The sequence below is a fragment of the Ranitomeya imitator genome, chromosome 2 (assembly GCF_032444005.1).
Source record: "Ranitomeya imitator isolate aRanImi1 chromosome 2, aRanImi1.pri, whole genome shotgun sequence".
In the NCBI taxonomy this organism is placed as follows: Eukaryota; Metazoa; Chordata; class Amphibia; order Anura; family Dendrobatidae; genus Ranitomeya; species Ranitomeya imitator.
In genome coordinates, this window is record NC_091283.1 from 371454386 (window position 1) to 371525594 (window position 71209).

The 71209-nt window shown below is 44.5% G+C and overlaps 1 protein-coding gene across 3 annotated transcripts; it reads right to left on the reverse strand.

Moving 5' to 3' along the window:
* Positions 1 to 8632: 8632 nt before the first annotated feature.
* On the reverse strand, positions 8633 to 48124 carry LOC138663948 (gastrula zinc finger protein XlCGF57.1-like). Of its 3 annotated transcripts, none has more exons than XM_069750324.1 (8): positions 48082 to 48124; positions 47853 to 47935; positions 17463 to 17610; positions 16776 to 16955; positions 16569 to 16692; positions 16388 to 16485; positions 16095 to 16185; positions 8633 to 10270 (listed from the first exon to the last, which is right to left on the reverse strand). In XM_069750324.1, the coding sequence occupies exons 3-8, from the start codon at positions 17538 to 17540 to the stop codon at positions 9000 to 9002; spliced, it is 1842 nt and encodes a 613-aa protein (XP_069606425.1). In that variant the 5' UTR covers positions 17541 to 17610; positions 47853 to 47935; positions 48082 to 48124; the 3' UTR covers positions 8633 to 8999. The 3 variants fall into 3 exon arrangements, with proteins under 3 accessions (XP_069606425.1, XP_069606426.1, XP_069606424.1); XM_069750325.1 differs by having other exon boundaries at positions 17391 to 17610; XM_069750323.1 differs by lacking the exons at positions 47853 to 47935; positions 48082 to 48124 and adding an exon at positions 18941 to 19060.
* Between the last annotated feature and the right edge of the window lie 23085 nt (positions 48125 to 71209).

A 71209-nucleotide genomic window follows, 5' to 3' on the forward strand; every position in this document is an offset into this window, starting at 1 on the left:
CACAATCAGTAATGGTTTGGCGAGCAATGTCATCTGCTAGCGTAGGTCCATGGTGTTTTATCAAGACCAAAGTCAGCGCAGCCATCTACCAGGAAATTTTAGAGCACTTCATGCTCTGCCAACAAGCTTTTTGGAGATGGAAATTTCATTCTCCAGCAGGACTTGGCAGCTGTCCACACTGCCAAAAGTACCAATACCTGGTTTAAAAACAACAGTGCTTGATTGGCCAGCAAACTCGTCTGACCTTAACCCCATAGAGAATCTTATGGAGTATTGTCAAGAAAAAGTGGAGAGACACCAGACCCAACAATGCAGATGAGCTGAAGGCTGCTATCAAAGCAACCTGGGCCTCCATAACATCTCAGCACTGCCACAGGCTGATCGCCTCCATGTCACGATGCAATGATGCAAAAGGAGCCCCAACCAAGTATTGAGTGCATTAACTGAACATATATTTCAGTTGGCCAACATTTTGGATTCTAAAATCATTTTTCAAGCTAGTGTGATAAAGTATTCAAATTTACTGAGCTAATGACTTTTGGGTTTTCATTGGCTGTAAGCCATAATCATCAACATTAACAGAAATTAACACTTGAAATACATCACTGTTTGTAATGACTCTATATGAGTTTCACTTTTTGTATTGAAGAACTTGCAGAGTAGCAATGCTATAAAATAACTTGATAATGCTTTAGCTTAGAACAATAATTGGACTGACAATGGGAAGTGGATGCATTGTTCTGCTGTGTTTCTGTTGGGATTGGGGTGATGTCCATTTAGTAGGATGTGGAGGAAATATAAGGAGGTAAAAAGCAACACCTAGCATTTGACCCAGACCTTGGGCCTGAGGGTTCACCACCTGTCCAAGTGGTTTATTGCTGCTACTCAAAACATTGATCCAGTGGGCCAATTAGACATTTACTGTCCCTCTCAACTATGGTGAAATAATCTCCTTGCCGACCGATCTGGATCCAAAGGGCTATCACAAAATCATCATCATCCATGACGGTTATCACTGTGAAGGGAACGGTCGTGAAGTTCTAACCAGATCCAGATTCTTACTTCTAGATTTGTCCTGACTCAGAGTGCCACTTCCAATTCCAGATGACATCACCAGTGCCCCTGCCAGCATGGCTATCAGTACTACTACCACCACCAACCTTTAAGTCATATCCTCTACCTTCTCACTAAAGTCAAAAATGTTATTCATCTAATACATCAACTGGAAGAAGTTTTCAGATTGACTATTAAGGTAATGGAGGCGAAGGAATGTGCAGAACATTGATTTATACTGCTATGACTGGGACGAGTAGATTGCCATATAGTCCATAGCATTGTTAAATACTAATTATTCTTATTTTTATTCTGTACCGAGCACATGGTTTCTTGCTGACACTATCAAAAGCTATTTCTGTGTATGTAGCTCAGAGTATAAGTTAACTCCATATACAGAAGACACGTGATCTGTGTTGAACATATATAAACGTCTCTTAGGAGGGTGTGGGGGCTTTTGTCACGTGGGACGGTCACCTCCCTGCCTTCACCATCATTCTCCATGGACATGAGACAAGACACGAGGAACAACAGCTGTTAGCTACTCCATGCTATGATGACTTCAGACTTCACACAGACAGATGACTTTTACCATTCAGGACCTTGGGAAAGATGAGCAACAAGACAAGCGCTGATATTTACACATGGACACTCTGTTTGTAATTGTTTCATCTACCTTTTATGTTTTTGCTGCGATGGTGGATAACTCAATAAACCACTATACTTTCGTCAGAATATCATGACATTTTTCTTTTAAGAATAACGCACCTGGTTAAGTTTTGATTAGATATTTTTGCGCAATAACGATTTTTAACATTGGCCTAGCCAGCCAGTTTTGATTTTTTGTGCTATTTTTGCGTGAATTTCCTTCTTCTTGCACACGGGGGAAGACAGAAGAGTTCCGCTAGATTGTGCAAGTATTCAGGAATTCCACTTCAAAACTTCAAGTCACAAAGAACTCATACAAGAACCTACGAATTACGGAGACTTTAACAGGTGTCAGACGGATTGACAGCAAGCACTGGTAGTGCTGAAGATAGATGTGTTGAAAATAGCCGTGCTGAAGTCCGGAGCCCAGCGTTGTACAGCAAAGGGACTACAAGCTGAGATTTCAAGGTAAGACAAATGGATTTGATTAATTCATATGCTAAATCAAGTCAGATAAAATTTGTAAGTTTATACAAATCTAGCTTAGAAATATTTTGGGTCTCTTTATTTGCAGAATGCAGAATAGCGAATTTGAAATTAGATTCTAAGCTAATGTCTAGGAAAAAAGAAAAAGAGCAACTGAAAAATATTTTACATATGGTTTATGTATTTAACGAGTTTGTGACAGAGAAGTCCAAAAAAGACAGTGTAGAAAGAATTTCTAAGGAAACTAATGATGTTCCCAAGATTGACTGTAATGGGAAGAGTGAGGAAGATGTTACACATGTGTCTGTGATGACGATGACCACCCAAAGTGACATTGACTTTGTGACACAAGATGAAAAACAAGATGGAGGAAGCGTAGGAGAAACTGACAAAGATGATCTACGAGGGACAGATGTACCATTACCCTTAAAAATAGATGACTCAGAGGCCCAACTCCAACTTAAATCTAGGAAAATCCTGCTAAAATTATGCAAAATCATTCCTGCATATGATGACAAAATCCATGTGTGCAGAAATTCAGAGATATTTGAGAGTTTTGCTGATAAGTTTGATTTGACTAATGTGCAGAGAAATAATTTGTTTAAAATTTGGATTCCGGGAAATTTTATGAGAAGATTTTCATTAGAAATTCAGACTGATGAGTTCCATGAAAAGATGACTGATGTAGAAAGATTAAGAATTTTGATTTTCTGTGGATTGAAAGAAAATTATCCAGATCTTGATATTCTTCTAAAATTGAAGATTGGCCGGGAAGAATGTACGTTTACTTTTATGTCCATTTTTGAAAGGATTTATAAATTGGTCTGTACGAATTTGAATCAACAATCCATGATAAATTGTTTTGTAAACAAGTTTAAATTCTTAAATCCTGTATCTCGTGTTATGGCGTCACAGAAAGATTCATTACACGAATGCGCAAAATCCCTTGATTTTTCTAGAAAACACGAGAATCTTGAAAGGAAAACACATTTTACTAAGTTTTTGAAACCAGGCAGAATTCAATCTTATCAAAAGCCAAAATCAAAATCTTCAAACCTGATCCAAAATCAAATCTATGAAGTACGAAGAAAATTACATATTTGCTACAAACCCTATGAAACGATTCAGGAATCTATCAAAGAAATTCCTTTGAAAGGGTTAAAATCTGAAGACTCAGATCTGTCGGAAATTGACAGATGGAAGCAGGTGAGTATCCCAGGGGGAGCTCAGCTGAACACTCCATTATCACAGCAGCTCTTCAAAGAGTCCATAGGGTTAAAAATGACCTTATTAAATAAAGCATTTCAACAGATTATCGACAGAGAGCTACATTTTGGGATAGGAATTGGCTAAAAATGTAATTATATTATATGATGAGTTATACAATGTATTATTTATTAATTTAATTATTCTATTTCAATATAATTCTGCAGTTACATATATTAATATAATATACAGTAAATACTGTAGCATATTTGTATAAGTAGAGATTATATTAACTGTATTTTTATATATATAGTGAAATAATTAAAAAATTTACTCTAATGATATTTAGAATTACAATTAAATACATTTATTAAATATATACATATGTATAAGATATCTAAATTATTTTGTATTGAAATAAATATGAAATTAACCTTTATCTTTCATTTTCCCTTAGAATTTTACTTTCAAAGCGAGGATTGAACAAAAAAATACCTGTTTCATGAATTTATGTCTTATTCAAACAGGAAGCTATATTAACTGCATGATTTTTATATATTTAACACTTAAAAAATAAATAATATATCTAACAACCTAAAAATGTGTGTACATGTTTTTCTGTAACATTATGGTTTTTTTTCCACTGCATGGTGCATGACGTGACAGCTGTGAGTTAAGGGATATCATATAGCCTTGTTTTAGTTTAGGAATTTCCTCAGCTTTACATTCAAAGGGTCTTAGTTACAGGCTTGTACCGAAATAGCGTTGGAACATTCAACTCAAGTTTCTTATGGAGGAGTCCTTTCTATAGGTTAAAACATACTGTTAGATAATATTTGGGGAATATTCAAAGGAATATTAGAATACTAAATTTAATAGATTACAATGCGCATTGATTGATAATTAGGATACAATATTTTGGGTTAATATATGTGTATTCTTTGTATGTGAAATATGTAGTTTGAACGTCTATATGTGAGTCACATGTGACAGATGACAGAAGTGTATGGGCAGCTGCTAAGGGTGAATCCAATGTAAGAGTGACCAGAGCGTGGTATGTGGTATATGGAATGTGTATGCACAGTTTGACTGAGGCCTCATGATTTATGGTATGTTTGAAAGAAAAAAAAAACACCTTGTGTTAATGAGAAAATAAGATTCAGTTAAATTATTAGAATATTAAGATATATTTAAATATTATTATTCAACATATATTCCTTTAGTGATTATTATTTAATAAGTACAATCACATATCAATATGGTTTATCTAGAAAATCTACATTTAGAATAATTTTTCCAAATGATAATTTTATGATATTCAGTGTTTTTTATGGTTACATAGATGAGTACACATCTTCAAACAAATATATGGCACAAGCTGATATGACAGTTATAAAAATAATGATTTTTCACTTGGGTTTTTACAAATTAATTTTTTCATAAAATAATATTTTTTGATATTAAGGGGGAAATGTGTTTTTGATCCTGATCACATCATCACATTTCATCAATACCTCTTCTTCACACATTTTAATAAATAAGAAATATTAATAAGGTATTATTGGGTACAATAACAATAAATATTATAAAAGTCATTTTTTTCTCTAATGAAGGGTATTATATGCAAAGTTGCATAATTTCAATATTTTGGTGATCCAAGGTTATGACAACATCTACATGAGGAAAATATTAAGGAAATGTGTTACTGAAGACATAATCTTAGCATTTGTCATCAACATATAAAGGTCTTATTCTTATTTTTTATTCTCATTTTTATTTTTAATTTTTAATTTTTTTTCATCAACAAATAAAGGCCTTATTTTAATTTTTCATTTTTAATTTTTTCTTCATTTTTATTTTTCATCTCAAGAAAAAATCAATATTTAATAAAGTAATGTCTACAAGCATATTGCTTTATCAAATATAGTGATCATATGGTTTCATTATATAAGAAATGTTTCAATTCTAAGTTAAATACAACAATTCTTTCACTCATTCATTCATTCATTTATTCATATATATATTCTTATTTTGGTTCATGGCTATACATACTTACATATTATTGGTCTACTGAACATAAATTAATAAAGTTTTAATACTAAATATCAGCACTTGTTACATAAAAGACACACTGACATCTATGGGTTCAAAAAGAAATTACACCTATGACATAAAAATGTCCAATCACATGAAGAATATGGTTAATAATATACTATCATTTATCATTTATTATTATTATTATTATTATTATTTTATTTTTCCAAATATAAACTCCATTTTAATATCAATTAATAATTATATGGATATTATTGATTGCTATGGTACGCTGTGATATTATAAGTTAGGGAAATTACCAGATTTGGTATAGAATAGGGAATGAAGACTTCAATCAAGATACCGGAGATACGTTAATAAAGACTTTTCATTTTTCTAAATTCAATTGATTCTTAAAAGTTGCAAGAAGAAAAGCTGTTATCCAGAAGTTCCACAAGGTAACAATGCTATGATTTCTGAGTAATAATAGACTGTGTCAAATGCAATTCATGTCACCATTCACAACTACAGCATCCATCACTGACAACTGAGTACAGTATCAAAGATGAACTGTGTTATTATGTTCCAGTGGTTTCCTATCACCTATAAGACTTCCATGAAAGCTGGTGAACACTCAGGTAATTGTCAGGACGCTACAACCCTGACATGTGTCCTGTGCACTAAGGACTGGTTATGGTGCTATGTTTGGCAAGGAAGAGTCAATGTAACCCTTGCTGTGCTGACCAAAGACGTCACACCTGTCCCAAGACCAGCACGGATGATATGAGGATTCCAGATGATTTCCAAGGCGAGCCAATGTAAGTCCAGGACACTGCACAGATATTAAAGCTACATTTCATCTATGAACTTTGTTTTCTTATCAACATTTGAATTTATGGACTTTGATTGACACATGACACACAGTCTCTACATATCTACATGCTATCATCTATTTCAAAAGACTTATATTAAAAATTGTTTTAAAAGAACCAAGAAGACATCAATATGAAGACCAGATGACATCAGACCTGAGATGCTTCAAGTAGATATAGGGAAGTATAATAATATATATTTTATATAAATATTAATCACGGCTTACCATAACATGAAGTTACATATCATTATATTATTGAGAACATATAACAATATTATTATTGATATTATTTATTACATCATTTTGTCAAAGAAGAAAGTAGATTTTATTAATATTTTAATTTGAGGGTTCCAATCAATGTCTGTCACCCTCAAAAGGGGGAATTGTTAAATACTAATTATTCTTATTTTTATTCTGTACCGAGCACATGGTTTCTTGCTGACACTATCAAAAGCTATTTCTGTGTATGTAGCTCAGAGTATAAGTTAACTCCATATACAGAAGACACGTGATCTGTGTTGAACATATATAAACGTCTCTTAGGAGGGTGTGGGGGCTTTTGTCACGTGGGACGGTCACCTCCCTGCCTTCACCATCATTCTCCATGGACATGAGACAAGACACGAGGAACAACAGCTGTTAGCTACTCCATGCTATGATGACTTCAGACTTCACACAGACAGATGACTTTTACCATTCAGGACCTTGGGAAAGATGAGTAACAAGACAAGCGCTGATATTTACACATGGACACTCTGTTTGTAATTGTTTCATCTACCTTTTATGTTTTTGCTGCGATGGTGGATAACTCAATAAACCACTATACTTTCGTCAGAATATCATGACATTTTTCTTTTAAGAATAACGCACCTGGTTAAGTCTTGATTAGATATTTTTGCGCAATAACGATTTTTAACAAGCATCCTCCATTTCATCCCCACTAAGGTTAGGTTCACATCGCGTTAGTGCCACCCGTTTAACGGATCCGTTAAATGGATGCAATAACGCTGATGCCCAAAATCTCTTTTTTTCTACAATCGCGTTAACGCATGCGCTAATGCATGGTACCATTGCATTGGCATGCGTTAGTAATGGAGGTCTATGCACAGCGATCGCGTCTGTTCGCTGTGCGTTAGACCTAACATACCCGAAAACGCGGTAGACCGCGTTCGAAGGTGCGTCACAAACAAACGGACCATCGCCAAAACATGCTGATTTTGACATGCTTTAGGATGCGTTACGATAATGCATGGTAATGGGTGCGTTAAGGGATCTGTTACATTGCGTGAGTGACGCTTAGTAACAGATCCATTAAACGGATGGCACTAACGCGATCTGAACTTAGCCTAACACGCATGCTTGAAGCAGATTAGGGCAATGGTTACCTGTATCTAGTTGTGTTATTGTCAAAATGGCTGGAACAAGTGGTGGTACTACAATTGCAGCTTACGACTCCCGTATTCTTATTGTCAGATACAGTAGTGTTTTTTGTTCTTTTACAATGTTTTCCATTACCATTCATTTTTACTACATTATAATGAACTTTTTTGACAGTTTTCAACCACAATTTCCCTTGTTTCCAAAAAGATGAACTAAGAAATGCTAAGACACAGCACCCCCAAAAAAACAGCTGCAACAGGCTGCACAATTGGTGGTGAATGTGCATATCTCAAATCTGAGTAATCAAATGGGTGTGCAAGTATCAGTAATTAGTGACATGCACACTTTGTGATGCAGAAAATCATTGTTAAATGTCAGTATTAATACTCCACTATATTTTTAACACAATTCCCTCCCAAAAAATAGCTGAAACAAATTCACAATATTGGTATGGCGTGTATATCCGTCAAATGAGACAAATATAACTTTTTTTAAGCTAACTGTAGTTGATAACATGCACAGTTTGTGAGGCAATGAGAGAAATGTTTTTTTCTTTCAGCAATGTTGACCGCCAATTTCTTTCTCTCCAAACAACTAAATCAAAGGGTGCACAAATCTTCACCTCTGTGCTAAAATACAGTAGAATTTCTATTTCTTTCACATACCATAGAAGAGAAGAAGGACAAAGGCACAGCAGTATGACCTCGGGATCATGAAGCTGCACACACACCAGGGACTACGGGTGCCACTTCCAAAGAAAAAGAATCTGTATGTCCAGAGAAAAGAAAACAGATTGGCACATACCGTCCCGTATGTTTTTATACAATGTGATTTTCTGGATTTTATTTCTCATATTCTACCTCTCAATGTTAAAAAATTAACCTACCCTTAAAATTATAGATTGCTCATGTCTTTGTTAGTGGGCAAACTTACAAAATCAGCAAGGGATCAAATAATTATTTCCTTCACTGTATACTCATCTCCTGTGCTGGCGCTGTACCCTCGGTGTCGGCACTCAGTGTCCCGTGCAAGTGACTGCGGCGCCCAATAAGCGCTGGTGTCATTATCCGTGCCTCCTGTAGATTTGAGCAGGAAGAGGAAGTCAGAGATCAGCTGCAGCCTGGACTTCCTCTTCATGTAAGATTTGTCCGATAATGGATTCACCCACATTTCAAAATTGTTAATTGTCAACAAAATTTAATGCTCTAGAAATTTTTTTCCCAAAGTCTAAGTATAAAAATGGCTTCTTCTCAGTATCACTTCTCTGATCCTAAGCAAGATAGAATTTGGTAAGCATTTTAACCCAATATCATAAGTGTCACAACAGCTTCTGCCTTGTGTGAGTTCTCTGATGTGAAACAAGATCCCACTTATGTGCAAAACATTTCCCACACTCTGAACATAAAAATGGCTTCTCCCCTGTGTGAATTTTTTGATGATCAACCAGATTTGATTTCAGAGCAAAACATTTGCCGCATTCAGAGCATAAAAATGGCTTCTCTCCTGTGTGAGTTTTTTGATGTCTAACAAGGTTTGTTTTCACAGCAAACCGTTTCCCACATTCTAAACATGAAAACGGCTTCTCTCCTGTGTGACATTTCTGATGCCCATTTAGCTGAGATTTTTGGTTAAAACACTTCCCACATTCTGAGCAAAAGTATGGCTTCTCCCCTGTGTGAGTTCTCTGATGTATAACAAGAACAATCTTCTGTTTAAAACATTTCCCACATTCTGAACATGTAAATGGTTTCTCTCCTGTGTGACTTCTTTGATGGTCAACAAGAGAGGCTTTCCGAGAAAAAGATTTATCACATTCTGAGCAAGAAAATGGCTTCTTTCCTAAGTGAGATTTTTGATGGCCAACAAAAATTTTTTTCGTGCAAAAACCTTTCCCACATTCTGAGCATGTAAATGGCTTCTCCCCTGTGTGAGTTTTTTTATGGTCAACAAGACCTGATTTCCTAGAAAAACGTTTCCCACATTCTGAGCACATAAATGGCTTTGCCCCTGTGTGAGTTTTTTGATGGTCAACAAGACCCGATTTCCAAGAAAAACCTTTCCCACATTCTGAGCAGGTAAATGGCTTCTCCCCTGTGTGAGTTTTTTTATGTTCAATAAGATTTGATTTCCGTGAAAAACATTTCCCACATTCTAAACACGAAAATGGCTTTTCCCCACTGTGACTTTTCTCATGTACAAAAAGATGTGATTTCAATTTAAAACATTTCCCACATATAGAGCATAAATAGGACTTCTCATCTGTGTGAATTCTCGGTCGTATATCTGTGTGACTTTTCTCACATTTATCAAGATTTAACGTTCCTATGTAACATTTTCCACATTTCAAATGTGTAAATGATTTCTCTCCTCTTTCACCTTCACCATCGGTTCTGTTATTTTTATTATCAGTCAGTGATGACTCAAAAGTTAGGACCTGTTGAAAAGAATAAGATGATAGATATTCGCTGTGAACAGCTGATGGGATATCTGGTATAATTGTCTGCTCTTCACATGTATCTTGTGGGACACCATGATCTTCTGCTTTAAAATCTAAAGATATATGTCCCGCTGAGCTTCTGATGCAGTCAACTGCCGAGAATAAAACAGATTTTTTTTATTTTGGTACAATATAATCTAAATATCATATTATATTTTATAATATTTCTGTGTAAACATTTCCCTACAAATTGCAGGGCATGTAGCAAAACTCAAATTGAACAGAAGAGGAAAAATATGCGACAGACACAGCCTCATGCTAAAAACACAAAGTAAAGTCATGCATGCCTCCCAACTTTTCTAGAAGATAGGCAGGGACTAACCATTTGGCCACGTCTTTAACCAAACCCTAGCCATACCTATTTACCATTTCTTTCTACCATGACAGAAGGAGATGTCAAAAGCACCATGGTGGCAGAGGGACATTCAGCCAACCGCCCTGGACAGCGGTGAATGGACCCCAGGCCTGTTTCATTGTATCTGGGAGAATGACAACCTATGGATTTATTTTTGTTCAGTATAGTTGTAGCAGTCATAACATTTTCATTTTTAAGTTCCTCGTGAACTCCCAAGATGCCTATTCTATTTTAATGTACTATTAATAAATGTTAAAATTTTACAGATGGTGAATGCAGAAAATGTCCAGATAAAAAGCAACAGAAAAAAATTGCAGCATTTACGATAAGTGTGAAAACAGCCTCAGCCTTACATATTTATTAATTTTTATGGGTTTTAATACAGAAGAATAAAAGTAATCAAATAATTTACCAATCACTGTAAATAATTCACTATGTAACACAATTTTTGTTCCTGGCTTCCAAGTGTAATATTTCAACTGCTTATGTTTAAAGACTATGGAAAAACGACTATATTCAGCACAAACTTTGATTTTATGACCATAGGGCAGAAACATTTTGTATTTATGGTGTCAAAAAAAGGAAATTGCACTATAACTAATTTTTATTTATTTTGTTCCTGGGTCCAAAGTGTGTTTTCCTAACCCGCTATGCCTAAAACAAATAGAACATGGTTCCCTGAAAAATGCACACAGGAAAATTGCACACAGGAAAATTACCCACAGGAAAAATGCCCACAGGAAAAATGCCCACACGGAAAATTCCCCACATGGAAAATTCCCCACATGGAAAATTGCCAATTAAAGCATCACAAAAGTTTCAGATCTATGATATTTCAAGATGCAAGGTATGTTCACATAATATGTGATCAACTTGTGATTTACAGTTGACCTAGTGCAAAACTGCAAAAATGATGATCTGTGGTTTGCAGCAGTCTGTCATTATCAGCAATAGATAGATCCAGTCTGCTCTCATCTCTCACTGATTCTGCCTTACTCCTCCCACCAGCCCAAAACAGCAGCACATGCAGAACCAGCAGCAGTGATCCAGAGGAGCCATCACTGCTATCAGTGCTCACAAAAGTATCACTGCTGCTGGCAGAGATAGTTGGTCCTGGAAGCCCAGAAGGCACAGCAGAAGGGTGAGATTCTGTCACTTGTACCACTTGGTGTTCTTGCTGAGAATGTATGATATGCTTTTGCAGTGGAGTCCGATGGGCCCCAGTGTGAAATTTGGCCCTTCCCCCCCACACACACGTTGGTCAGATGTATGGCCCCCTGTAGTGTTCTAAATTCTATAAAGCCGTATGAATTGCCCCCCTCCCCCTTCATTATGTAGTAATGTCCCCCATACTGGTATATATGCCCATCATCCTGGTGAATATGTCTGCATCCTGGTATATATGTCCTAATGCTGGTATATATGGTCCCCATCCTAGTATGTATGGTCCACATGATCTCCATCCTGGTATTTATGCCCCCTTTCTGGTATATATGTCCCTATCCTGGTTTACATGGTCCCCAATCCTAGTGTATGTGTCCCCGTTCTGACCCTAATGCATAATTAAAAACAATAACATTCTACTCACCTTTCCTCTGCTCCCACGTCGCCCAGTGTCTTTTGTAGCCACCGCACAGCCCAGCAGCTGACATCGGAGTGTGCGCCATATCATGCACCGCTCCCTGTGGCTGCACCTCTGATGTCAGCTCACATCCAACGCGCTCCTGCCCTGCAGAGCATCTCACCTATAATTCTATATTATTCTCCTGCCCTGCAGAGCATCTCACCTATAATTATAGTGCTTTGAAAAAGCACTATATTGTTATTCCACCGTAGTAAACTTCTTATTATTCTTATTAGGCTTTTTTCCGCAATTAATGCGGCCCAAACCGCTGCACGCACAGACTCCAGTGAGGTGTCATTTCGAAGCCAGCGTCCATGAGAGGTGTGCTAAGTATTTTTCGTGTCGATCGGATTTGTAGTTTTGGCGCAATTAGCGTTTGAAAATTGATTTTCCCTCATTGGAAAGCATTGCGTCAATGCATTTCAATAGGGAAATTTTGCCATAAGGTATAATGGCTGATTTCTGAGGCAATTTCAAAATAACTGCCAACTGCCACCTGGCTGATTAGCTCATTGATGTGCGCAGTCAGTCCCAGTTACCATACCAATGCCTACGAACTCTACATGACCCCACCAGGACATAGTTTTGCCAGATAATATCAGCTCTTAAAGTGACCGGCACACCAAATCTCTGTTATCAGCCATTCCCCCATCCTGCTCTCAGTCTATTTCTCTCTGTTATCAGCCATTCCCCCGTCCTGCTGTCAGTCTATTTCTCTCTGTTATCAGCCATTCCCCGTCCTGCTGTCAGTCTATTTCTCTCTGTTATCAGCCATTCCCCGTCCTGCTGTCAGTCTATTTCTCTCTTTTATCAGCCATTCCCCGTCCTGCTGTCAGTCTATTTCTCTCTGTTATCAGCCATTCCCCGTCCTGCTGTCAGTCTATTTCTCTCTGTTATCAGCCAATTTCCCATCCTGCTGTCAGTCTATTTCTCTCTGTTATCAGCCATTCCCCCATCCTGCTGTCAGTCTATTTCTCTCTGTTATCAGCCAATTTCCCATCCTGCTGTCAGTCTATTTCTCTCTGTTATCAGCCATTCCCCCATCCTGCTGTCAGTCTATTTCTCTCTGTTATCAGTCAATTTCCCGTCCTGCTGTCAAGTCTATTTCTCTCTGTTATCAGCCATTCCCCCGTCCCCGCCCACCAAATCGGTCCCTGAGGTGCCCCGCCCACCAAATCAGACCCCGAGTGGCCCCGCCCACCAAATCGGACCCCAAGTGGCCCCGCCCACCAAATCGGACCCCGAGTGGCCCCGCCCACCAAATCGGACCCCGAGTGGCCCTGCCCACCAAATCGGACCCCGAGTGGCCCCGCCCACCAAATCGGACCCAGAGTGGCCCCGCCCACCAAATCGGACCCAGAATGGCCCCGCCCACCAAATCGGACCCAGTGACCCCGCCCACCAATTCGGTCCCTGAGGTGCCCCGCCCCACCACATTCCCCCGTCCTGCTGTCAGTCTATTTCTCTCTGTTATCAGCCATTCCCCCGTCCTGCTGTCAGTCTATTTCTCTCTGTTATCAGCCAATTTCCCATCCTGCTGTCAGTCTATTTCTCTCTGTTATCAGCCATTCCTCCGTCCTGCTGTCAGTCTATTTCTCTCTGTTATCAGCCAATTTCCCGTCCTGCTGTCAGTCTATTTCTCTCTGTTATCAGCCATTCCCCCGTCCCCGCCCACTAAATCGGTCCCTGAGGGGCCCCGCCCACCAAATCGGACCCCCGAATGGCCCCGCCCACCAAATCGGACCCTGAGGGGCCCCGCCCACCAAATCGGACCCAGAGTGACCCCGCCCACCAATTCGGTCCCTGAGTTGCCCCGCCCCACCACATTCCCCCGTCCTGCTGTCAGTCTATTTCTCTCTGTTATCAGCCATTCCCCCGTCCTGCTGTCAGTCTATTTCTCTCTGTTATCAGCCAATTTCCCATCCTGCTGTCAGTCTATTTCTCTCTGTTATCAGCCATTCCTCCGTCCTGCTGTCAATCTATTTCTCTCTGTTATCAGCCAATTTCCCGTCCTGCTGTCAGTCTATTTCTCTCTGTTATCAGCCATTCCCCCGTCCCCGCCCACCAAATCGGTCCCTGAGGGGCCCCGCCCACCAAATCGGACCCCGAATGGCCCCGCCCACCAAATTGGACCCTGAGGTGCCCCGCCCACCAAATCGGACCCTGAGGGGCCCCGCCCACCAAATCGAAACCCTGAGGTGCCCCGCCCACCAAATCGGACCCTGAGGGTCCCCGCCCACCAAATCAGACCCTGAGGGGCCCTGCCCACCACATCGGACCCTGAGGGGCCCCGCCCACCAAATCGGACCCTGAGGTGCCCCGCCCACCAAATCGGACCCTGAGGGGCCCCGCCTACCAAATCGAACCCTGAGGTGCCCCGCCCACCAAATCGGACCCTGAGGGTCCCCGCCCACCAAATCAGACCCTGAGGGGCCCCGCCCACCACATCGGACCCTGAGGGGCCCCGCCCACCAAATCGGACCCTGAGGTGCCCCGCCCACCAAATTGGACCCTGAGGGGCCCCGCCCACCAAATCGGCTTCTCAGGGGCCCCGCCCACCAAATCGGACCCAGAGTGACCCCACCCACCAAATCGGACCCAGAGTGAGGCCGCCCACCAGATTGGTCCCAGAGTGACCCCGCCCACTAAATCAGACCCAGAGACTCCGCCCACCAAATCAGACCCCGAGGGGCTTCGCCCACCAAATCAGACCCCGAGGGGCTCTGCCCACCAAATCGGAACCCGAGGTGCCCAGCTCACCAAATCCTCAACCCTGAGGGGCACCCAAGTGTGAAAGTCTTGCAGGGGCAGCCCGGGCACCATTCCAAAGCACTATCTGTAGTTACTTCAGGAAATACCCATCTAGTTCTATATTGTTCTCCTGCCCTGCAGAGAATCTCACCTATAATTCTATATTATTATCCTGCCCTGCAGAGCATCTCACCTATAATTCTATATTATTATCCTGCCCTGCAGAGCATCTCGCCTATAATTCTATATTATTCTCCTGATCTGCAGAGCATCTCACCTATAATTCTATATTGTTCTCCTGCCCTGCAGAGCATCTCACCTATAATTCTATATTATTAACCTGCCCTGCAGAGCATCTCACCTATAATTCTATATTATTCTCCTGCCCTGCAGAGTATCTCACCTATAATTCTATATTATTCTCCTGCCCTGCAGAGCATCTCACCTATAATTCTATATTATTCTCCTGCCCTGCAGAGAATCTCACCTATAATTCTATATTATTCTCCTGATCTGCAGAGCATCTCACCTATAATTCTATATTGTTCTCCTGCCCTGCAGAGCATCTCACATATACCTGAATACTATCCCCCTGTCCTGCAGAGCATTTAGCCTATAGCTCTATGCTATTCTCTGTTCTGCAGAGCATCTCACTTATAACTCTCTACTGTTTTCCTGTGAGTATTCATGTCTGTGGGCACTTTTCACATATCATGTGAACCTTGCACCTGAAATATCATAGATCTGAAACTTTGTGATGATGCAATTGGCAATTTTCCGTGTGGGGAATTTTCCGTGTGGGGAATTTTCCTGTGGGCATTTTTCCTGTGGGCAATTTTCCTGTGGGCATTTTTCTGGTCACCCTTGGAAATACATTGAGGTTGAAGGTGGGTGGAGGGGAAGCGGCTAAATAACCTAGTTTTGTTTCCTGTCCCTAATAGGGCACAAAGTTATCCTCCTGTGGTGCTGTCATGGAGGGTTCACAGAAAATGAATTACCAGTAAGAATAATTCCATAATAATATTTTCATCCATAATTATTGAGTATTTTGGCAAATGGGGTAAACTTAAAGTTGTGAAACCTGAAAAGACCACAGAAATCATAACAAATAACACAAAATGATACCAGTCAGTGACTGAGTAGAATCTGTGACTTCTCTGCAGTTAGCGGTTATCACTGTACTCACCTGGGCAGTCAAATGTAGGAGTCTCCTCTTTACACCGTTCATCACCAGTCACAAACGTCTCTGTAGTATTAATATAGGTCAGATTTTTACCCTGAAACAAATATTGTAAAAGTCAAAGACACATGGAGAAGTCACATCTGTGATCACCTCTAATCCTGCCATTTGCACTGTTCTCAATACACAAGTATAAAACATACAATATTGGTGGATGCAATAAGATTGAGCACAAGACCTTCACAGCCGTCTAGACACACATCATAGGGGAGATCTCATGACACTTTCTCTCCATCTACCTGATGATCCTGAGGAACATTGGGATTTTCTTGTTTCCAGTTCTGTGGAAGAAGAGGACAGGGACATCTCTCTGGTGTTGTCCTCTTACTGGATAGAACTGGAGGAAACACATACAGGTACTGAATTCATTCTTTACATACAGATAATTGTAGGCTGTGTGTATTTAGTTCTGTCTATTACCTGGTGATGTGAGGGGCTGGAGAACCTCCATCATGGCATCCTTGTACAGATCTTTGTGACCTTCTAAATACTCCCACTCCTCCATGGAGAAATAGACGGTGACATCCAGACACCTTATAGGAACCTGACACATACAACGATACCATCATCACCTCGATCCCTTCATAGCGTTACTGTATAATGTCCCAGCATTCCCAGCAATGTCACCTCTCCAGTCAGTAGTTCAATCATCTTGTAGGTGAGTTCTATGATCTTCTGGTCATTGATGTCCTCATGTATAAGTGGGTGAGATGGAGGCCCCGTAATTGGGCTCAGGGGTCTACCACAGCCCTCAGAAACAGGGGCCTGACAGCGCTCACTAGGGGTATTTTTCACTACTATGTAATCCTGGTAATGGAAAGATACATTAATCTCACAAAAAAGAAAAAAAAATGAATGGCACCAAGGTCACGCAAATTTAACACCTGTCACTCTGGATGGCAGGCACTTTAAGAACAGCGGTACATAAGCTCTGGGCATAGGTGCACAGCATGAAGGAAAAAACATCTGTCTAAAAAAATGTGCAAGAGCAGAAAAGATGCAGAACTCACCCATGAGCTGTTTCAACGAAGTCCTTTATTAAACCATTGTGGATCTGTGGACAAAGTTCATGGGACAGGCAGGTGCAGGAGGAAGGCAGGGAAGGACAACGGCCGTTTCACGTCAAAGGCGCTTCTACGGATCCATGACCGTAGAAGCGTCTGAAACTCATGGGTGAGTGCTGCATCTTTTGTGCTCTTGCACATTAATAAATCTCACTACAGACATTTTCAGAGTCCTCACCTTTCCAGTTCTGTCCATCTGCTATTCCCATAGATAAGAATGATGTAATGTGACATCATCAGAATCTCTCACCTCTCCAGTAAGCCGGAAGAGGATCTCTAGGGTGAGGTGTAATATCCTCTCCACCATCTTGTCCCTGTCCCTATCCATCCTTGAGGGGTCAATCAGGAAAATTCTCTTATACAGAAGATCTTCACTGAGGAACAGATATTGTAGGGACCTGAATGGGAGAAGATGAGGTAATGTAATATCAAAGAATCCCAGGAAATAACACAATTACTGGAGATAATAAGGGTAAACATATGAAAAGATATAAAGCAGTGTCTCCATATTAAAGGATTGAGCATGTTACACCTTCACATGAACGTTAATAACATCTAATCATGAGCCACAGAGGTGTTACCAATAAGTAGAGTACTACATTTTTAGGCTGATGTGGAAAAATGCTGCAAAGAAAGAATGCTTTCAAAAATAAAAGTGTTACATTTGTTTTTATCAATTAACAACATGTAAAGTAAATGAACAAAAGAAAAATCAAAATCAATATGTGGTGTGACCACCCTGTGCCTTTAAAAAAACAAATTCTTACAAATTGAGGTCACAGAATTTGAAAGAACGAGCTACAGATCTTTTGTGGATATAGGCTTGCACAAACCCTTGTGCAAATTTAATTTGATGAAATTGAGCCCCAAACTTGCCTGCAGACATTCATTATTGTGCCGCTCTCCAACACTTCGACAAACAAAGTGCCATCCGTTATCGCCAAATATTTCAATTTTTCAGTCTTGAGCACAAGCTACAATTTTACTGCACTATATTTTCATGCATAGTTGAGTCACTTGGTTTTGTTTCCATGTGGAAGGTTTGGGTTTGGTTGCAATTCTTCCATGATGACCACTTCTGGCTAGACTTCTCCAAACAGTAGGCTGGTGTAGCTGGGGTCATCTCATTGCGGCCAGTTCCAGATTGATCTTCCCATTTTGATCAGAAATAAAACAGAAGGAAGTGTAATGTGTCTTTCATCTGCTGCACTTGTGTCCTTGGTGTCATTGGCCGATCACTGCATTTATGGCTACTATCATTGCCCATTTCTTGATGTTCTTGATGCAGATAAATACTGGCAGATTCTTATCCATCATGCAGTTCCATAAGGAGTGAACATAGTAAAAAAAAAAAACAACTATTGTGGAATCTCACTTTTTTGCCATTATCATAGCAGTTTGAATTTTTTTCCTGTTTTCCAGTACACTACACTACAGTACAGTGCTCAAACGTTTACAAACCTCGGCAGAATTTTTGCTTTCTTGGCTTTTTTTTTCAGAGAATATGAATGATAACACCAAAATTTTTTCTTCACTCATGGCTAGTGGTTGGGTGAAACCATTTATTGTCAAACAACTGTGTTTTCTCTTCTTAAATCATAATGACAACCCAAAACATCCAAATGACCCGGATCAAAAGTTCACATACCCTGGTGGATTTTGGCCTGATAACATGCACAGAAGTAGACACAAATTTGTTTGAATGGCTACTAAAGTTAACATCCTCACCTGTGACCGGTTTGCTTGTAATCAGTGTGTGTGCATAAAAGCTGAGTGAGTCTCTGGGATCCAGACAGACTCTTGCATCTTTCATCCAGCCACTGACATTTCTGAATTGTGAGAAAGCAAAAGAATTGTCAATGGATCTACGGGGAAAAGGTAGTTGAATTGTATAAACAGGAAAGGGATACAAAAAGATATCCAAGGAATTGATAATGCCAGTCAGCAGCGTTCAAACTGTGATTAACAAATGGAAAATCAGGGACTCTGTAAAAACAAAACCACGGTCAGGTAGACCAATAAAAATGTCATCCACAACTGCCAGGAAAATTGTTCGGGATGCAAAGAAAAAAACACAAATAACACCAGCTGAAATACAGGACTCTCTGAAAACTAGCGATGTGGCTGTTCCAAGATGCACAATAAGGAGGCACTTGAAGAAAAATGGGCTGCATGGTCGAGTCGCTATAAGAAAAACATTACTACGCAAATGCCACAAAGTTATCTCACCTACAATAAGCAAAATAGCACAGAGACAAGCCTCAAAACTTCTAGAATATAGTAATTTGGAGTGTTGAGACCAAAATTGAACTTTTTGGCCACAACCATAAACGTTACATTTAAGGTCAACAAGGCCTATGATGAAAGGAACACCATTCCTACTGTAAAGCACGGAGGTGGATCGATGATGTTTTGGGGATGTGTAAGCTACAAAGGCACAGGAAACATGGTCAAAGTTGAAGGAAAGATGAATGCAGCATGTTATCAGCAAATACTGGAGGCAAATTTGCAATCATAAGCCCGGAAGCTGCGAATGGGACATACTTGGATGTTACAACATGACAACGTTCCACAACACAACTGGTCCTGCAAAAAACAAGCCATCACATGGCCATACTGATAGATAAAGAAAAAAGCTATGGCTTTGGGACGAAGGGGAGCAAAAAGGAAAAACTCCAAAAAATGAAAAGATTGCAGTGTACAATGAAGGGATGTCACCATGTAGGATCATTCTTATTCTCATTTGCACATGGAAACACACCAGGCAATGGAATGAAACTGGAAGGGAGAAGGTACAGATTAGATATTAGAAAATACTTTTTGACTGTGAGGGTGATCCACGAGTGGAACAGGCTGCCACGAGAGGTGGTGAGTTCTCCTTCAATGCAAGTCTTCAAACAGAGGCTGTACAGACATCTGTCCGAGATGGTTTATTGAATCTTGCACTGAGCAGGGGATAGAATATGATGAACTTCGTTATACCAAGAAACAGAAAGATGATCGGCACATAGCTTCACTATAGCGCAATTGGAGATTCGCTTAAACGATCTGTTTCAGAAGGACAGATGAGGTCTCCCTTGCTGTGAGCTGCGGGTGGTGCTATGCAATCGTCAGAGTTTTGTACAAGACCATATAATGAGAAGAAAAATGATGCAGCACTCACCCTTGCGCTTCTTCCAAGTGTGCTCTTTATTCAGCAAAACATACTATGCATAGTATGAACCGGCATACGCAGTGATCTGTGAGGGAGCGGGAGTGAGGAGAGACCGGTCTCTCCTCACTCCCGCTCCCTCACAGATCACTGCGTATGCCGGTTCATACTATGCATAGTATGTTTTGCTGAATAAAGAGCACACTTGGAAGAAGCGCAAGGGTGAGTGCTGCATCATTTTTCTTCTCATAGAATATGATGACCCTGGAGGTTCCTTCCAACTCTAACATTCTATGATTCTATGTCTCAAAATGTTATTTTCAAGCTTGAAATTTATCCGCTATTTAGGAAATATATAGAGAGTATGTACAGATACACACAAATAATAAACAGACACCAGTTAATCACTTGCAGCAGCACTAAGAAGAGCCGGCTTCTCTGGTCTCCAATTATGTCCCCGGCCAGATCTTCCAAATATATTTCTGCAGAAAATCCTAGCTTGGGCAGCATAAAGTACCTGACATATTTCTTTAAGGAAGATGGAGTTCCATCAGAGAGTGTGAACTTCGAAGACCATTTTAGCTCTGTTCAGCTGAGTGACGCCAATTCCTAAGGAAGGAAACTGGAATTTAACAGATACAACAAAAAACCATGGAGTACTAGTGGAAGTCCATTTGTGTATTCTACCTTCCGGAACGGAATCATGTCCCACTATGTGATGAACAAAGGAACTTTTTTATTACTTGATATGTATTCGGGAAAAACTGACACCTTTACTCAGGCTATGGGCAATACTGTAAAAGCAAAGAAGGAACCACAGTAAATAGTAGGACACATAAAGACAACTATCAGGTACTGTAAAGGTGCATTTAGATTTCAGTTCGCCAATGTACTATTAATGCTTACACAGGCCAACAAATAATGATGTGGACAGAAGATACAGCAAACTGACAGGCACATGATCTCTAAGTGCTACAGACTCACAGAATAAAAATGCATATCCTAAAAAAAAAGAAAAGATTAAGATCTATATTAACAACAGCAGCGCACACTAATAGTTATCATGAAAAATACATTTTTTTAGGCTTTAATACAAAACAAAAATAAAAAGCACAAATGGATAAAACACACATTAAGTCCACATTGTGATCCATAAAGAACTCAAACTTGCTCACTATGATATGTGGCGGCCAGAATTACCAAATAACCCCCATATATAATGTCAAGACCACCGGACTTTTGATTCTAAGGGTATGTGAACATGTTGCAGATTTCCTGCAGATCTGCAGCGCTTTTTTCCGCAAAGAAACGCAAGTGATTTACAGTACAATGTAAATAAATGGCAAAAGAAAATGCTGTGCTAATGGAGAGGAAAAATCTGCACAGAAAACGCAGCAGATAAAAAAAGGGACCATGTAATTTCTTTTTGCAGATCTGCTGCGTTTCTGCACCCATTCCATAATAGAAATCTGCAAGGGTAAAAAAAGAAGAAATCCGCACAAAAATCTGCAACGTGTGCACATACCAAAAAAAGCCGCAGATTCTGACTTGCGTTTTCTGCCAAAAAATGCAGAATCTGCACAGAAAATTCCAGTCGAATCTGCAATGTCTGCATATAGCCTGTTAGGGCTGGCGGAATGCACCGAGTAAATATAGAGATGTTATTTGGTGCGTTCGCAGCCCGGGGTCCACCGTGCAGGAAAAGAACCTGCTGCTGGCAAACAGCGGCACAATATGGCGGTAGAAGCGAACTCTGTTGCATCACAGAGTCGCTATAAGGAAAGGACTGTGTCCTGTTAAACTCCACAGGAATACACAGTAACTGCTGAGCAGATAGCAGCTTGTGGTCACGCAGTCCAGGAGGCAAACATACAATCTCCTCACCGGAGGAGCCGGTATTCTAGTGGCTTATTTCAGCCGGGGCCCTGTAACCAAACACACAATCTCCTCACCGGAGGTGCCGGTATTCTAGTGGCTTATTTCAGCCGGGTCCCTGAATACACACAAGCGTGACCACACTGGCGCAAAACTCATGTCATGCATTGATACTAGCGCATGGCCGTGCGGCCATGCGAGCCTTATATAGCTGCAGCAAGTAAAAGACCTTCCTAGAAGGACCAATGAGAGACTGCCATACCTGAGCATGTGACCCTAGATCTCCACTGAGAGATCTTACCCTGGGCATGCTCAGTGTGTGAAAAGCAGGAGTTAGTCCTAGCAGCTATAGGACCTTCCTACCATGTGACCCTCGATCTCCACTGAGAGATCTTACTCAGGGCATGCTCAGAATGAGAAAAGCAGGACTTAGTCGCAGAAGCGTTTGCTCGCCGCTGCCCAGCACTGACTTCAATGGCAGAAGCAGGAAAGGCAGCAGTAACTCTTTGTACAGAGTGGGACTGAGCAAGACGCTTGGACTGACGTCTCCGCTGAGCAGGCTCAACTGCGGCAGGAGAGGAATGGGAGACCGCAGCGGAGATGGCCCGAGATTCCCCCTGTGCAGAGGCGGGAACTCGACCCCTAACATTACCCCCCCCCTCCTAGGGCCCCCCCCTCCCTGGACCTCGCTACGCTCAAAGGCAGCAATGAGCTGCGGAGCCTGAATGTGCTCAGCAGGCTCCCAGGACCTGTCCTCAGGACCATAACCCTTCCAGTCCACCAAATAAATTTTTTTACCACGTACCACCTTGCACCCCAAAATAGCATTCACCTCGTAATCGTCCGTAGACGAACCCGATGTCCCAGCAGATGACTCAGAAAACCGGGACATGTATACGGGTTTCAAGAGGGACACATGAAAGGTGTCGGTGATACCCAGGCGTGGCGGAAGGGCTAAACGATAGACCACAGGATTAACCTGTTCGAGGACCTTAAAAGGACCCAAGTAGCGAGGTGCAAACTTAGTGGACTCCACTCGCAGCCTGATGTTACGGGCGGAGAGCCACACCAAGTCGCCAGGAGCAAAGGTCGGAGCGGGGCGCCGATGTGCATCGGCGGAGGACCTCATTCTTTCCTTGGAGGCCCGAATGGCATCCTGAGTGCGGTCCCAAATATCCCGTGCCTCCACAGCCCAGTCTGCCACCCTGGAGTCGGCGGAAGACACGGGCATAGGCACAGATACCCGCGGATGCTGACCATAGTTAAGGAGAAATGGGGTTTGTCCAGTGGAGTCGGCCACGGCGTTGTTCAGCGCAAACTCTGCCCAAGATAGCAAGGATGCCCAGTCATCCTGCCTGGCTGAGACAAAATGTCGCAGATATGTGACCAAGGTCTGGTTGGCCCTCTCTACCAACCCATTCGTCTCGGGATGATATGCGGAAGAGAGATTTAACTCAATGCTGAGAAGACGACAAAGCTCTCTTCAGAACCGAGACGCAAACTGGGGACCCCGGTCACTGACAATTTTGTCCGGCATACCGTGTAGGCGGAAGATGTGTTTTATGAACAACGCTGCCAAGGCCCGTGCAGAAGGTAACCGTGGAAGCGGGACCAAATGCACCATTTTAGAAAAATGATCGGTGACAACCCAAATGATGGTACAGCCACGAGACTTGGGCAAACCCACCACAAAGTCCATCCCGACCATCTCCCAGGGCCTGTCTGCCACCGGCAAGGGATAGAGTAACCCTGCTGGCCGTTGTCGAGGAGATTTATTTTTGGCACAGGAGACACACGCCTGAATGTAATCTCTGACATCACGAACCATATGTGGCCACCAGTTTGACCTGGCCAGTAGCTCAGATGTCCTTTTTGTCCCAAAGTGTCCACCCACCCTGGACGAATGAGCCCAAGAGAGAACCTCCGGTCGCAAATTAATGGGTACAAAAGTCTTGCCCGGAGGCACAGACTCTAGCGAAACCGGAGCTACGGTTCTCAGGCTCTCAGAAGGGACAATAAGCCGAGGCTCCTCTTCCTCCTCCTCAGATGACACAACAGAGCGAGAGAGGGCGTCAGCACGAATGTTCTTCTCCCCAGCGAGATAATGGAGGGTGAAGTGGAACCGGGAGAAGAACAAGGACCATCTGGCCTGGCGAGAATTTAGCCGCTGGGCTGTTTGCAAATATAACAAATTTTTGTGGTCCGTGAAGACTTGAAAGGGAAAGCGAGCCCCCTCCAAGAGATGTCTCCACTCCGAGAAAGCCAACTTCATCACTAGCAACTCCCTGTCCCCGATGGAATAATTCCTCTCCGCTGGTGTGAAGGTCTTGGAGTAGAAGAAGCAAGGATGCTTCCGACCTTGAGCATCCTTTTGGAAGAGGACTGCTCCTGCATCAACGGATGAGGCATCCACCTCCATTATGAATGGCTTATCAACATCGGGACGATGTAGGATGGGAGCGCTAGCAAAACGGGACTTAATAGAAGAAAAGGCCCTGGAGACCTCTTCTGACCACAATTTTGGATTTGCTCCCTTCTTGGTGAGGGCTACCAAGGGAGCTACCAAAGTTGAGAAGTGGGGAATGAACTGGCGGTAATAATTAATGAACCCCATAAAGCGCTGCACCGCTTTAAGAGAATGGGGTTCTTGCCAGTCCATCACAGCCTGTAGTTTGGCAGGATCCATAGCCAATCCCTGGGCGGAGATGATATAGCCCAGGAAAGGTAAAGACTCCTGCTCAAACATACACTTCTCCAACTTTGCATAGAGAGAATTTGCCCGTAAGAGGTCGAAGACTCTGCCAACATCTCTCCGGTGGGAGTCAATATCTGGAGAAAAGATGAGAATATCATCCAGATAGACTACGACCGAGGTGGAAAGCATATCCCGGAAGATGTCATTGACAAAGTCTTGGAAAACGGCTGGGGCATTAGAGAGCCCGAAGGGCATCACCAGATACTCATAGTGCCCATCTCTGGTGTTAAATGCCGTCTTCCATTCGTCCCCCTCACGGATGCGAATCAGGTTATAAGCACCCCGCAGATCTAATTTGGTAAATACCTTAGCTCCCCTTAGCCTATCAAAAAGCTCAGAAATCAGGGGCAGCGGGTACTTATTCTTAACGGTGATGGCGTTAAGACCCCTGTAATCTATGCAAGGGCGTAATTCTCCATTCTTCTTCTGCACGAAGAAGAACCCTGCCCCTGCTGGTGACACTGACTTCCTAATGAACCCTCTTGCCAAATTCTCCTGGATGTATTGGGACATGGCCTCCGTTTCCGGAAGAGAGAGGGGATAGACACGTCCCTGAGGAGGTTCTGCTCCAGGCAAGAGATCTATAGGACAGTCATAGGGGCGGTGAGGCGGAAGGGTCTCCGCAGCCTTTTTGGAGAAGACGTCTGCATAGGACCAATAGTATTTGGGAAGAGAAGAGAGATTTGCGGGTATCTCAGTGGTGGAAACCTGAACGCACTCTTTCACACATCTGCCCTTACAGGATTCACTCCAACCCAATATCCTCCCAGAGGACCACTCTATATGTGGGGAGTGGAAACGGAGCCAGGGTATTCCCAGCAGAATCTCATCCATTCCCTCGGGAAGGACAAGAAGGGAAATTATCTCCTGGTGGGATGGAGACATAGCTAACGTGAAAGGGACAGTCTGGTGTGTGATCTGAGATGGAAGTGTCGACCCATTCACTACCCTAACAGTCACCGGTTTGGCGAGCATCACCAGAGGTATTGCATGGCGCAGAGCAAAAGCTGAGGAGATGAAATTCCCCTCAGCTCCAGAATCCACACAAAGCTCGACTGTTAGAGAGTAAGAGCCTAATATGATTGTCCCTTTGAAGGACAGCTTGGAGGAAAATGCCGCTGTGTCTAGTGAACCTCCTCCAAGGGTTACTAGACGCGATCGTTTACTCGACCGCCGTGGACATTTATTGGCATAATGTCCTTCTTGTTGGCAATTTCTGCAAACCACGGGTACTTGAGCGGTCCGAGACTTAGGTCCCGCTCGAGAAACCTCCATGGCCTCATGGGAGTCGGACGCCTGAACGGAAGATTCCAGAGGTCTGGCGAAGGTGGGAGCCAGCCGAAACCTCTGCCTACACTGGGCCCGCTCCAACCTCCGCTCGTTAAAACGGAGGTCGATGCGGGTAGATATAGAAATAAGCTCCTCCAGTGTGGCGGGAATCTCCCTGGTGGCCAAGGCGTCCTTCACATGGTCTGCCAGTCCTCTCCAGAACACCGGAATAAGGACTTTATCCGGCCATTCCAGCTCAGAGACCAGAGTCCGGAATTGCACGGCGAACTGGCAGACCATGGACGAACCCTGTGTTGTTGCCAACAATTGGAGCGCGGTATCGTGGGTGACACGAGGTCCCAAAAAGACCTGTTTCAGAGCGTCCAGGAAGAGAGGAGCACTCTGCGCCACACGATCATTGCGCTCCCATAGCGGCGTTGCCCACTCCAACGCCCTGCCCGACAAAAGGGATAAAATAAATCCCACTTTCGCCCGTTCCGTAGGAAAACGTGCAGCCAGAAGCTCAAGATGTATGGAGCACTGACTCACGAATCCCCGACATAGCTTACTGTCACCAGCAAACTTGTCTGGAAGCGGGAGACGGGATAAAGTCGAAGCAGGGGTGGCAGAGGACAAACTGGCTGCAGCTACACTTGCAGCCTGAACAGCGACTGCGGTAACATCCACAGCTGAGGTTGTGCGCTCGAGAGCCGTCAACCTACCCTCCAGCTGCTGGATGTACCGCTGTAAACGCTGATCGTCCGCCATTTACCAGCCAGACCCTGGCGCTAGTATACTGTTAGGGCTGGCGGAATGCACCGAGTAAATATAGAGATGTTATTTGGTGCGTTCGCAGCCCGGGGTCCACCATGCAGGAAAAGAACCTGCTGCTGGCAAACAGCGGCACAATATGGCGGTAGAAGCGAACTCTGTTGCATCACAGAGTCGCTATAAGGAAAGGACTGTGTCCTGTTAAACTCCACAGGAATACACAGTAACTGCTGAGCAGATAGCAGCTTATGGTCACGCAGTCCAGGAGGCAAACATACAATCTCCTCACCGGAGGAGCCGGTATTCTAGTGGCTTATTTCAGCCGGGGCCCTGTAACCAAACACACAATCTCCTCACCGGAGGTGCCGGTATTCTAGTGGCTTATTTCAGCCGGGTCCCTGAATACACACAAGCGTGACCACACTGGCGCAAAACTCATGTCATGCATTGATACTAGCGCATGGCCGTGCGGCCATGCGAGCCTTATATAGCTGCAGCAAGTAAAAGACCTTCCTAGAAGGACCAATGAGAGACTGCCATACCTGAGCATGTGACCCTAGATCTCCACTGAGAGATCTTACCCTGGGCATGCTCAGTGTGTGAAAAGCAGGAGTTAGTCCTAGCAGCTATAGGACCTTCCTACCATGTGACCCTCGATCTCCACTGAGAGATCTTACTCAGGGCATGCTCAGAATGAGAAAAGCAGGACTTAGTCGCAGAAGCGTTTGCTCGCCGCTGCCCAGCACTGACTTCAATGGCAGAAGCAGGAAAGGCAGCAGTAACTCTTTGTACAGAGTGGGACTGAGCAAGACGCTTGGACTGACGTCTCCGCTGAGCAGGCTCAACTGCGGCAGGAGAGGAATGGGAGACCGCAGCGGAGATGGCCCGAGATTCCCCCTGTGCAGAGGCGGGAACTCGACCCCTAACATAGCCTAAATGTTATGGGAATCCATACTTTTTTTTTTTAACATGGCGTTCCTATGCATTTACCAACCCACTAGGAGGTTGTTCCTGTAAATGATGGATTACAGGGCATATAGTTGTCTTTCTATCCCTGACGAAGTTGTCAGACCCCTTACTGCAACGCGTCGGGAGCCTGATGGGTGAGTACCCCTATCTGTACCTATATCATATACCATGTGTCTGTTGCACTCTGATATTAACCCCTTTCTGACATCTGACATAATGATCTGTCCATGTGGTGTGCGGGCGATTGTCGCCGGGTGTCAGCTGATTCCGACAGCTGATACCCAGCATTAAGTGCCAGGAGTGGTCATGCATCACTCCCAGAACTTTAACCCCCGAAATGCTGCGATCGAAAAAGATCGTAGCATTCCAGGAGCTGGCAGAGGGCTAACAACCCCTCTGCCTATGGTTCGGAGACCCCACGGCGTGATGCGGGGTCTCGATCATTACCATGGTGACCCGATGTCGTCAGGACGACATCCGGGTCACCAAAGATAGGAAACTTGCTGATCATGCGCAGTGCATGATCAGCATCTTTCCCTGTCAGTGCAGAGCTAACAGTTTCTATAGCATGGGGATGCTGCTGCATCCCCATGCTATAGAAGCATTCAGCCTGCAAAAAATTATAGTCCCAATGGGGGACAAAGTAAAAAAGTTAAAAAAAAAAAAAAAGGAAAAACATTTTAAAAAAATTGTAAAAAAATATTTTTTCAAATAAAAAAATGAAAATATATTGTCTCTATAAATAAATATTTGAATGAAAAAAAAATAAAAAAATAAAAGTACACATATTTGGCATCGCTGTGTCCGCAAAGATCCAACCTATAAAATTGTCCCACTAATTAACCACTTTAGTGAACACCATAAAAAAAAGGCAAAAAACAATGTTTTATCATCATACTGCCAAACAAAAAGTGGAATAAAACGCTATTTAAAAGACGGATAAATATGGCCTGGCAATGGCTCCAAGTGGATGTGTTCACTAAAGCTCCTGCTGCTCCCGGGGAGCAAAGTACTACAGTACGCAGGGGCTAGACCTCTCTGACCTTTCCCGGCCCTCAACAGGGCAGATAAAGTACGCCTGTGCAGGAGCGCGATGCCAGGAAGCGATTCTCAAAAGTTCCCAGGCTCGAGTTCATATGAGGACATCCAGCAGAGGGCGCATCACCATGACTGAAGGTAACTACAAGTCATTGACCTACATTCCATTCATTCGCTGGGGTTTTACTGGCAGGAGCACAGCTGCATTAGCAGGCTCCTGCTTGTAAAATTAGTTAACCCCTTCAGATGGATTTACATCGTTGGACGTGACAGAAAGACGGAAGGTATGGGATATTGTTGTTTTTTTATTTTACCTTTTTTACAGAACGAGGGTCTTCATGTGGATTACCAGTATAATAAAATATTACAAAAGCCTGCATATTTATTTCATTAAAATACTTTGTAATAATGTGTGTGTGTGTGTGTGTTTTTTAACCATTTCATACTATTGGATTAATAATGGATAGGTGTCATAATTGACGCCTCTCCATTATTAATCTGGCTTAATGTCACCTTACAATAGCAAGGTAACATTAACCCTTCATTACCCCATATCCCACCACTACACGGGAATGGGAAGAGAGTGGTCTTCCAGATGTGCCTTTTCTGGGGTCGCTGGGGGCAGATGTTTGTAGCCGGGGGATGGGGGGCAATAATCATGGACCCTCTCCAGGCTATTAATATCTGCTCTCAGTCACTGGCTTTACCATTCTGGCGGAGAAAATTGCGCGAGAGCCCATGGCAATTTTTTCCGCGATTTAACCCTTTAAATTAATAGCTAGAGCGCCCAAATTTTGCACATACACACTACTAACATTAGTAGTGTGGAATATGCAAAAAAAAAAGGGATATGAGATGGTTTACTGTACGTAAACCATGTCTCATATCATGTCGGGTTTGGAAAGGAGATAGCAAAAGCCGGCAATTGAATTACCGGCTTTTAAGCTATCTAGCGCTGTATGAAATATTAATATATATACATATATGTGTCTCACTGATATATATATATATCAGATATATATTTCATTGGCGTATTTTTTGCGCAATACGGTGACAAACGCAGCATGCTGCGATTTTCTACGGCCGTAGAACACCGTATAATGCGGATCAGTAAAATACGGCTGATAGGAGCTGGGGCATAGAGAAGCATTGTACCGTATGCAATCCGTATTTTCAGCACCTCTCTTACGTCCGTAAAACACGCTAGTGTGAGGCCGGCCTCAGAAGTTCTCAGAAGAAGTGTCCCCCTACTTGTGGGGTTTTCCCTTCCAATTACAGGTGCGCAACCAGCATGGAACTTTCTTTCTGAGGAACCCACACGGATTGCGGTAATTCCTAGCACTAGAAGTCCTGGGAATTTCAAGATCCCCCCTGAAGTCCTGAGAGAGGGTCAAATGACCCTCAGTCCATATTGACACCTTAATTAGCATCCTTTTATTTGTAAATGTGTTCTTGCCTGAGGAATCTGCAGGGGGGATTATCTAAGATAAGAGTGTGTAAACAGAAGAATGCAAGCTATTCCTGAGTGTGGGGGTTGCTTGTGAGAATGTGAGCTGCTCCTGAGTGTCTGCCCACCCGCCCCAGCTGCATTGCATTAGAAAATTTGCATGCAGCTTTATGTGCTGTGGGGGAGAAACCTATTTTGTTCACAGGAAAGAAAATGGAGAGAAGGCACACCATTGAAGAGGCATTGGAACTGATTCTGAGCAACACAAACCCTTCTGACTCAGATGGAGAAGACATAGTCCTTCAACCGGATTCGGACTCTGAGCTGTCTTCAGGTTAGGCTGGCTTCACACTCCCTTTTTTGCCTGTTCATTTGGATCCTATGTTTTGCAGGGGTTGGTGCAGATAAGGGTCGGTGACTTCCGTGTGCACGGACCACGGAGGAAAGTGAAAGGCTTAAAAATACAGAATTTCATATTCACCTCAGTCCAGCGCTGACAGTTCCTCTCACTTCCGATGCCGCTCATTAGGCTTATGAATATTCACTTCACTGAGCCCAAGAATGAACCGGAAGTGAGAGGAGAAGAGGCGCTGGAGGGAGGTGAGTATATGGTGAGAGCAGACAGCGCTATCTGTGGATTCACGGATAGCACACGGACATCACCCACGGTGCATGGGGGCCAAAAGGGATCCTGTTCTGCTTGTTTCAAAAACGGACAGAACAGGATGCCAAAAAGGCAGTGTGAGTTACCTATTTTATTTCCTGATTATCTTTTTTATTTTGAACCAAAACAAAATGCTTATTTGAAATTATTTATCTTGCAGATGAGGAGACTCCGCCTCTACCAAAAAAGAGAGCTCGGTTGGCGAGTGAGCCGACAGAGACCGCAAAAGATGGCACAGTGTGGCATGAAGTACAAGTGGGGAAACATCTCCATTTGACCCCAATAGAACCGTACCCTACAGATGGAGAGCCAAGTGCTAAGGCCAGACGAAGTGTCCAGAGTCGCCTTCAGAGCTTCCTCTGTTTTATCAGTCTTGACATGCTTCGTAGCATTGAAGAATGGACTACTCAACATGCACGTCACACGGAGCAGGTGGATTGGTTCATGGGTCTCCCGGAACTAATGGCATTTATTTCAGTCATTATCTTGCGGGGGATGACCAAGGTTCCATCACTACGTGACAGCTGGTCAGCAAACCTGGGAAACCCAAGGATCATTGCCACTATGACCCGAAACCGCTTTCAAGACATCATGCAACACCTACGCTTTGATGACATGTTCACGCGCAGTGAGCGAGTGGAGACTGATAAGTTTACTGCAATCTCCGATGTGTGGAGATCGTTTGTCACCAACTGCATCGCATCCTACAACCCTGGTCGACACATCACTATTGATGAACAGCTTTTCCCGTCAAAGACTCGCTGCTGTTTTCTGCAATACATTGCAACAAAACCAGACAAGTTTGGCATCAAGTTTTGGGTGGCTTGCGACTTGAAATCAAAGTACCGTATATATTCGAGTATAAGCCGAGATTTTCAGCCCAAATTTTTGGGCTGAAAGTGCCCCTCTCAGCTTATATTCGAGTCAAGGTGGGTGGCAGGGTCGGCGGGTGAGGGGGAGAGGGCGCTGAGGCATACTTACCTGCTTCCAGCGATCCTGATGCTCCCCCTGCCTTCCCACGGTCTTTGGTGCTGCAGTTCTTCCACTGTTCAACGGTCACGTGGGACCGCTCATTAGAGAAATGAATAAGCGGCTCCACCTCCCATAGGGGTGGGGCCACATATTCATTTCTCTAATCAGCGGTGCCGGTGACCGCTGAGAGGAAGAAGCTGCGGCACCGAAGACCAGCTGTCCGGGAGAAGGAGCCGGACACCGGGACCAGGTAAGTATAGCATATTTACCTGTCCCCGTTCCAGCCGCCGGGTGCCGCTCCATCTTCCCGGCGTCTATCTGCACTGACTGTTCAGGTCAGAGGGTGCGCGGCGCCCTCTGCCTGATCAGTCAGAGCGGAGAGACGCCGGGACCGGACGCCGGGAGCTGCAAGCAAGAGAGGCGAGTATGGCTTTTTTTTTTTATTGCAGCAGCAGCAATGGCAGAGATTTATGTGGAGCATCTATGGGAAATATGAACGGTGCAGAGCACTATATGGGGCACAGCTATGGGGAAATATGAACGGAGAAGAGCACTATATAGCAGAGCTATGGGGAAATATGAATGGTGCAGAGCACTATATAGCACAGCTATGGGGAAATATGAATGGTGCAGAGCACTATATGGCAGAGCTATGGGGAAATATGAACGGTGCAGAGCACTATATGGGGCACAGCTATGGGGAAATATGAACGGTGCAGAGCACTATATGGCACAGCTATGGGGAAATATGAACGGTGCAGAGCACCATATGGCAGAGCTATGGGGAAATATGAACGGAGAAGAGCACTATATAGCAGAGCTATGGGGAAATATGAATGGTGCAGAGCACTATATGGCAGAGCTATGGGGAAATATGAAAGGTGCAGAGCACTATATGGGGCACAGCTATGGGGAAATATGAACGGTGCAGAGCACTATATGGCACAGCTATGGGGAAATATGAACGGTGCAGAGCACCATATGGCATAGCTATGGGGAAATATGAACGGTGCAGAGCACTATATGGCACAGCTATGGGGAAATATGAACGGTGCAGAGCACTATATGGCAGAGCTATGGGGCAATATGAACGGTGCAGAGCACTATATGGGGCACAGCTATGGGGAAATATGAACGGTGCAGAGCACTATGTGGCAGAGCTATGGGGAAATATGAACGGTGCAGAGCACTATATGGCAGCTATGGGGAAATATGAACGGTGCAGAGCACTATATGGCACAGCTATGGGGCAATAATGAACGGCGCAGAGCACTATATGGCAGCTATGGGGAAATAGGAACGGTGCAGAGCACTATATGGCAGCTATGGGGAAATATGAACGGTGCAGAGCACTATATGGCACAGCTATGGGGAAATATGAACGGTGCAGAGCACTATATGGCAGCTATGGGGAAATAGGAACGGTGCAGAGTACTATATGGCACAGCTATGGGGCAAGAATGATCTATTTTTATTTTTGAAATTCACCGGTAAATGCTGCATTTCCACCCTAGGCTTATAAATTAGGGGGGTCGGCTTATACTCGGGTCGGCTTATACTTGAGTATATACCGTACATCTGTAATGTCCTCCCATATCTTGGCAAGGACCACAGTCGTCCCAGCGGGGAGAGACTGTCCGAAACTGTAGTGATGAGGCTGATGGAACCATTCATGGACAAGGGCAGAACTGTAACCACGGACAATTTCTTTACATCATTGTCACTTGCACAACGACTGCTTAGCCGGGAAACCACTATCCTCGGCACAGTCAACAAGAGTCGCCGGGAAATTCCTCAATCCGCTAGACAGATGGACCGCACTGAATTCACCACTCAGGTGTTTTCAACCACTGGTGCCACACTGACAGTGTATGCACCCAAACGAAAGAAGGCTGTACCTTGCTCTAAAATCTCTAATTCTCTATTTAAAATTTATAAAAAATGATTCATTGTTTCAGCGCTTTTTTGCTCAAATAAATACAATATGTATAGTCTTTACATTATCAAATACAATAAAGTGAACAGAACTAACTTGAAACTACATGGGTAAACTTGATGGAAAACAGCAAACAACCTCCTGTGGTGCAACAGTAATGGCCTTAATTACAGAACAAAAGACAGTGAATAGAGATAAGATAAGCTATAGATAAAATCCTTTAGGTCATTTGACCCTTCTCTGGGTTTCAAAGGTAGAAATGTCAAATGACCTGTCTCTGGGACTTCTAGTGCTAGAGGACCTTGATGTGCCAGAAATTACTATCTCTGATTGGCCCACAAACCCATTGACTCCTTCGGACTCGTAAAGGTACCGTCACACATAACGATATCGTTAACGATATTGTTGCTTTTTGTGACGTAGCAACGATATCGTTAAGGAAATCATTATGTGTGACATCGACCAACGATCAGGCCCCTGCTGGGAGATCGTTGGTCGCTGAGGAAAGTCCAGAACTTTATTTCGTCGCTGGACTTCCCGCTGACATCGCTGGATCGGCGTGTGTGACACCGATTTAGCGATGTCTTCACTGGTAACCAGGGTAAACATCGGGTTACTAAGCGCAGGGCCGCGCTTAGTAACCCGATGTTTACCCTGGTTACCAGCGTAAACGTTAAAAAAACAAACACTACATACTTACCTTCAGCTGTCTGTCCCCGGCGCTCTGCTTCTCTGCACTCCTCCTGCATCCTGTGTCAGCGCCAGCCAGCCGGAAAGCACAGCGGTGACGTCACCGCTCTGCTTTCCGGCTGACCGGCGCTGACAGTGCAGAGGAAAGCACAGCGCAGGAGGACAGACATGGAATGTAAGTATGTAGTGTTTGTTTTTTTAACGTTTACGCTGGTAACCAGGGTAAACATCGGGTTACTAAGCGCGGCCCTGCGCTTAGTAACCCGATGTTTACCCTGGTTACCGGGGACCTCGGGATCGTTGGTCGCTGGAGAGCTGTCTGTGTGACAGCTCTCCAGCGACCAAACAGCGACGCTGCAGCGATCGACATCGTTGTCGGTATCGCTGCAGCGTCGCTTAGTGTGACGGTACCTTAAGTGAATTGTCGACAAGTACAACAATCCCAAATACCCAGAAGATGACCATCCTCTCATTCTTGCCCAGCTGAACAATGATATCTCTGGTTGTTTCTGTTTCATTCTAGGAGATTCAATAAAAGCTTGTCTATTGAATTTTATATATCACTCACCAACTTCTTTTTTTAGCATTTATATTGTGGACTTAGGTGTCACTGGACCTGTTAGAATCACAAGACACTTTATATGTGATCCATGCTGTGGATAGCCAAGGATGATGTCGTTCGATATACCTTACCTTTGAAAGAGATTCTACTGAGCCCTTAGACTAATAATTTAGACACAAATATGCGATATACATAGTGTGAATGTGAGAAGATTTATGAACAGGCAAGTAGATACCTGTAGTTAAAAAGATAGACTAACACAAATTTCAGAAACATCTAACGGTCTAGAATGAACACTGGGATATGTTTGAATAGGGTTAATTACCACATTTTCCTTTCCTTACAGGTTGCCTAGTGTTATGCATCTTTAAATGTGCATGATTCTTTTGATTGTTGGAACATAGGGTTCTTGTTTTTGTTAGCGTTTTTATATGCTTCTTACAATCTTTATTTTGTCAGGGGCAAGATCTCCGGGAGTAAGGGTACCGTCACACAGTGCAATTTTGATCGCTACGACGGCACGATTCGTGACGTTCGAGCGATATAGTTACGAGATCGCAGTGTCTGACACGCTCCTGCGATGAGGGACCCCGCTGAGAATCGTACGTCGTAGCAGATCGTTTGAAACTTTCTTTCGTCGTCTAGTGTCCCGCTGTGGCGGCATGATTGCATGGTGTAACATATATCGTATACGATGTGCGCATAGTAACCAACGGCTTCTACATCGCACATACGTCATGAAATTATCGCTCCAGCGTCGTAGATTGCAAAGTGTGACAGCAGTCTACGACGCTGGAGCGATATTGTTACGACGCTGGAGCGTCACGGATCGTACCGTCGTAGCGATGAAAATTGCACTGTGTGACGGTACCCTTATTCAATGTTGCCTTGAAAGACACTCCCCAATTAGGGTGACTTGTTTTATACAAGTTTACTTGGGAAGGACTCCGCTACCACAGGGTTTCCTTTTCCTTTTCCTTAGGATCGAGGATTTGGCCTATTCTCTATATAGGCTGATTTCAACCTTCTATCTTTATTCTTTACCTATATCTTCTCTATCTCTGCCCTTTCTTCCTTGACAATCCACCCAGACTAAGTTGAAATTGGTAATATCAGACATCGCATCAATTAATTTAGCTTCTCTAAATGTTAAAGGGCTTAAGGTTCCGCTAAAATGTTCTCAAATTGTATACGGGATGCATAAAATGGGAGTGCAAATTCTTTTGCTACAGTAGACCCATTTTAAAAGTAATCACTTCCCAGAAATGAAGAACCGGAACTACACAACATGGTATCATAGTTTGAATCCGATGGCTAAATCTAAAGGGGTCAGCATTGCTATTCACAAAAATTTCCCCTTCACCCTACTAGGGCTTTAAATTGATGATAATGGACATTTTTTGTTATTGAAGATCTCTTTTTTTAAATCAGATCTACACACTAGCTAACTTTTATCTTCCAAAGAGCAAGTGAGGACCAGACTGAGATAGCTGCGGTAACAGGATGGTTTAATGGAAGGCCTTTTGATTTTGGGGGGACCTCAACCCGACGATGGATAAGATGTGGGACTCCTAAGTGGGTAAGTCTACGATTCCCCTACAAAATTATCCTCCTTGAATAACAATCTCTTCAAATTGCAGGCAGTGGATATGTGGCATCTTACATCCTAAAGACAGAGATTACACCCACTACTCACCACTTCACAATTCATATAGTAGAATTGACTACTTTTTGGTTAGTCATCATTTGCTTTGCTGGGGTCCCTCCGCTTCTGTGGCCTTTATGACCTGGTCAGACCATGCTCCCATCTTCTTTACTTTCCAGCCACACACCTCTGTACCATGCCCGTGGCATTGGCGTTTAAACCCAAACCTTCTTGAAGACATTAACACCAAAAATGATGTAGAACAAGCCATCTCTTAGTTTTTGCATCATCATGGAATGGATGATACCCCCTCCCCATCCAATGGGAAGCTCTAAAGTGTGCAATTAGGGTGTCCTAATCAAAGAAGGCACTAGACTTAAAGCAAAAACCCATGCAATAGAAAATCTTTTGACGCAAATACATTCCCTTGAACAATCCCATAAAAAATCCATCTGATGGTATCTTGATTAATTTGAACAAGCAAAAAGATGACCTGAAAGGACTTTTAGACAAAAGCTACTCAAAACATAGGGAAAGGTTACAGCAGTTCTTTTATGAATTTGCAGACAAATGTGGTGGCCCTCTAGCTAGAAGCATCAATCCTAAATCCCCAAGGACATTTGTCCAATCGATACAGGATGCTACAGGATCCGTAATTAATGAATTCAAACAAATTGCTGAGGCTTTAATATTATAGCTCCTTGTACAATATTGAGGGCCAATATACAGATATGTAATCAACCCAACTTCATTTGAAAATTGACCAATACATGAAAGACACTGCTCTGCCCTCAATACTGGATGACACAAAGGTATGCCTAGAAGCAATCATTTGAAGAAGAGGAGGTACTTCAGGTCATCAAAAGCTCCTCATCTAATAAATGTCCAGGTCCAGATGGTTACTCTGCCAAATTTTATAAAACATTTGCTACACAAAAACACCTATCTTAACCAAAGTATTTAATCCAGTTTTGACTTCAAACCCTTTCCTAGACAAACTCTGGAAGCCCATATTTCGGTGATACCAAAACCTGGGAAAGACCAAACATTATGCTCAAGTTACAGGCCAATATCATTAATTAACATTGATTTTAAACTTTTCTTTAAAATCATAGCGACCAAATTAGCCCCCCCCCTGATGCCTCATATCGTGCACAACAATCAAGTAGGATTTGTGCCTCAGAAGGAGGCAAGAGACAATACAATTAAAATGATGCTGCTTATGTCCTATACGAAACTGAAAAAATCCCAGAATGCATTCTATCGGCTGATGCTGAAAAAGCATTTAACCGGGTTAGCTGGCCATTTCTACACAGTGCTTTTAAACAAATCAATTTAGGTCCCAGCATTCTCAACAAAATGGTTTTAAATCAAGAACCCTCTGCCAAGGTCCGTTGCAATGGCACCTATTCAGAATCTTTTGGAGTGTCGAATGGAACAAAACAGGGATGACCACTCTCCCCGTTATTGTACGTTATTGTGATGGAACATCTGGCAATGGCCCTCAGGAAAAATTCCAATATTCAAGAAATCCCAGTCGGGCACGAATCTTATAAATTGGCGCTATATGCAGATGACCTCCTATTGCACATCATTAATCCTAAAACATCACTGCCCTCTATTCTGAAACAATTTCAAACATATAGTCGACTGAGTAATTTTAAGGTAAATCTTTGTAAGTCAGAGAGTCAGAGATTTTGAACATCAATATCCCACAGGAGGAGGCACAATTGTTAAAGAGGTCCTTTCCTTTCCGTTGGTGTATTGGTTCTATGAAATATATTGGGATCCAATTGCCCTCAGACTTGTCCCAGCTCTTCCATCTGAATCATAAGCCTTTGCTCAGCTGAGCTCAAGGCTTATGACAAAACACAATTATCCTGGTTCAGTAGAATTAACGTATTAAAGATGGACATTCTTCCGAAACTGCTTTATGTATTTAAAGCAGTTCCAATTGCACTCCCCTGTTCCATTTTTAAGCAACTAAATACAGTCTGTATCAATTTCATTTGGAGATCAAAAAGTTCTAGACTGGCCATTATATTTTTGGGCATATCTAAATCTCAAGGAGGGCCAGCCTCCCGAATTTTCAACTCTATCATGCTGCGGCTGTGCTGGGGCGGGTGGTGGACTGGTTTCATGGTACGAATCAGAAGAGTTGGGTCACAGTAGAGTCATTTCTATTGTGCCTAGACTTAACTTCTCTATACCCTGGATTTCTAAACACTTTCTCTCTTCAAAGGGACCACTCCCCCTATTAACAATTGACCTTCTCAGAGTTTGGGACCAATTGCTAAAGAAACTTTAAGATTTCTAAGATTCCACGACCTATGACACTGATCACTGACAATCCAGAATTCCCCCCATGAGCTGGAGTGAGTAAATTCCTGGTCTTCAACTATAAAACTAGACTCCATCAGGTCCTTGCAAATTTTAGCATCGCTAAACGAGCTTAAAGCTCTCTACCCCGACCCCGATCAAACTATACCTTGATTTTCATACCTCCAGTTCCACTTTGTGCTCAAGTCTGACCCTTCTCAGTTTGATTCGTTGCTGATCGGAGAGGTTGCACCCAAGCATACAATCTCCCAAATATATTATATTTTGTCATCCAGACTAATACAGGGCTCCTATGGTTCAAGAAACAGTGGGAGAGAAAGATTGGGATGACCTTCTCAGACGAGCAATGGAACAAACCTTTCTTTTGCACACACAGACGTCCAATGACTTGCAAAGCTCAAGAAAAAAATACAAAATCATGAATAGATGGTATCGTTGTCCAGCAGATCTTCATAAGATATTTCCATATGGCTCATATAAATACTGGAGATGTGAAAATGCTGAAGGCGCTATGCTTCATATCTGGTGGGAATGCCCTCAAATAAGTGGCCTCTGGAGCAAAGTCTTTGATGTTCACAAACACATTACAGGGGAATCATCATCTAGAACTCCCTAGATCGGACTTCTTTCTATGATACCAGGGTCGTTTAAATTTATCTAAAGAGGATTGCTGAGATACTGCTTATCCGCCACTAGAAAAGTCATTCTCAGACACTGGCATTCTAGAATCACTCCCTCTATCCAAGAATGGTCTCTTGAAATTGATTTTTTTGTGTAGAATGGAAAGACTCTCTAATAATAAAATTATCTCAGACAACGTTTTCCGCACTTGGCAAGGATGGATTTTATTCAGAGATTCCCCAGAGTACTCCTCAAGCCTTCTGTTGTGATGAAGACACCATATATTGTACTTGTACATACCAGAATCTGGGAGAATTAATAAACCTTACTCATCTCTTCCTCTTCCCTTAGGATCTATTCTTTCCTTTGTCAGGCAAAGCTCAACTTGATTGCAAGAAGTTAATGAACAATTTGTTAATGTTATGCTTTTCTTAAAAAAGGGGTATTCTGATATGTGATTTGATGTTAACATATCTTGATATTTTTTAAACCTTTTGACAGTGTCACTATGGTCTGTACCACTATAATTAAAACTACCTTTTTGGTTGTATTTAGAAATACTGCAGCTATATGCTGTTATAAATTAATAGATAAATTATTTTATGAAAAAAAACAAAAAACAGATATAGATAAACTTGGTAACGCTGAAAACGTCATCTTGTCCTGCAAAAAAACAAGCCACCGTACAGGTCCATCAGCGGAAAAATAAAAAAGTTAAAGCTCTTAGAATAAAGTGATGCAAAAATATTTAGTCTATAAAATTGTTTTTATCATGTAAAAGCACCAAAACATAAATAAAGATATAAATGAGGTATCACTATAAATGTTCTGACCCATAGAATAAAGCTGTCTTATCAATTTTACCACACATGGAATGGCATAAACCCCCCTAAAATATAATAAAAATCCCGAATTGCTGTTTTTTGTTCATTCTGCCTCCCACAAATCAGTAAAGACAGCGATCAAAAAATGTCTTGTGCCCAACAAAGGTACAAAAAAAAAAGTCAGCTCGTCCCGGAAAAAAACAAGCCGTCACATGACTTTGTGGGCCAAAATATGGAAAAATTATAGCTCTCAAAATATGGTAATGCAAAAATGATTTTTTCCAATAAGAAGTCTTTTAGTGTGTGACAGAAGCCAAACATAAAAACCCATATAAATCTGGTATCGCTGTAATCGCACCGACCCAAAGAATATAGTCACCCAATCACTTATACCGCACGAGGAACGATGCAAAAAAAAAATAAAACCAATTCTTCACCTGTTGTTTATTTTTTCATTCTGCCTCCCACAGATCGCAGTAAGGTTCAGCGCACATTTATCCTGCGCTCTGCGCTGAGTGCGTACACAGTGATTTCTGTGTAAATCTCTGAAATACGTTATTCAGACGGAATCTCAGCTGAAAGATTCCCCATAATGAGACAGTTGGTGGCACTATGGACGTTGTCTGACCCATTATCCGGTGGAGTCCATCTTTTTAGGATTGCATAAAAGTGCCGCCGGACAGTTTTGTGCACTTCGGAAAAGAAGGACACCACTGAACCGAAGCCAGACGGAGTCCAGAGTAACTCTGCTGCCTCTTATTATTGAGTGTATTCCACAGGGGTTTCATTTGAATCATGTCACGCAGAGATTTAGAGGGAAACCCTAAAGTAAGTGGTCACCGTAGAGCGCCGGATAACTGTGATCCAAAACTTTATGTAAAATGTTTCTAATAAAACTTCAGCTCAATCAACAAAAAAAGCAAGTCCCCACTCAGGTGTGTCATCTGTTAATAGAAATATAGGAGTCTTCCACGTTACTGGTAGCACAAAGGTTCTGGAAAAGCGAAATGGCTCCTCACCCACCAAAAGAAATTCAGCAAATTCTCCGCTCTCAAATCCAAATGCCCCCTCTCTTCTGAGCCCCAGTGTACCTAAACCATACGTTGCATCCACATTTGGCATTTCTGAAGCAATGAGAGCCCATTGCTTACTTATAGGTGCGTGTCTCTAGAAGCACGGGCTGGGCATAAAATAATGATGTCTAAAACGTACTGGTCACAACGGCAGTTTGCAATTTTCACTCAGCAACATTCATTGCTGATTGTTTCTGGAAAATACCCATGGAGTCAAAATCGTCACTACGCCAGTAGATACATTCCTCAAGAGGTATAGTTTCCAAAATGGGGTCACTTGAGGGGGATTCTGCTCTTCTAGCAATTAGGGGCTCTGTATATGGAGTCCGCAAACGGTTCTAGGAAAATCTGTGCTCCAGGAGGCAAACAGCACTCCATTCCTTCTGAGTCTTTCCATATGGCTAAGTAGTACTGTACAGCCACATATGTGGTGTTGCCGCGTTCAGCAGAAATTGTGGGACACATTTTGGTGCCATTTTTACCCACTTCTTGTGTGAAAATGTAAAATCTGGGGTTAAAACTAAATTTTGGTGGTAAAAATGTAGTTATTTTTTCTTCACTGCCCAATGGTATACAATTCTGTGACACACCCGTGGTGTCAATATGATCACTGCACCCCTAGATGAATTCACTGAGAGGTGTAGTTTGTAAAATGGGGTCACTTATGGGGGGTTCTGCTGTTCTGGCACCTCATAGGCTCGGCCAGTTGGTCATGGCACCTGCAAACCATAACAGTAAAATCTGCCTTCTGAGCTTTGCACTGTGCCTGAAAAATATTTCCTGATTACATCTAGGGTATTGCAGCACTCAGGAAAAAATGTACCTCAGTTTGTTATAAAAAAAAAATCCTATTAGCCCTTAGAAAAATTAAAAACTTGGGGCTAAAACAACATTTTAGTGGTAAAAATGTAATTTATTCTTTCTTCACTGCTCAGTGGTATAAAATTCTGTGAGGCACATGTGGGGTCAATATGATCACTGCATCACTAGATGAATTAATTGTGGAGTGTACTGTGCAAAATGAGTTCACATATAGGGGGTTTCTGTTGTTCTGGTACCTCTGGGGCTCTGCCAATGTGACATGGCACCCTCAAACCATTCCAGCAAAAGCTTGACTCCAATGTAACGCCTCGTCCCTTCTGAGCGTTACACTGTGCCTGAAAAGTAGTTTTCCCCCACATTTGGGGTATCGGCTGTTATGATACGGTGGTCTAGGAGCAACATGGAACGAGCTCTGAAGGAAGTGGTAACTGTACTGACCGCAGTCCCTAAGCTCAACACAATACTAGAAGTAGCCGTGGAATGCTCCTAACTCTCCCTAGGCATCTCGTCACAGCCTAAGAGCTAACTACCCCTAAAGATAGAAGCAGGAAAGCTATCTTGCCTCAGAGAAAATCCCCAAAGGATAGATTAGCCCCCCACAAATAATGACTGTGAGTGGAGAGGGAAAAGACATACACAGAATGAAACCAGGATGAGCACAGGCGGCCAGTCTAGCTAAATAGGACAGGATGGAATACTGTGCGGTCAGTATAAAACACTACAAAAATCCACGCAGAGTTTACAAAAAATCTCCACACCTGACTAAAGGTGTGGAGGGCAAATCTGCCTCCCAGAGCTTCCAGCAAGACAGAATTAATTCACACTGATAAGCTGGACAAACATAGAAAGCACAGAATGGATAAGTCCACAATCTATGGACAGAAAAGGGCAAGCAAAAACTTAAGGTACCGTCACACTAGACGATATCGCTAGCGATCCGTGACGTTGCAGCGTCCTCGCTAGCGATATCGTCCAGTGTGACAGGCAGCAGCGATCAGGATCCTGCTGTGATGTCGCTGGTCGGGGAAGAAAGTCCAGAACTTTATTTCGTCGCTGGACTCCCCGTAGACATCGCTGAATCGGCGTGTGTGACACCGATCCAGCGATGTCTTTGCTGGTAACCAGGGTAAACATCGGGTAACTAAGCGCAGGGCCGCGCTTAGTAACCCGATGTTTACCCTGGTTACCATCCTAAAAGTAAAAAAACAAACACTACATACTTACCTACAGCCGTCTGTCCTCCATCGCTGTGCTCTGCTCTCCTCCTGCTCTGGCTGTGAGCGTCGGTCAGCCGGAAAGCAGAGCGGTGACGTCACCGCTCTGCTTTCTGGCTGCCCGGCGCTCACAGCCAGACCAGAGAAGCAGAGCGCCGAGGACAGACAGCGGTAGGTAAGTATGTAGCGTTTGTTTTTTTACTTTTTAGGATGGTAACCAGGGTAAACATCGGGTTACTAAGCGCGGCCCTGCGCTTAGTTACCCGATGTTTACCCTGGTTACCGGGGACCTCGGGATCGTTGGTCGCTGGAGAGCGGTCTGTGTGACAGCTCTCCAGCGACCAAACAGCGACGCTGCAGCGATCCGGATCGTTGTCGGTATCGCTGCAGCGTCGCTATGTGTGACGGTACCTTTAGCTTAGCTGAACTGGTCAGGATAACAGGGAACTCCAAAGAGATGTGAATCCAACCAGGAACCATTTACAAGTGGCACTGGCTGAAGATAGAGCCAGACTTAAATAGCCGAGCAGAAGAGACGATAAGTGGAGGCAGCTGATGACAGCTAACTCCAAGGAGCAGCCATACCACTAGAAACCACAAGAGGGAGCCCAAGAGCAGAACTCACAAAAGTGCCACTTACAACCACCGGAGGGAGCCCAAGAGCGGAATTCACAACAATCGGCATACTCAGGAGAAATTGGACAACAAAATGTATGGTGCAATTTCTCATGTTACCCTTATAAAAATGTAAAATTTGGGACCAAAATAACATCTTTGTGGGGACAATTTGATTTTTTTAAATTTATATATATATTATATAAATTATACGTGGACTGATGATTTTGGAGACACGCTGTTTACACTTTAACTATCATATTATTGTATTTCCTATAACTGCTGCATCTTTGTATTTCCAGGGTACCCACAATTGTTTTGGTTTTCTCACTCACCAGGATGTTCTATGTGTGTTTGTATGTTTTGGAATTTTCTAACTTTTTATATGTATTTTTGTATTTATTAAAATTATCATATATTTCTTTTACTCTTTGTCCTCTCATTTTTCTGTCAGCATTGCTATTGTTAGAAGTGCATTATGGGACACATTACCCTTATGGGGATCTATAAACTTTTGATTCATTTCTATGTGTTGATGTCGAGGTCAGTTCGTCTCTATGTGTTGCATGTCAAAGTAACTAGACGCGAGTGAAGGGTGCAGAGCATCTGAGACTAAAAAAAAAGAGAAAAAGAGCCAGGAAGGCAAAGAGGGGTGGGGAATTATCATGAAAAGGTAGGCCTGCAGTCTATAATACACATGTCCAACCCCCTGCTCAATGCAGGATTCACTAAACCATCTAAGACAGATGTCTGTCCAGCCTTTGTTTGAAGACTTCCATTGAAGGAGAACTCACCGCCTCTCATGGCAGCCTGTTCCACTCATTGATCACCCTCACTGGCAAACAATGTTTTACAATATCTAATCTGTGTCTTCTCCCTTTCAGTTTCATTGCATTGCTTCTCGTGTTTTCATGTGCAAATGAGAATTATGATAATCCCTCTACACTGTGACAGCCCTTCAGACATTTGTAGACAGCTATTCAGTCTCCTCTTAGCCTTCATTTTTGTAAGCTAAACATTCCCAGATCCTTTAACCGTTCCTTGTAGGAAATACTTTGCAGTCCGCTCACTATTCTGGTAGGTATTCTCTGAACTTGCTCCAATTTTTCATTGTCTTTTTTAAAATGTGGTGCCCAGAACTGGACACAGTATTCCAGATGAGGCCTGACCAAGGAGGAGTAGAGGTGGATAATTACTTCACGTGATCCAGTATCTATGAGTCTCTTAATACATCCTAGAACTAAGTAAGTGCTCCCTCAGATAGGGATTCTAGGGTAATTTGTATTGACACTAGTGATGAGCGAGTGAGCGGGTTTTCCCGAGCACGCTTGAGTGACCTCTGAGTATTTGTTATTGCTCGGAGATATAGTTTTCATCACCTCAGTTGCATGATTTACGGCTTCCAGATAAGCTGAATACATGTGGGAATTCGCTAACAAGCAGGCATTCCTGTTTTGGCTTTTATCCTAAGTCATGTAACAAGACTCGTTAAAGGGTCGACATTAACTTCAAGGATTGCTACTTCCTATAGGTGGCACTAGAGTTCTAGTCCTCTTCCTCTCTGAAGACACTATTTGCACAGTACCCTAGGATGTAGTTCATCTGAACAAAGATTTAAATTCATTTAAATCAGCTGAGTATTCCCTCACCATCTTTCTGTTTATGGATAGTGTGGATTCTTTTATTCCTTCAATAACACCGTGAAGTGCACTGCATATGGCTGCAGGAGGTCACAGTGGTTGGCCTTCCAGACTAGTGGCCACCTCCCCCAGCCTTAATGGTGTCACCTGGATATGGGTGTTTATAACTCCCAACTTCCTGTTGGGAGCTGTGGGTGTTATTTTCTATTTGCACTTTCCTGTTGAGGCTTGGAGCTGCAGCAGTCGGCTAGCAACCTCTTTGGCGTTTGTAGCACAAAGGTGTTTCTCTCCGAGTCTACTCAAGCTAAGTTTTCCCCTCGTTTTGTGTATCGTAGCCATCTTTAGTGTTAGTGGGGTTCGACCAGCGACACCCCTTCCTTCCCTAAGCAGGGCTGACTGGGACTATCCTGCTCGGTGATAGGTGCGGAACCTATTTAGGGTCTCTTAGGGCAGACAGGGTGACGTTAGATCTAACTAGGACCCCGTAGCTGCATGTCTCGACAGCCACAACACATGCAGGGATTTTCCTTTTGTTACGTAATCCCTGCATGTGTTGCGACTGCTAAAAAGCCACAAGACATGCAGCTGCGGGGACTCGAACATAATGTTCGAGCACGCTGAAGACACTACATTAGCACTCAGGCATGCTCAGATAACACCTTATCTGAGCATGTTCGCTCATTACTAATCTGAATAAAATCAATAATTGGTGACCGCCCTATGCCTTTATCACTCCTAGGCAAAACTTTCACATGAAGGAATTCAGCAGTGAAGTTGTTCTAAACATCTTGGAAAACTGACCCCAGATCTTCTTTGTATGAGGCTTGGGCAGATAGTTCGGTCTTTTCATGTGATCCCAGACAGACCCGGTGATGTTGAGATCAGGGATCTGTGGGGCTGGATTGTCACTTCCAGGACTCTCTTGTTCTTATTTACTCTTTAAAGCATTTTTAATGTTATTGGCCGTATTTTCGGGGTCATTGTTCTGCCGATTACATTTGGAGCCAATCAGTTGCCTCCCTGATGGTATTGCATGATGGAATGGTATTTTTCAGCATTGAGGACACCAGTAATCCTGATCAAGTCACCAGTTCCATTCAATCAAATGCCCCAAACTCGCAGGTTCCTCCACCATGCTTCAATGCTGCGCTAGACCCTCATTATTGCGCCACCCTTCAAGAACAAACTTTCTTCTGCTACAGCCAAATATTTCACGTTGTGACTGCTCAGTCCAGAACTCCTGCTGACATTATTCTACCCCACAGTTCTTATGTTTTCATGCTTCGGCTTGACGAGGGCCAACAGCCCGAAACACCGTGTCTGCGAATTGAGATACTGATTTGGCTTTTATCCTAAGTCATATTGCACGACTCGTTAAAGAGATGACTGTGACTTGTAGGATCGCTGCTTCCAACAGGTGGCGCTATAGAGTTCAAGTCCTCTTTTTCTCAGAACAGGCAATTTGCATATTATGTTTTCGTGCAGAGTTGAGTCACTTAGCCTTGTTTCCTTATTGAAGATATGATCACTTTATATTTTATTTTTTTTGTAGATTTTTTAAAACCTTAAATGTTTTCCGTTATGCCTGGCCTGATAGCTTATAACATATACTGCAACAGAAGTGTCACAGCAAGCAGTGAAAACTGCGGTCTCCTATGAAGCCCCGCCACAAGATGGCGCTACATAATATACATGAGTATAAACACACATATGTCCACATACACTGGATATATAAAACCACACTGACTTTATGGGTGAGATCAGGGAAGAAGGCTCCACTCAGGACAGATGAATCCTGCAGACACTTCCCACAGTCATTGTCGAATCGTCCTGAGTGAGAGGAGGGAGGGATGGAAGATAGAACTGGGTCATAATGTTGCTGCGAGCACTGGTATAAGGGGGCGCTATCTCCAGGAATGAAGGGGTTACTGCCCCCTGCCCCCTGTGCCCAGTAATGGGGAATCTCCAGCACCTACCTCCACCAGCAGAGCCGCACACCACATATATGGCTGTTCTGTGCGCACAGGACCTGTGATGAGGTCACAGGAGGGGAGGAGTCAGGGGTCACATGATCAGCGGCCTCAGTGTATGCAGGACTGTGCTGTGCTGGTTTATAAACATAAGGATGAATGACCTTGGGGAGACACCATCACGTGTTTCTCAACGGAGTGATCCAGAACACTGCCCCCATCCCTTATGGGAAATATGCTGTGCTGGTTGTCATGGTGCTGGATGAGGGGAAGTTTCTGTGTGGGGTCAGGAGGGGTTTACAGGGTGGATGTAGCAGAGCCATGTGTGTACGAAGTGTACGGAGCGGAGCCGTGTGTGTACGAAGTGTACGGAGCGGCGTGTGTGCGAGGTGTATGGAGCGGAGCCGTGTGTGCGAGGTGTATGGAGCGGAGCCGTGTGTGTACGAAGTGTACAGAGCAGAGCTGTGTGTATGTGAGGGGTGACATAGATTGTGGATGCCCCCACCCCTCTAAATACGTCCCGGTTAACTGTGTATATGTTGTTGTATTCACTATGCCATTTCAAGTGCTGCTGTGTACATAAACATATATATTTTATCTTTATGCATATAATGTTGTAAGGAAAGTGCAGTACTGAAGATTGCCCACTAGATCGGGTACCTTAAATTAGTGTACATAGTTTCCTAATACAAGGAGTCTGCTGTGGGTAAGCTTTACCTGATTTTAGTGAGTGAAGCCAGGGAGCTGAACAGCTCAGGAGGGGGCCTCACCGCAAATGAAGGTAAATATAGGTCATTGACCTGCTTTACCTTCATTCCCCGGGGTTTTGCAGCCACGAACAACGTTGCATTAGCAAAGCTCGTGGCTGCAAAATATTTTAACCCCTTCAGATTGATTTACATCGTTGGACATTACAGATCTTCGGAAGGTAAGGATATTGTTGGTTTATTATTTTGACTTTGTTACAGATCGAGGGTCTTCAGTGAGTGGATTGGGCGTTGAATAAACTATTACAACAACCTTTGTTTTTATTTTATTAAAATAATTTTTAATAATGTGTTTGTGTATTTTTTAACCCTTTACTAGTATTGGATTAATAATGGATAGGTGTCATAATTGACGCCTCTCCATTATTAATTTGGTTTAATGTCACCTTACAATAGCAAGGTGGCATTAACCCTTCATTACCCCATATCCCACCGCTACGCGGGAATGGGAAGAGAGTGGCCAAGTGCCAGAATAGGCGCATCTTCCAGATGTGCCTTTTCTGGGGTGGCTGGGGGCAGATGTTTTTAGTTAGGGGGGGCCAATAACCGTGGACCCTCTCCAGGCTATTAATATCTGCCCCCAGTCACTGGCTTTACTACTCTGGCAGAGAAAATTGCGCGGGAGCCCATGCCAATTTTTTTCCGCCATTTAACCCTTTAATTTAATAGCTAGAACGGCCAAATTTTGCATATACACACTACTTACATTAGTAGTGTGGAATATGCAAAAAAAATGGGGATATGAGATGGTTTACTGTATGTAAACCAGGTCTCATATCATGTCGGGTTTAGGAAGGAGATAGCAAAAGCCGGTAATTGAATTACCGGCTTTAAAGCTATCTAGCGCTGTACGAAGTAATAATATATATACATATATGTGTCTAATGACACACACATATATATATATATAGACAGTATATATATATAATTTTTTTTTTTTAACACATGGATCCCTTGTATAGCCGTGTGTTGGATTTGCAAGCCTGCGAGAAAAACACGCAGTACGGATGCCATACGGATTACATACGGAGGATGCCATGCGCAAAAAACGCTGAAACATCCTGCCTACAGAGGAGCTACGGACCACTATTTTGGGGACTTTTCAGCGTATTACAGCCATAATATACGGACCGTATTGTCTTACGCTGAATGTGACTCCAGCCTAAGATGCACCAGACCATAAGATGCACCTAGGTTTTAGAGGAGGAAATGAAGAAAAAAAAATTGAAGCAAAAAAATAGTAAATTCTGAACTTAACATCCCCATCCTGGTATATATGGTCCCCTCATCCCCATTCTGATACAGATGGCCACTCATCCCTATCCTGGTATGCATGGCCCCCTCATCCCTATCCTGGTATGCATGGCCCCATCCTTATCCTGGTATGACTGGCACCATCCCAGTCCTAGTATGATTGACCCCATCCTTATCCTGGTATGATTGGTCCCATCCTTGTTCTGGTATGATTGACCCCATCAAGGTCCTGGTATGATTGGTTCCATCCTTTTTCTGGTATAAATGGCCCATTTTGTTCCTGGTATGATTGGTCCCATCCTTTTTCTGGTATAAATGGCCCCATCCTATTCCTGGTATGATTGGTCCCATCATTTTTCTTTTATAATTAACCCCATCCCGTTCCTGGTATGCATGGCCCCATCAGGAAAGATTAAAATAAAAACATTACACTTACCTTTCTCCACTCCCTCACAGCGTCATGTTCCGGTGCCAACAGCTGCTTAATGGACGGGTCGGGCTGACACTGTGCGCTAGTGAAGGGGAAAGGATACTGCAATGAACGGTCCTGGTGAGTATTCCGGCAGCCTCTGACACCGGAGCAGGACACTGAGAGGGAGCGGAGGAAGGTAAGTGTAATTAAAAAAAAAACAAATCTTTTCTAATGGGACCAATCATACCAACAACAAGATGGGGCCAACCATACCAGGATGCCAGAAAGAAATGAATATTCATTGCCCGGCGTGGATTGCAGTGCATTTTCATTTCTCTTTTGCAGTGGGCAAAGGAGTTAGCCGGAGCCGCCGGCTCCAGCCTCCTGTGACCCGATGCTTCGGCGAAACCGCTCACCCACCTACACACCACAGCCAAAGCCCATACATATGGACTATAAGACGCACCTCCCATTTTCCTCCACATTTGGGAGGAAAAAAGTGCATCTTATAGTCTGAAAAATACGGTATATTATTGGGAGTCGGAGATTATAGTTTATGGGAGACACAGTGCTGCTTATCACGTTATATTTTTAATGGTGTGTGGCTAATAGTATATTAATGGTGGTGTCCATATCTGTATTCAGGGGGGGAGACACGTATGTCTAAAATGTTTGTGACCTTGTTATTTTCAGGGCTGCGAAGATCATCGTGACAAGACGAGTCGTGGCTGGGGGATGTCGACATGAAGGTCTGACCAGATGGAGAACAAACAGAAGAAAGCGGCTCTAATCAGACGAGATGTCAGCGGTAAGTGCCTGGATGTAAATATTATTCTGTATCTGTACTGTGTGCCGTGGAGTGATAATGTTATCTGTAAAATCCCTTATTCTATATTCTCACATTTGTGTGAAATGTCCGTGTGCTTCCAAGTTTTTTTACTGGACGACACATGGGCTCATAGAGTATTGGGCTATGTGCACACATTGCGGATTTTGCTGCGGATCCGCAGCTGCATCCCAGACACCCTGAGGGGTGGAATCGTGACAATGTACAGTGCTGTCTCTTACATAGTGTACTCTTGTTATTTTTGTTATTCACAGTGCCCTCTCTTATTGCATAGTCCCCTCTCTTGTTAGATGTAAGATGACTGCTGATGGAGGAGCCGGTGACCAGATGAGCAGTCCAACAGCCACCTCCATTAGAAAAGAAGCTTTCCTATGCTCCATCACCCATCATTGCATTATACATCTAACATGACAAGACAGTATGTCAGGGCACTATATAATCCGATGTGTAAGGGTCATGCTGTATATAACAAGAAGGGGCACTGTGTAATAAGGGACATAATAAAGGAGACTATGTGATATATATATATACACGTGTGTGTGTTTATATATATATATATATATGTATATATATATATATACAGTTGTACTCAAAAGTTTACATACCCTGACAAAACTTTTTCTCCACACATGGTTAATGGTTGGGTGAAGTTTATTGTCAAACTACTGTGTTTTATCTTTATAAATCTTAATGACAACACAAAACATCCAAATGACCATGACCAAAAGCTTACATACCCTGGTGATTTTGGCCTGATAACATGCATAGAAGTTGACACAAATGGGTTTGAATGACTACTAAAGGTAACATCCTCACCTGTGACCTGTTTGCTTGTAATCAGTGTGTTTGCACAAAAGCTGTGTAAGTTTCTGGGATCCAGACTCTTGCATCTTTCATGCACCCACTGACATTTCTGGATTGTGAGTCATGGGGAAAGCAAAATAATTGGCAACAGATCTACTGGAAAAGGTAGATGAACTGTATAAAACAGGAAAGGGATGCAAAAAGATATTCCAGGAATTGATAATGCAAGTCAGCAGCGTTCAAACTGTGATTAACAAATGGAAAATCAGGGACTCTGTAAAAACAAAACCACGGTCAGGTATACCAACAAAAATGTCATTTACACCTGCCAGGAGAATTGTTCGGGATGCAAAGAAAAACCCACAAATAACATCAGCTGAAATACAGGACTCTCTGAAAACTAGCGATGTGGCTGTTTCAAGATGCACAATAAGGAGGCACTTGAAGAAAAATGGGCTGCATGGTTGAGTTGTAAGCAGGTAGCGGGATGCAGTAACAGACCAAGGGCAGAGCAAGGGTTAAAATAACTTTACTATAACAGGGATATACTCCACACAGGGAGAAGGGAAGGTATGAACAAGTGGTATTAACACTCTTGTCACAACGACAGAGAGAGTAAAGGCAAAGGGTATAAACAATACTCAACAGTAATAAACCTCGGGTGTGCAGGGTGGTGCTGGCATGGTCAGCATGTGAGGGGAAACAATGAAGGTTTATAAGCATTGGTTGCTCGGTCCCGGCGAGTGGTGGAAGGTCCTCGATGTCTGTTCCGGGGTATGGAGTAGTAGGGAGAGAAGCTCTGTGCACTGCTGGGGTTGGACAAAGCCCGGCTGAAGTCAGCGGGTGAGCAAGGGTAAAGTTGTCGGTAAGTCACCTGGTATCCTTTCAGTGGCATGGGCGTGTTATGCAATGGCCTGAGACGAGTGGTTACTTGTGCAGCAGGGGCCATTGGGCGGAAAAGTTCTCCGGTCACAGTCTTTGTAGGGAGCAGCCGGGACAATGCAACGTGGTCAGTCTGAGCGCTGCATCTTCCCTCCAAGTCTTCCTCTCATTTCATGCGCTCTGCCCCCTGACATCAGGTGCAAAGGTCGGTCCAGGTAGCTAAGCCTTCCCCCAGACAACGAAAACGACAGCCCCAACAGTTCCGGCCCTGACGTGAAAAAGATACCCCCAATCCGGGCCCTCTTCTTACACTTCCACTCTCCTTTTGCTCATTATTCCACAGGCAAAAGTTCTGGTAGTTTGTGTTGCCAGCCTGTTGGAACGTAGATGACTTGTTGCCAAATAAATTGGTCCCGATTGTATCTGTTGGGGGGTATTCAGGCTGTGGTCCGCTCAGAGCGCCTTAGGTCAGAAGGAGTAGATGAATCAGGTTGAGTAGTTGAATCGGGATGAATAGACAAGGGCGGGGACACGCCCATTTCCACAGGAACTAACATTTCGGGAGCCTCAGAAGCTTTAGGAATCGGTCCTGCTTCCGAATCCTCAGACGACTCTTTTCACAATCAACAACAGGCGAAGGAACTATTTTAGAAGCACTTTCCTCTTCCTCAATTTGGTCAGGATCTTTTGACATACGAAGCATATACATACATACATACATACATAGCATATTTCGATGGACTACTCAAGTGGGGGCATCTTTTTCTTCTTCAGGTTGGATTTCATAGACGTGTCCTTCTGAGCTGATTTGCTGTATTCGATACAGCGTCTTTTCCCACCGATATTTCAGCATGTCCTTTGGACGCTTGTCTCAAACCAGCATTTGGACTCTCGCCTGGAGAGCTGTCCCTCACAGAGGAGCGGACTCCAGATGTTCGAGTTCCTGGAACCTGGTCTGCACCAAGCGTTGCAGCATCTGCAGCCAATGTTGATGTTCTTGAACCCAGGTGGACACGTATGGGTAGTCATCCTCTGGGTCCAATTCTAGCTCAGTGATCTCTCTTCCTGGCCGACCAAACAGTAGGAAATAGGACGTATGTCCAGTGGTGCTGTGTACTCGGTTGTTATATACCCACACCAACTCAGCAAGAAATTCAGGCCATCGGGCCTTCCGGTCTTCTTCTAGTGTTCTTAACATTTGGATAAGAGTTCAATTGAACCGCTCACAGGCTCCATTTCCCTGACGGTGGTACGGCGTCATCCGTTTTTTCAATCTGGTATAGGCGGTGCAGCTCTTCCATTACTCGTCCTAGGAAACAAGCTCCTTGATCGGAGTGGATTCTCATCAGGCAGCCCTACACTTGGATAAAATTTTTACAGATGGCATGTGCTCCAGACTTGGCAGTTTGGTAACGTGTTGGTGTTACTACTGCAACTTTAGTGAAATGGTCTGTCATCCCTAAACAATGTTGGTATCCCTGGTGGGCTGGACCTATAGTAAGATAATCTATCATCAAAACTTGCAGAGGTGCGGAGGTCACGATGGTTTGTGTAGGAGCTCTTTGCTTCGGGGGTTTAGCTATTTCACAGTTTCTGCATTGCCGACAGGCCTCTTCCACAGCGGTCTTCAAACAAGGATGGTTAACCAGCTTCTGTAACCACCGAAAGGTCTTCTCTTGAGCGAAGTGAGCTCCTCTTTTGTGTGCCTCCTTGGCTATCTTGGGCAAGTGCGATTCAGGGAGGAACACCTGCCAGATGACTCCCAGTTCCCGCTGTAACTGCATCCTCCGGTATAAAAGCCCATTCTTCAATTGTAGTCTCTCACACCATCGCATGATTTGTAGAGCCCCCGGTGACAGGGCATCTCTTTCTCTCTCGCTGGGCAATTGTTTTAAAGACACCCACACTCTCACTTGAGCAAGCTCCCCATCCTCTTGCTGTAGACCGACCCACTCATCCCGGGATTGCCCAAAAATTCTTTCCCGAGTGGCTGACTATATTTAACCCCGCGTAGCTGCCAGAGTCCTGGCAGTATCCCGGAACTCAAGAACTTCTCGTGCCTCCAACTCTTTGTCCTAATTGGGCACCGATCCTTCATGAGCCACTCTGGACAGGGCATCAGCATATTTTCAGCTCCCCTCTTGTAAGTGATCTTATCGGAATTTCACCATCCGAGCCACCCAATGCTGCTCCAGGGCCCCAAGTTTTGCATTTTCTAGGTGGGCCAATGTGTTATCGGTGCGGACTAGGACGTCAGAGCTGGACAAGTATTCCGCAAACTTCTCAGTTATGGCCCACACTAATGCTAACAGCTCTAGCTTGAATGAACTGTAATTGTCCAGATTCCATTTGTAGTCATGCAAGGATCTACTTGTGTAAGCGATCACCCACTCTTTTCCGTGTTGAATCTGAGATAACACAGCTCTGAGTCCATGTTGGCTTCCATCAGTGTGGAGGATAAACGGCTGGGAGAAATCTGCATAGGCTAACACAGATGCTTCAGTTAAAGCCATCTTCAGTGCACAGAATGCCTCTTCTTGCGGCTCCCCCCACTGGATAGTCTTAGGAAGTCCGCATTTGTTCCAGAATACGTGTCTACGGTCACAGTCCATGGATCCCCCTGTTTCACTGTTAACTGAACGGCTTGTGGTGGTACCAGTTCTTCGGGCATACCCATAACTTGTGCAACTTCACTCCGAGGTGAGAGCATGAGATTGTCTTCTCTTAGATTTACATATCACACCAGTACTGTCCCATTGTGCACGGTGGCTAATGTCTGCACAACAAGGAGCCCTGGAGGTAATTTCTCCATAGAAGCTGGCTCTATATGGATCTCTACTGCTTCCAAAGGGTTATAGGTTCGAACGGGCAGGGTAAGCATGGTCTGTCAAAGCCGGCATCAACCAGACATCGGCCTGCCCGACCATCCATCTCAGCCCAGATGAGAGGGCTCTGGAAACTAGACTTGTGGGACTTCTGACTCTCCTTCTTGACTGTTCAGGCTCCAGGCGGCGTCCCCCAGCCTCGGAGCCCTCTAGTTTGATGGACAGTGTTGCTGAGGTCGGCTCTGTCGGTTACAGCCCCATGCTATATGTCCCAATTCACCACAGTTGTAGCATTTAAGGGATTCTGCTCTGAGAGACCCTAGCTTCACGATAGTTAGTAAGGCCGAAAAAAGACATTTGTCCATCCAGTTCAGCCTATATTCCATCATAATAAATCCCCAGATCTACTTCCTTCTACAGAACCTAATAATTGTATGATACAATATTGTTCTGCTCCAGGAAGACATCCAGGCCTCTCTTGAACCCCTCGACTGAGTTCGCCATCACCACCTCCTCAGGCAAGCAATTCCAGATTCTTACCGCCCTAACAGTAAAGAATCCTCTTCTATGTTGGTGGAAAAACCTTCTCTCCTCCAGACGCAAAGAATGCCCTCTTGTGCCCGTCACCTTCCTTGGTATAAACAGATCCTCAGCGAGATATTTGTATTGTCCCCTTATATACTTATACATGGTTATTAGATCGCCCCTCAGTCGTCTTTTTTCTAGACTAAATAATCCTAATTTCACTAATCTATCTGGGTATTGTAGTTCTCCCATCCCCTTTATTAATTTTGTTGCCCTCCTTTGTACTCTCTCTAGTTCCATTATATCCTTCCTGAGCACTGGTGCCCAAAACTGGACACAGTACTCCATGTGCGGTCTAACTAGAGATTTGTACAGAGGCAGTATAATGCTCTCATCATGTGTATCCAGACCTCTCTTAATGCACCCCATGATCCTGTTTGCCTTGGCAGCTGCTGCCTGGCACTGGCTGTTCCAGGTAAGTTTATCATTAACTAGGATCCCCAAGTCCTTCTCCCTGTCAGATTTACCCAGTGGTTTCCCGTTCAGTGTGTAATGGTGATATTGATTCCTTCTTCCCATGTGTATAACCTTACATTTATCATTGTTAAACCTCATCTGCCACCTTTCAGCCCAAGTTTCCAACCTATCCAGATCCATCTGTAGCAGAATACTATCTTCTCTTGTATTAACTGTTTTACATAGTTTTGTATCATCTGCAAATATCGATATTTTACTGTGTAAACCTTCTACCAGATCATTAATGAATATGTTGAAGAGAACAGGTCCCAATACCGACCCCTGCGGTACCCCACTGGTCACAGCGACCCAGTTAGAGACTATACCATTTATAACCACCCTCTGCTTTCTATCACTAAGCCAGTTACTAACCCATTTACACACATTTTCCCCCAGACCAAGCATTCTCATTTTGTGTACCAACCTCTTGTGCGGCACGGTATCAAACGCTTTGGAAAAATCGAGATATACCACGTCCAATGATTCACCGTGGTCCAGCCTATAGCTTACCTCTTCATAAAAACTGATTAGATTGGTTTGACAGGAGCGATTTCTCATAAACCCATGCTGATATGGAGTTAAACAGTTATTCTCATTGAGATAATCCAGAATAACATCCTTCAGAAACCTTTCAAATATTTTACCAACAATAGAGGTTAGACTTACTGGCCTATAAGTTCCAGGTTCACTTTTAGAGCCCTTTTTGAATATTGGCACCACATTTGCTATGCGCCAGTCCTGCGGAACAGACCCCGTCGCTATAGAGTCCCTAAAAATAAGAAATAATGGTTTATCTATTACATTACTTAGTTCTCTTAGTACTCGTGGGTGTATGTCATCCGGACCCGGAGATTTATCTATTTTAATCTTATTTAGCTGGTTTCGCACCTCTTCTTGGGTTAGATTGGTGACCCTTAATATAGGGTTTTCATTGTTTCTTGGGATTTCACCTAGCATTTCATTTTCCACCGTGAATACCGTGGAGAAGAAGGTGTTTAATATGTCAGCTTTTTCCTCGTCATCTACAACCATTCTTTCCTCACTATTTTTTAAGGGGCCTACATTTTCAGTTTTTATTCTTTTACTATTGATATAGTTGAAGAACAGTTTGGGATTAGTTTTACTCTCCTTAGCAATGTGCTTCTCTGTTTCCTTTTTGGCAACTTTAATTAGTTTTTTAGATAAAGTATTTTTCTCCTTATAGTTTTTTAGAGCTTCAATGGTGCCATCCTGCTTTAGTAGTGCAAATGCTTTCCTTTTACTGTTAATTGCCTGTCTTACTTCTTTGTTTAGCCACATTGGGTTTTTCCTATTTCTAGTCCTTTTATTCCCACAAGGTATAAACCGCTTACAGTGCCTATTTAGGATGTTCTTAAACATTTTCCATTTATTATCTGTATTCTTATTTCTGAGGATATTGTCCCAGTCTACCAGATTAAGGGCATCTCTAAGCTGGTCAAACTTTGCCTTCCTAAAGTTCAGTGTTTTTGTGACTCCCTGACAAGTCCCCCTAGTGAAAGACAGGTGAAACTGTACAATATTGTGGTCGCTATTTCCTAGATGCCCGACCACCTGCAGATTTGTTATTCTGTCAGGTCTATTAGATAGTATTAGGTCTAAAAGTGCTGCTCCTCTGGTTGGATTCTGCACCAATTGTGAAAGATAATTTTTCTTGGTTATTAGCAGAAACCTGTTGCCTTAATGGGTTTCACAGGTTTCTGTTTCCCAGTTAATATCCGGGTAGTTAAAGTCCCCCATAACCAGGACCTCATTATGGGTTGCAGCTTCATCTGCTTTAGAAGTAGACTTTCCATGATTTCTGTTATATTTGGGGGTTTGTAACAGACCCCAATGAGAATTTTGTTACCATTTTTCCCTCCATGAATTTCGACCCATATGGACTCGACATCCTCATTCCCTTCGCTAATATCCTCCCTTAAAGTGGACTTTAGACAAGACTTTACATAGAGACAAACCCCTTCTCCTCTCCGATTTTTACGATCCTTTCTAAACAGACTGTAACCCTGTAAGTTAACTGCCCAGTCATAGCTTTCATCTAACCATGTCTCGGTTATTCCCACTATGTCAAAGTTACCTGTAGATATTTCTGCTTCTAGTTCTTCCATCTTGTTTGTCAGGCTTCTGGCGTTTGCGAGCATGCAGTTTAGAGGATTTTGTTTTGTTCCAATCTCCTTGCTGTGGATTGTTTTAGAAATGTTCTTACCTCCCTTCTGAGTATGTTTTCCTGGTTCTTCTTTGTTCGAGTCTAATGTTTTTCTTCCCGTCCCCTCTTCTTCTAGTTTAACGCCCTCCTGATGAGTGTAGCGAGACTTCTGGCGAATGTGTGTTTCCCAGGTTTGTTGAGGTGTAGTCCGTCTCTGGCAAGGAGTCCATCGTACAAGTAATTCACACCGTGGTCCAGGAATCCGAATCCTTGTTGTCTGCACCATCGTCTTAGCCAGTTGTTCGCATCAAGGATCCTGTTCCATCTCCTGGTGCCATGTTCCTTTACTTTCTTCCCCAACTCTTCAAAGTCCTTGCATATTGTCGGAAGGTCCTTCCTTGCCGTGTCATTGGTGCCAACATGTATCAGAAGAAATGGGTGGACGTCCTTGAAGCTGAAGAGCTTTGGTATCCTATCGGTCACATCCTTGATCATCGCACCTGGAAGGCAGCATACTTCTCTTGCGGTTATGTCCGGTCTGCAGATGGCTGCTTCTGTGCCTCTCAGTAGTGAGTCTCCCACCACCACCACTCTTCGTTGCTTCTTGGCTGTACTTTTTGCTGTCACTTGTTGCTGTGTGCCCTTTTCTTTTTTGCTTGCTGGTATTGCTTCATCCTTAGGTGTGCAATCTTCATCCTCTACAAAGATTTGATATCGGTTCTTCAGTTGTGTGGTTGGTGATTTCTCCATCGTCTTCTTGCTTCTTTTGGTCACATGCTTCCACTCATCTGCTTTTGGAGGTTCTCTGACACTTTTTTCACCTTCTGTGACCAGTAGAGATGCTTCTGTTCTGTCTAGGAAGTCTTCATTCTCTTTGATGAGTTTCAAAGTTGCTATTCTTTCTTCCAGACCCCGCACCTTTTCTTCTAAAAGGGCCACTAGTCTACACTTCTGACAGGTGAAATTGGATTCTTCTTCTGGTCGATCTGCGAACATGCAGCACATCATGCTGGTGATGCTTTCCAAGCAGCTGGTCCCGGCTGTACCCAACGATCTTCTTGCTGAGGGAGACTTTTCGCTTTTCCCAAAAGGCACCTGGAATATGCAAATTATCCTCCTCAAGCTTGAATCCCTGGTTGATGAGGTTCAAAAACAGTCCTGCCCCCGGACGGGTTGGAAGCCGCTACTTTCTTTTGAGAATCAGCCAGTTCTTCTCTTATCCTCTGGATTTCTTTCCGCAATTCTACCCATCTGTGTTCGGAGACCGTTATCATGGATACCTCCCCGCTCTGATCCTTCCCCACCGGGACTGTCACCCCCTGCTCTTGCGTCCGCGCTTCACTCCTCACTTCAGAGAAGGTCATACGTGGGTTCACACGTAAGCGCTCGCACAAAGCTTGGTTAAGCAGTATGTCACGCAAGCCTGTCACCAACTGGTCCTGCAACACTATGTCGGTAGACCCTGTAACCCTGCCGTCTTTCCTAGTAATGGTAGTGTGGATTTCTTGGAGCGCGTTCATGTACTGGGTCACTGTCTCCCCCCTCCTTTTGCACCCGACAAAATAAACGCATGCGTAACTCCCCTACATCCGTGGAGTTCCCATGTGTCTCCTCCAGTAACAGTAACACTTTTTCAAGAGTATCCCTTTCTCGGGGGGCGTAACAAGAGAGTCCCTTGCCTCTCCATCTAAAGTCATCATGGCAACCTCTGCCTCTATTGCCAGCGTCATGGGGTGCATCCTCTTCATTCCTCAAATTTGCGCAGTCCAGCTGTTATTTTCCGTAAACTTTGGTAGGTTACTTAACATGGCTCCTAGAGATATGCTGGACCTTGTCCCCCGTACCACTTGGTCTGCCACCTCCGTGCTGTTGGACTGCAGCCTGCCGACTATGCCAAGTGTAAGCAGGTAGCAGGATGCAGTAACGTACCGGAGGCAGAGCAAGGGTTAAAATTAACTTCACTATAACAGGGATATTAGGTGTTTCACTTTTCCAAAGTTATGATTTTCATATGACTTTGCTTGAATCTTTGGTCTAAGTCATCTAAAAGATCCATGTAAAAAATTTTAGCGAAATTGATTAATATTTAGGGATTGCACACTTAAATCACTGTTATCTGAAAGTACTAAAATTCATGAAAATGTATCATCGACATCACACTAATGTGCATGTTATGTTTCTATTATGTTTTGCAGGTAGTTAAGCTGAAAATGAGTACTAGAAAGTGAATTTGGTTACTTGAAAAGGTGCCTGGTGGTGAATTTTTGGGAGCTCGACTCCCTTCCAAGGAACAAGTGCTTTTAGTTTTTATTTACCATCACAAGGAAATGAAAGAAACACTCTTGTGTTCTGCTAAATCCACGAGTATTAAACTACAGGAAGTGTGGAAGAAAGCAAGTATCCCTGTCATGACAGATGAGAATATCCGAACTCGTATACAGAAGTGTTACGCGGAAAATGCTATGGGTGAACCCACTGGACCACAACAGCGAACCTCCCCTGGGCGAGGGGACCAAGTAGACCACCCCTATACAGGGAGTGTTAGGAGCAGGCCCAGGTGAGACTACTGCTACGGCAGCTGGTACAAAAGAGAAAGGGATAAACAGAAGGAGACAAGAAGGGAACGGCTAGCTCGGGACACAGAGGCACAGGGAGACGTACAGAGTAAGGGCAGTGGATGGTATAGACAAGAACACTGGAGTACTAAGAGAAGTGAGAAACGAACCGGCGGGCAAGGTGAAGGTACGGACAGGAGACAACGCTGACATACGGGAACTCTGAGGGAATGGAGACACAGGCAGACTGGAGCTGGAAGGAAACAAAGGGGAGAGCAAGGTTAGTCAAAGGCAGACTGGCTAGGGAAACAAAGTCGGAAGACTGACTTCCAGCAAAGCGCGGAGGGACATGGGGCCAGAATCACTTGCAAGGATACAAATGATAATCAGGCACCGCTAAATGGAAGAGGCAGCCTGATATGCAGAGCGGCAGCGTACCATCAGGGTCCTCCAGGAGCATAGAGAGGAGCGAAGGAAGCAGCAGAATCAACAAGTGCTGTGCACACGTGCGCAGTAGGATCAGGAGCGCGCGCGCGCACCCGAGGAGAGACAGAGAAGGGACGAACACGCAGGAGACCGGAAGCAGCAGGAGAAGCAGAAGCGCACCGGGACGCCGTGGACAGGTGAGTATGAGAAGACACCCGAGGCAGCCCTGTGTACACAGGTGAGTAAGAGAAGGCCCCGAGGCAGCGGCGGTGTAACAAGAAGGTATACACGGAATATAAACATCTGGGTAAAGAGAAATCAAGAAACACTGACAAAGCAAATATGAAGCGGCAGATTTGGAAAGGTGATCTTGTTGAGCTATTTGATATTGCCAGGTAAAATGTGATGTCCATGAATAGCATACTAGAAGACAATAAAGCATTCCTACTGTCACAAAGAGAGGATCGTATGAGTCCATCAATGAGTGGTGTAGTTAAGGTTCTTGCCTCACAAATTAAAAAGAAAATACGGGGGGCGTGGCCTGCATCTCAAGCAGGGAGGACGCAGCTCGCTGTGGCTCCCACTTCCAGTCCACAAAAGACCACCTTTATAATCCCTATAGACGTGATAAAAGATTCACAGCAGAGTCCCCATACTGCCAGGGCCATACCGAGACAACTGCGGGGCGAAAGGAGGAACCGGGCTGCCATACAAGAGCAGAGAGAGCTCGAGAGGTTTTGGCGCCATTAGCTGGCCGGCACCATCTTGCTGCGAGACCCCTTGGATGTGCCTTGCCGGGGCCGCCAGCTTTCTCAGCGCCGGAACCGGGAGAGCCACAAAAGGTGCCCATAAGAGGACCGGACTTACCGGCAACATCAGAGCTCTGCGCAGACCCGGGATTGCTCCGTGTGCAGCGAGGAGAGAGGGCTGCCGAGAGGCACGCAGGCGCGTGGACCCGCTCACCATAAGAGGAGACTGCTGGCCTTCGGGGTTCAGCCCTGAGGGGACTATCGGGAGTCAGAGGTCTCCCCGGGACACCGAGCGGTAGGGGGTGCGACCGCACCAGAGGACTGCGCTGGGGAGCGGGACGCCCGCCCAGCGATCCTTCCCCTGTCTGGGTCGCAGGAGTCTGGCCACAGCGTTGGAGCTGCCTGGCTCACAGCGGAGGACCCTGCTTCAGTGCTCCGCTTCGCCACTGAGCGCTGCCACAGTGAGGACTAGGGATCGGCGGTGACCGCCTCGGTGCCCTCCCCGTACCACCGCTGCAGCCGGCGACAGCTGTAGAAGTGACCGCACATCTGAACGCTGCGGAGCCGGTGTCCATCCTGCGCACGGCCCCACCAGCTGGAAGGACCCCAGGGTAGAAGAGCGCTGATCGGCGCCTATGGTGACTAGGAGAGGGGACGCTGCTGCCGCCTCGTTGCGGATCTCTGGAGGTGGACGGAGCACAGAGGTCGGGCTCACGCTACAGGTACCGGGACGTGAGGCAGGGAGGGAGACCACGGCACAGCACAGTAGGCCTAAGTGTGTGTGGGAGTGCCGGAGGCGCGGGGGGTAGACGCTGACCACGGTGGTGACCATCCTGCTGTCTCGCTATCAGCCACCAGCTCTGGGCGCAGTCTGCTCTCTGGCCGCCCCTGCTGCCTGTCTCTACCGTCCCCTCACGATCCCATTATCTCACTGGACTGGAGGGCACGGTGTGGGGTCAGCTCAGGACTTGGGTGGCTTCCCCCCCTACTATTGGCACCAAACACAGGGCCCCCATAAGGGAATAGCCTCCTAACTGTCACGCACGCGCCCAGACTGGTTGGCGCGGGCATACGGGGGTGTGGCCCCACTGGACCACAGACCAAACTTCCCTGGAAGGGGCGTAACTAAGTAGCTTCCTAGGTGTTCACTGGAGCCTCTGATGGTGAGGTCAGACTTGTGCAATAGGAAGCAACCAGGTGCCACTCCAGGGTGATGTCTGGCTGTGGCTGCTGATTCCACTAAGGAACGGAGCGGGCACGGCTGGCACTTTGGCTGACAGGCGGGCACGGCTGGGACACAGGCAGGCAGATGGGTACAACAGAGACACTGGCGGGCAGGCGGACACGGCTGGCTCTCTGGTAGGCAGGCGGGTACGGCTGGAACATAGGAAGAACCGGTAGGGACCGGTCTGCAGGCAGGTATGTGAAACAGGTTGGAACCTGTTCAGACAGGACTAAGTAACAAGTAGAAGGTGGAAATAAGAGGAGAAGGCAGAGCCAAGGGCGGAGACGCTGGAGGCGGAGCCAAGGGCGGAGACGCTGGAGGCGGAGCCAAGGGCGGAGACGCTGGAGGCGGAGACGCTGGAGGCGGAGCCAAGAGCGGAGACGCTGGAGGCGGAGCCAAGAGCGGAGACGCTGGAGGCGGGGCCAAGAGCGGAGACGCTGGAGGCGGAGCCAAGAGCGGAGACGCTGGAGGCGGAGCCAAGAGCGGAGACGCTGGAGGCCGAGCCAAGAGCGGAGACGCTGGAGGCAGAGCCAAGAGCGGAGACGCTGGAGGCAGAGCCAAGAGCGGAAACGCTGGAGGCGGAGCCAAGAGCAGAAACGCTGGAGGTGGAACCAAAAGCGGAGACGCTGGAGGTAACGCCAAGAGCGGAGACACTGGCGGCGGAGCCAAGAGCAGAGACGGAGCCAAGTGCAGAAACACAGGAGGCGGAGCCAGATAGTACCGCAAAGAGCGGAGCCAGATAGAACCGCAAAGAGCGGAGCCACAGAGCAAAGCCAGAGAGTGCGAAGCAAGGTCTGAGTGCAGAGCCGCAAGAGTGTGGAGTGTAAGCAGACAGAAAACACAAGGAAAGAAAGCAGGGAAGGAAGCCACAGACAAGGAGACCGAGAAAAGACAAAGTACAGACAAGGCAATAGAACAAGACACAGGGACAAAGACACAGAGACCAGGATATTCTGCCTCCTGGAGGGCGGACTACAAGATCAAGGCAATAGCACAGAGAAAAGCTCAGAGGGAGTGACTCAGAGCAAGGCCAGGCAAACTCAGCAGCTAAACTCTAACTGAGCTAACACATTGCACAGGCCCAGACCACAGGGTGGAGCTGCACTATATACAGGAGGCCTCTTGGTAATTGGTCAGAAACTGATTAGACAGATGCACCTGATTCCTATAAGAACCAGAGAGTTCAGGTGCCGGCCCCCTATACACATAGCCATGAGGCATGCAGAGAGCAGAGACACAGAACATGGAGCTGGCATTAAAGAGAAAGCACATCATGGCCTGGAGCAGTGGGTAAGATTGTGTGAGAGATGTGAGGCCATGCTGTGATGCCAGCAGAGTTGTTACACTAACCACAATTAAGACTGTCTTTACAGGCCATAACACCTCAGGCCTAACCCCCCATTGAACACAGGATTCCTACAGGGAAAAGGAACCTGCTGCTGAAAGAGGTCTGCCTGTCTAATGTAGACACACATGCCCTCCAAATCCCCCCCGCAACCACCTATTAGCAATTAAAGTCTCGCAGGTGTGTATGGGCAAGACCAAAAAGCGTTCTGGACTGCCTCCAGATTCTGACCCTCTCCCTGGCAACATGGATCGCTTTCTTAATACAAATGGCCAACACAGGAACACAAGATCCAAATCCTCCACCAAGACCTCAGGTGATAGCTCTAGCACACATGACCCACCAGGGCTCCCCCGACAGAATGACCAATGAAGGGGATGACAATAACGAACTCCCAGATGATGTGTCTGTTAACGAGCTTAGCAAATTCATCAGATCTCTCCCTACTAAATCAGACTTGGAGGCTTTCGCCTGCCGTATTGAAAACTCCTACAAAAAAGAGCTACACGCTCTCAAATCAGAATTCACAACTCGAGTGGAAGAGGTAGAAAAGTCCCAGGACATTATTCTACAAGAATTACAAACCCACAGGGAGGTTAAAGCTAGCCACGCTCAAAGACTGGAGAAGTTTGCGACAGGAATGGAGGACTTAGAAAACCGCAACAGACGTAACAATATTAGAATCCACGGCCTCCCTGAATCCGTAAATCCCCCTGACTTGGACTCTACTGTACAGAAAATATTCTTTGACCTCCTCGACGGTGAGGAAGGTGGCTCAATCGAGTTCGACCATATACACAGGTCCCTGGGTCCCAAACCGACATCAGAATCGAGACCTAGGGACGTCATCTGTAGAGTTCATTACTATAGAACCAAGGAGGCCATCATGCTAGCTGCCAGGCAGAGGGGCACCATCGACTACTGTGGAACTCAAATTCTACTATTGTCCAATCTATCTAGGCGCACGTTACAGCTCAGGAGAGCATTACGCCCCTTATTGTCTCTCCTCAAGGACAGAGACATTGCTTATATATGGGGATTTCCATTCCAGCTGATTGCCTTTAAATGCGGGAAGACGGCCATCTTCCGCAATCTGGGTGACCTGGCCAACCTGCTAGGAACCTTTGAACTGCCAATGACTGACCTCCCGGACTGGCCGCGCTCGCCCCAACTTCCAGACATTCCTCCAAGATGGCTGAAAGAACAGCAATCTAAGCAGCGCAAGAAGACTGGTTCCCTCTCGGACCCAACTTGAGAGGAGCCTTCGCCAAATGCTGTCTTCTCCTGTGATGTTCTCTTTTATACTTTTATACAGTAGTTTGTTATAAGTTCCACTGATTCATGCACCGATTTGGTTTTGAACTGTGCGCACCTTGTCGTGCACAACTTCTTAATAGCTCATAGCCCTAACTACTAGACTCTGGGATAGCGTTAGTGAAATGTTGGTTTATCTATTAATCTTCCCCCTTTCTCCCACCCCTCCCCCGTATGGGTCTCCATTCTCTCTGTGCACACCCTCAGTCCTTGCCTCACTGCCTGTGCTGCACTATGCACAGACCTCCCTCCACCGGACCCGGTAATCACCGCTCGCAGTAGCATACCGGCAGAGGTGTATCTACGTTTTCTGGCACCAGGGGCAAGAATTCATTTTGGTGCCCCCCCCCCACCAAGGACCTATGCGATTTTCACACTTAGTCATGTACCAACAACCTCGTCTCCCGAATGCTCTCAATGTTCAGTGAAAAACTGAGAGAAGCGGAAGAGAAGCTCGTTGTCACAGGACCAGAAGTATGAAAGTCGCATGTGAGTGAAGTGTCCATGTGACGACTACTGGAACCTGCAGAGCTGAATCCTGACATCGCAGCTTCTGAATTCTCACAACTAATGCACTGCACACTTTTAGGATTCTCCCTTGCCGGTGGACAGTCATGTCAGCACAAGCATGCAATTTGTATACGTCTGACCACATTCCGACTAGACCTGCCCGGCCTCGCTCAGTTCATTTTCATTGAGTGAGGCCACACATGTCTAGTCAGCACGTGACTGCATGTATGTAAATCCCCAGCACGAGAGAATCCTGACAGCGTGCAGTGCGCACTGTTAGAATTCAGAAGTCTGCAGTCACAAAGAATGACTGCAGACTTATCACAAACCTGGACATCCCCTTTAACGCTCCTAATATAAATAAAAACATGAGAGGTAGTTAGTATCACAAATAACATTTATTCCAGATACCTTATAGATGATGTCGTCTCTGGAGTCGTTCTCCTTCTCTTCATCTTCTCCAGACCCCATGATGAGTTTTCTCATCCACAGCCGTCTCTGCAGACTTCCATTTTGCAGAAAATCTCCACATGATGCCCTTAAAGATACAAGTGTCATTATAATGCTCCTGTATAAAAAATTGCCCCTCACTATATTGTCTGCACAAAATATGACCCCCACATTGTCCCTCTTATGGTACATGCTCTTCACACTGACCTCTCCTTTCCATACCGGCCCACTCTTCACACTGTCCTCTCATACTGTGTCCACCTATAGGGCTCAGTATTTTTACTGTACTCTCATCACACTCCAACTCCTTGGTATACTGCCCCCTTGACTGTGCCCTTACACTGTCCCCCCATGCTACGAACCCACTACTCTATTCTATGCCCACTCACTTTTCTCCCCCCATACTGTCTCCTCACACTATTCCCCTCCCTCCTCATACAGTCTCCTCTCACATCCCTCCTGTTCACCATACTGTCTCCTCATATATTTAACCCTTCATTTTCTATACTGCCTGCTCACCTGACTCCCCATACTGTGTCTGCACACATCCCATCACCCCCACTCCTCGTAATCTGTCCACACACATTTTTCACATCGCTACTCATACTATGTCCACATACATTCCCCCGTCGCTCCCCATACTGTCTGCACCCATCCCCCATACTGTTTCCTCATACATGGCCCCGATTCCCCCAGTACTGTTTCCCCATCTCCTCCTTTGCTCTTCATTTTGTGCCCTTAAATCTCACCCCACACATTAAGCACCCCTATCTCCCCTCCAATTCTCCCCACACATAATAAATCCCCCCATCCCCACTCAAATTGCCCCCCCCCTCCCGTGCACTTAATCTTCGGCGTCTTCTGTTCCACTGGAGCACTTACCACCATTGTTTGCCTCCCCGTCCTCCTTCATCCTCCCCCGTCCTCCTGCATCCTCCTCCGTTTTCCTGCATCCTCCCACGTCCTCCCCATCCTCTTTCATCCTCCCCTGTCCTCCTGCATCCTCCCCTGTCCTCCTGCATCCTCCCCGTCCTCCTTCATACTCCCCGTCCTCCTTCATACTCCCGTCCTCCTGCATCCTCCCCATCCTCCTTCATACTCCCCGCCCTCCTTCATACTCCCCCATCCTCCTTCAATCTTCCCCGTCCTCCTTCATCCTCCCCCGTCCTCCTTCATCCTCCCCGGTCCTCCTGCATCCTCCCCCGTCCTCCTGCATCCTACCCGTCCTCCTTCATCCTCCCTGTCCTCCTGCATCCTCCCCCATCCTCCCCCGGGCCATCATACTCACCCTCCTCACAGCGCGCTGAACTCCCTGCATCAGATTCTATGTCCCAACTCCCGGCGTGGCAGCTTCTTGTGTGAACGATCACATGGTACTGCTCATTAAGGTCATGAATATGCGTCCATATTCATCACCTTAATGACTGGTACCATGTGACCGCTGAGAACAGGATGAGTTGCCGGCGCTGAGACCATGGGAGCTGCAGGCACCGCTGGAGGAGGGCGAGTATGTCGTCTTCAAGGAGGGGGGAGGGGGGCGGGTGGTTGACCCCAGACCTTAAGAAAAAAAATACAAAAAAAACCTTGCTCAGCTGCCGCTCCCTTCATCTTGGCACCCTAGGCACATGCCCTCGCGTGCCTAATGGCAAACACGGCCCTGGACAGTAGATAGAATTATAGCCTGTTAGCCCTGCAGGCAATTAGGGGTTAACTAGTCTAACTAACCACAAGATGGCACATGTAACTTTTAAGAAAGGGCAGGGGTAATAGGCTGAAATAGGGGATAATAAGGGTGCACAACAGTAGTAGTGGTGAAATTAAGATGGCTGCCACTATTTGTAATGGTGGAAAACAGCATCCATAGCACAGTCCCTCACCTCTCTCAGCCTCTTCAACTATTATTAAGGCTGGTTATCAAGAATAGAGAGGTCCCCATGCTGTTTTTTTAAATTATTTAAATAATAATAAAAAAAATAGTGTGGGGTCCCCCCAATTTCTGACAACCAGCCTTGCTAAAGCTGATAGCTGGTATTTCAGGCTGATAAAGGGCCATTGATATTGACCATTTCAGCCTAAAAATAGCAGCCCGCAGCCGCCCAGAAGAGACGTATCTATTTGATGTGCCAATTCTGGCGCTTTGCTGTAGTCTGGTGACATCAAGCCCATGGCTCGGTAATGGATAGGCATCAATAAGACTCCTATCCATTACTAATCCTATAATTGTATTGTAAATAAAGATACAGCCAGAATAAAGTCCTTTATTACAAATAAAACAAAACAGTTTTCCATTATTATTTAAAAATAACAAACAGTTATACTCATCTAACGCCCAACTGCACTGAATCCCTCATCTCCTGTAATAAACCAAAAAATTAAAAAAAAAACAACATCCCTCACCTGTCAGTCGTTCTGTCCCACACAGTAATCCAAGTCTGGGGGATAAATAGTTTTCAACCTGGACCGTGCAAAGATGCGGCCATCCAGGCTGAGAACCACTGGTGAATGAGCTGAACTGAATTTCTTACCGTGATCTGCTTTGAACTCACTGAACTGAAGTGCAGTAACCTCATAACTGACTTTTTCCCACGGTACTAAGGTCACCGCAGTTCAGCCTGGCTGGGAATGCAGCCTCACTGACCGGCAGTAACCACGATGATGTTTGATGTCACCACTGGTCAATGATGCTGTCTGAATGGTCACATCCTGGCACTATTCAGGTTAATAACAAATAATCCCCCAGGCATGGGAGAGAACGACGGACAGGTGAGGAATATTGTTTTTTTATTTTAGTTTTATTACAGAAGATGAGGGATTCAGTGGAATTAGGCGTTAGGTGAGTATAACTGTGTATGTTATTTTTAAATAAAAATGTAAAACTGTTTTGTTTTATTTCTAATAAAATACTTTATACTAGCTATGCCGTTATTTATTATATAACTATAGGATTAGTATTGGATAGGAGTATTATAGATGCCTCTCCATTACTAAGCTGTGGGCTTGATGTCACCTGACAATACAAAATAACCAATAAATTTCGTTCAACTTCACAATTGTGTTCCACTTGTTGTTGATTCTTCACAAAAATTTACATTTGGTATCTTTAGGTTTGAAGCATGATATGTGGGAAAAGGTTGAAAAGTTCCAGGGAGCCGAATACTTTAGCAAGGCACTCTATGAACCCCACTTGCCACCTGTACAGGGCAAGTGGAAGGAGCCAGGCAAAGCGCCAGAATTGGTGCATCTAATAGATGTGCCTTTTCTGGGCTGCTAATTTTAGGCTGGGGGGGGTCAATATCCATGGTCCTTTACCAGCCTGAGAATACCAGCCCCCAGCTCTCACCTTTAGTAAAGCTGGTTCTCAAACATGAGGGGACCCAACACCGTTTTTTAAATTATTTAAATAATTAAAAAAAAAAAATAAACAGCTTGGGGACCCCTCTATTCTTGGTAACCAGCTTTGCTAACGCTGACAGCTGAGGGTTGCAGTCCTCAGCTGTCAGTTTTGCCTGGCTGGTTAAAAAAATACAGGGTAACCCATGCTGGTTTTTTTCATTCATTTATTTA

Bases quoted from the DNA above. Each gene is read 5' to 3' on its own strand.
- LOC138663948 (XM_069750324.1), bottom strand. From the start codon at position 17,540: ATGGATAGGGACAGGGACAAGATGGTGGAGAGGATATTACACCTCACC. The intron at 16,956-17,462 runs GTGAGAGATTCT...TTCCATTACCAG, and splicing joins TCTTCCGGCTTACTGGAGAG to GATTACATAGTAGTGAAAAA. The intron at 10,271-16,094 runs GTGAGTACAGTG...TATTCTCGGCAG, and splicing joins TCCTACATTTGACTGCCCAG to TTGACTGCATCAGAAGCTCA.